Source organism: Saccopteryx bilineata, chromosome 1, assembly GCF_036850765.1.
Source record: "Saccopteryx bilineata isolate mSacBil1 chromosome 1, mSacBil1_pri_phased_curated, whole genome shotgun sequence".
NCBI classification, from domain to species: Eukaryota; Metazoa; Chordata; class Mammalia; order Chiroptera; family Emballonuridae; genus Saccopteryx; species Saccopteryx bilineata.
The window spans coordinates 125,474,382-125,546,470 of NC_089490.1; the positions used below are offsets into that span (position 1 = coordinate 125,474,382).

At 39.5% G+C, this 72,089-nt stretch overlaps 1 long non-coding RNA gene across 1 annotated transcript; it reads left to right on the forward strand.

Moving 5' to 3' along the window:
• Positions 1–18,629: 18,629 nt before the first annotated feature.
• Positions 18,630–58,843, forward strand: LOC136320082 (uncharacterized). The gene is made up of 4 exons (XR_010728258.1): positions 18,630–19,064; positions 52,674–52,814; positions 54,507–54,547; positions 57,945–58,843. It is a non-coding gene; the product is annotated as an uncharacterized lncRNA (long non-coding RNA).
• The last annotated feature ends 13,246 nt before the right edge of the window (positions 58,844–72,089 follow it).

Genomic DNA, 72,089 nt, shown 5'->3' on the forward strand with positions numbered 1-72,089 from the left:
TCTTTGTGTTGTCTTTGCCTGGTTTTGGAATCAGAATTATGCTCGCCTCATAAAAGGAGCTTGGAAGTCTTCCTTCCTCTTGAATTTTTTGAAATAGTTTGAGAAGGATATGAGTTAGTTCTTCTTTGAATATTTGGTAGAATTCCGTTGTGAAGCCATCGGGCCCTTGACTTTTCTTTGTTGGGAGTTTTTTGTTAACTGTTTCGATCTCATTTGGTGTAATCGGTCTGTTTAGGTTTTCTGATTCTTCCAGATTGATTTTTGGAAAATTGTATGTTTCAAGGAATTTGTCCATTTCATCTAGGTTGTCTAGTTTTTTGGCATACAGTTCTTCATAGTATTTTCTTACAATATTTTGTATTTCTGTTGTGTCAGTTGTTGTTTCTCCTCTCTCATTTCTGATTTTATTTGAGTCATCTCTGTCTTTTTTTTGGTGAGTCTACTTAAAGGTTCATCAATCTTGTTTACCTTTTCAAAGAACCAGCTCCTAGTTTCATTGATCCTCTGTATTGTTTCTTTAGCCTCTATGTCATTTATTTCTGCTCTGATCTTTATTATTTCCTTCCTTCTACTACATTTGGGCTTTACTTGCTGTTCTTTTTCTAATTCTTTTAGATGCAGGGTTAAGTTGTTTATTTGAGCTTTTTCTAGCTTCTGAAAGTGTGCCTGTAGTGCTATGAACTTCCCTCTCAGCACTGCTTTTGCTGTGTCCCATAAATTTTGAGTTGTTGTATGCTCATTGTCATTCATTTCTAGGAATTTTTTTATTTCTTCTTTGATCTCATTCTTAATCCATTCATTATTTAACACCCTGCTATTTAGTTTCCATGTGTTTTAGAATTTTTGAGCTTTTCTGCTGTGATTCATTTCTAGTTTCATGCTGTTGTGATCAGAGAAAGTGCTTGATATGATTTCAGTCTCCTTAAATTTGTTGAGAGCACTTTTGTGCCCTAACATGTGGTCTATCCTAGAGAATGTACCATGAGCACTTGAAAAGAATGTATATTCTGCTGCTTTAGGGTGAAAGGATCTGAAAATATCTATTAAATCGAGTTGATCTATTGTTTCCAATAAGTCTGCTGTTTCTTTGTTAATTTTCTTTCTTGAGGATCTATCTAGTGATGTTAGTGGGGTATTGAAATCCCCTACTATTATAGTATTGCTGTTGATCTCGCCCTTTAAATCCATCAAAGTCTGTTTTATATATTTGGGTGCTCGTATATTAGGTGCATAGATATTTATAATAGTTATATCTTCCTGTTGAATTACTCCCTTTATCATTATGTAGTGGCCTTCTTTATCTCTTACTATATCCTTTGTTTTAAAGTCCAATTTGTCTGATATAAGTATTGCTACCCCAGCTTTTTTTTCATTTCCGTTTGCATGAAATATTTTTTCCATCCTTTTACCTTCAATCTATGTGTGTCTTTTGTTCTAAGGTGTGTCTCTTGTAGACAACATATGTATGGGTCCTGTTTTCTTATCCACGCAGCTACCCTATGTCTTTTGATTGGATCATTTAATCCATTTACATTTAAAGTTATTATTGATATGTAGTTGTTTATTGCCATTTTCTTCTTTAAAGGTGTATTCCTTTTTTTGCTATATTCTTTTCCAACTTTGATCTGTTTACAACAGGCCCCTTAACATTTCTTGCAGTGTTGGTTTGGTTGTAATGAATTCCTTGAGTTGTTTTTTGTCTGGGAAGCTTTTTATTTCTCCTTCGATTTTAAACGATAGCCTTGCTGGATAAAGTAGTCTTGGTTGTAGGTTCTTGTTCTGCATTACTTTGAATATTTCTTGCCATTCCCTTCTGGCCTCAAGTGTTTCTGTTGAGAAGTCGGATGTCATCCTTATGGGGGCTCCTTTTTGGTGATAACTTTTTTTCTCTTGCAGCTTTTAATATTTTCTCTTTATCGCTTAGCTTTGGTATTTTAATTATGATGTGTCTTGGTGTAGGTTTCTTTGGGTTTCTCTTTAATGGAGTTCTCTGTGCTTCTTGGACTTGTGAGAGTTTCTCTTGCATTAATTTAGGGAAGTTTTCAGTTATGATATGATTGAACAAAGTCTCTATCCCTTGTTCTTTTTCTTCTTCTTCAGGAACCCCTATGATGCAGATGTTATTTCTCTTCATGTTGTCACAGAGCTCTCTAAGTGTTTCCTCTGACTTTTTGAGTCTCTTTTCTCTTTTCTTCTCTGCTTTCATGCCTTCATTCCAGTTGTCCTCCAACTCGCTGATTCGATCCTCAGCTGTATCCATCCTGTTTTTAATTCCTTCCATTGTGTTCTTCATTTCTGATATTGTATTTGTCATTTCTGACTGATTCTTTTTTAATATTTCAATATCCTTTTTTATACTTGCTATTTCTTTATTTAGGTTTTCAAACTGCCCCTCCATTGTTGTTCTAAGATCCCTAAGCATCCTTACAATCATTATTTTGAACTCCGCATCTGGAAGTTTGATTATTTCCATATCTCTCAGCTCATCTCTCAAAGGTGTCTCTTGTGGTTTCATTTGGGTTGCATTCCTTTGTCTTCTCATAATGGTGTTTTATTTGTAGAGTTGGTTGAGTCTAGGCTTGGTGTTGTCTGCCTCCAGTTTTCAGTTGTGTTATTTCTAGGTCTTCTTGGGTTGGTATCAGCTATTATTTGTAATCTACTTTCGGATCTGGGCAGCTTTGAAGTCTTGATTTGTTTGTTTTCTTAACAGATGATAGTCTTGTTAACTGATCTCAGCAAGGGGCTTCCTTGAAACTGTAACCAGGAATGCTGTGGGTGTAACCTGAGACGCTGAAGGTCTCTTCCACCAACTAATCTCACTGGGGGCAGGGTTTTTTCTCAGTTTCAGTAGGGGGAGGTGTATCTCAGATCTCCATGGAGACCTGAGTTACTGCCCCTCCTCCCCACTTCTTGTTTTCAGCTGTGTCTTGTTGCGCTGATTGGAGCTGGATAGATGTCCGGAGATCTCTGATCCGGAAGCACTTCAGCTCTGTTTTGTGTAAGGTTCAGTCCCTCCCCCAGCTATGGCCGCCTCCAGCACCAATGAGTCAGCTTTTTTATTTCGTTTCTTGCATACCTTAGCCCCTCACAGTCTGTCCCTCTCCTTGTCCTTTCCACTTGGGAGATAAGCTGGTCTTTTCAACCCACCTTGCTCCCTAGTCGTCAGGTAAGTGGCTGTGAGCAGTAGTTTCTGCTCTTTTTCCTCTGTGAAAACCTCTCTGGGCTCTCAGCCTCACCCCCCCTTCCATTCCTGTAAGCAGAGGAGATTCAGGTACTCCTTACCAGGATTATTGTGGCTTCCTCTTTACTCCTTGGTTTTTGAGAGCTGTTCTTGCAGTTCAGTGTTGGTTTTTCATGCTGATTTTTCCTAAATTGATTTGTATTCCAGTTTGGTGTTGAGAGCTGGGCATCTGTGCATCCGCCTACTCTGCTTCCATTTTCAAAAGCTGAGAGGTTATCTTCTTGCTTTTTCTTTTCTCTCCCTCTTCCTGGTCAGTGACTCTGTACCTCGGGTTCTGCCCCTTTGGCATGCTCAGGTAGAGGTTTGCAGTTGATAAGTCTCTATGGCAATGTCGTGTATTGTGCTTCAGTCTCGTTGGCAGTCGAGGCTCATTAGCATTTATAGGCTCTGCCAGTGAGAGAGTCCGTGTTCCTGGATCCTTTCTCCTAGTGTTTCCTTCCTCAATTAGTAGCCTGATAATCCAGCTATAGGGTTGCTGCTGCCTCTGCCTGGATAGTAAGAGGCTCAAAGAGCTGGCAACTCCCCACTCTATTCCCACTCAGCACAGGGCTTTGGGTAAGGCTCAGTCAGTCAGAGCTGCTAGCATAATCAGGCGGGGTTTCTGCCCACTCAAAGACCTCTGGCTCTGCCACTCTGTGGGATAACATGGGTGCATACTGCCGAGGCACTTGGAGGAATCTCTCGCCCACTATCTGCGTGTGCAGATCAGGATATCAGGCCAGCAGTCTTACACTCTGAGTGTAACCCCCACCCGCACTGAAAAGTTCCAGCGTTGGTATTGGCTCTCACTCCGTCCCCGGGTGTGGCTTTTTCAAGGCGCTGAGGCAGCCTGAGATTCTGCTTTTTGACCCACACAAAGGCCCCTGATTCTGCCCCTCTGTGGGATAACACGGGAGGGCACTGCCGAGGCACTCGGAGGAAACTCTCGCTCACTATCTGCGTGCGCAGACCAGGATATCAGGCCAGCGGTCTCACCTGAATGAAAACCCCTCCTGCACGGAAAAGTTCCAGTGTTGGAATTGGCTCTCACTCCGTCCCCGTGCGCAGCTTTCCCAGGGCACTGAGGCAGCCTGGAGATTCTGCTTTCGGCCTACACAGAGGCCTCTGACTCTGCCCCTCTGTGGGGTAACACGGGCGCCCACTCCTGAGGTGCTGAGAGGAATCTCTCACTCACTCTCCATGCGTGCCGACCAGGATATCAGGCCAGCAGTCTCACCTGAATGAAAACCCCTCCCGCATGGAAAAGTTCCAGCGTTGGAATTAGTTCTTACTCCCTCTCGGTGCGCGGCTTTCCCAGGGTGCTGGGGCGGCCCAGAGATTCCACTTTCGGCCCACACAAAGGCCTCTGACTCTGCCTCTCTGTGGGACAACACGGGCGCACACTCTCGGGGCTTTGGAAGGAATCTCTCGCCCACTATCTGTGTGAGCCGACCAGGAGATCGGGGAGAATGGCTGCCCCACTTGTCTTTCTTTGTCTGGGTTTGGCGCGAGTGTTAGCTTGTATTGCCCGGGTTGCCACAGGATCAGATTTTCCTCGGCTTGGATCTCTGTGCCACAGCCTGGTTTGGCTGTTTGTGCCGCAGCCTGGATCTATTCACCCCCTTTGCCTGCCTCAGTTTCTATATTCTCAGTTCCCAGTGAAAGCCGCCCTGTTTAGGTTAGTGAGAAAGGCGGAGCATTTCTTACTCCCTATTTCCTTCGGGGTTTGATGATATATTTAGCCAATTTTTCACTCGACCATACCTTTGGGTGTATTGCGAAACATCTGGAGGCTCCAAGGATAGGTTTTTCTGTTTCTGGTTGAAGATCTTGTTGAGTTTGGGGGGAGATTTATCAGTATCGCTTCCTACCACGCCATTACTCTCACGTCATCCTTTGCTTGTCTTCTATTTCACTGATCCTACCTTCTATCTGGCCTGTTCTATTACCTAAGCTTGTTACCTCATTTTTCAGCTCATGAATTGAGTTTTTCATCTCTGTTTGATTTGTTTTTATAGTTTCAGTTTCCTTGGAGATATATTCTTTGTGTTCATTGAGTTGTTTTCTGAGCTCCCTAAATTGCCTTTCTGTGTTTTCTTGTATTTTTAGGATTTATATTTTAAATTCTCTGTCGTTTAACTCCAAGGTTTCCAATATATTAAATTTTTTCTCCATAGATTTTTCCTCATCTAGCTGTGTTACCTCTCTTTCTTTTGTATCCATGATATTTGATTTTCTCTTCCTTAATGGCATCTGAGGGTGGTTTTGTTGATAGTATTATTGAGATTTAATAAAGAATAAAAAGTTAAAAAAATAAAAATAAAAAATAAAAAAGTGGTTTTTTAAAAAAAATTAATAATTAAATAAAGAAAAATAAAATAAAATAAAAATTAAAAAAAAGAAATTATTTCCCCTCCTCCTTTTTTCCTCTCCTCTCCTCTCCCCTCTTTCTTGAGAAAAATCTTGTGGTGAACTGTGAATTATATTGTACTAAATAGAACAAACAATGCCTGTAATGGAGGGCCTGAATTGGGGAGAAGTAATAAAGGGGCAAAAAAAAAACAGAAAAAAAGGGGGTGTGGACCCACAAAAAGCAAATAAGAAAAAAATTGAGTCAAGAGTAAAATGATTTGCTTTTAGGTGTTGGTTCACTAAGAGTTATGATGAGAAAAATAAGAGGGAAACAGGAAAATGGGGGGACAAATTAACAATTACTATGGTATTTAGTAGAACAAGAACTAGATATAATGGAGAGCCAGGGATGGGAGCACTGCTAGTGTGTTAAAAAGGTGAAGTAAAAAACCCCCAAAATGCCACAAACATAAGTTTGAGTCCCAGATAAGATAATTTGTTCATTATTGAGGTTTGAATGAGAGGAGACATAAAGGAGAAAGGAAGAAACTAATATAGAGGGAGAAAAGAAAGAGAGAGAGAGAAAAAAAGAGGGAACAACTAAAAGAAGAAAAAAGAGGAGAGAGAGAGAGAGAGTTAAGGGTTTTGGAGTGTAACCCTCATAGAGAGAAAGGAAGAGGAAAGAAAAGATAATGGGAGATGTAACACTTATGGGTAGTGTAGTTCAAGGAGAGGAGCGAGTAAGACCAGCAGAGAGTTAAATGACCAAATTGGAGGAGGAAAAAAAAATCAAGAATGAAGAGAAACAAACGAACAAATATAATAAAATGGGATAGGTTATAAAGTCTGCGGATTATTCTTGATTTTGAGAGGTTTCCTTCTTGCTTTTTCTTTTCTCTCCCTCTTCCTGGTCGGTGACTCTGTACCCTGGGTTCTGCCCCTTTGGCATGCTCAGGTAGAGGTTTGCAGTTGATAAGTCTCTATGGCGATGCCCAAGACATTTCTTTGTCAAAACAGGAACTATTATTGTTTTATCCTGAAGTATCTGTTTTTTTAAAACATCAGAATCCATTTTCAATGAAGGCATCTCTTTTGCTGATGAAATATGAGGAACAACTAGATAATGCAGGTGGTAAGTCATGTCAAGATTAGTAATGTAATCATAGGTATTTTATTTCTCTGACCCTCTGAACCTATTACAACTAGGAAGGATGATCCTGAGACCAAAAGAAGTTGAATACTTCTAAGTCACAAGGTTTAGTAATAAAGCCAAGAAAACAAAAAAATATTCCAAATGTGTCACTCTTTTGATTAAATTCTATTATTCTAGGCATCTAATCCTAACAAGGAAAATTAACAGATAAGAATAATTAATATTATAAAGGGTTAAATCTAGGTTAGAAAATGCATTTACTTTTATTTCCCCCTGACTACTTTTTCTCTTCTACTTCTATCCTTCCTTATCTATGAAAAGCTAAGAAGTATGAAGTATTTCCTTACTGAAAAAGAAAAAGATTATATAGTAGCTCCATATGGATTTTTAAGATCTGACAAGGATGTTAGAGTAGCCAAAAGGAGAATTCCAGGCAAAAGTTTGGTGTGGTTCCTTCCTTCACCATCAGGTACCATATGCCTCACAGTTTTTACAGATCTCAATAGTCCAGTCTACATATATGTGTCTACTGGAGATGGTTTCCAGTTGACATGCAAAGTTGACTTACCATTCTATAATTTAATAAGGTAAATCAGCTATTATTTTCATATCTGTTTTTATCAGTAAATTATAAACAAAGACGAACTCACCTTAGAGAAGTCTGTCACCAAATGACAAGCTTGCTCAGAAACCTAAAAGGAATCACACCAAACCCCTACTTAGAAGATCCTAAATTAAAAATAATCTCACTGTCAGCTTCAGTAGGAAACAGATAATAACCAAAGGAAAATCTGCAAAATTCTTAGGATCTTGCTCCTGTTCTCTACCCCAACCTGGATCCTATAATTTATAAGTTTTGGCCAAAAAAGTGAATACTGTTGGCACAGAAGTTTCAGGTGTCTTATCCTCTTTGTGCTTTGAACTAAGTTCCTTTGCCTTTGGAGTTTACCCCTTGGTAATCTATAAAGACTTTGGAATTTCTCCAAATTCAGAGCTAAAAAAGATTCTGTATAAAAATGTAGCATCACCTGAAAACTTAAAAGAGTCATAGAAACTAATGAAAGGGTCCTGAATCAGGATTAAATTTTAGACAGGGTCCTCCTTCAAGAGATACAAAAACCCAAAGTAGTCCTAGAAAGTGCAAGGGAGAGCCTCTCTGTTATGATTATAAAAGCTAAAACTTGCTACATGTGCAGAGTTCCATTAATCACATCCCTTTAGAAGGCAAGGGGCTGCTGGCATTCTCTGGTAATTATTCTTTTAGTGATCCAATTATAAATGAGTTCCAGCTGGGTAGGGTAGGTCAATGGGAGTACCTAGGATGTTGAATAAGATAACAAACAATCTCTTAAGAAACTCTTGGCTGATAGCAAATCAGTTTGGTGGTATTCTCTTACTTGAAAGATCATTACAATAGCATTGGGGAAGGTTGGAAAGGAAGCGTAGGTTGGAGTTCTCAAGAGTGTGGTTCTCAAACCCTAAAGTACAAAGGAATCACCTAGGCAGCCATTAAGAATGAAGTTTTCCTGGGATTCTTATTCAGCAAGGCTAGGATAAGGGCCAGGAATCTACTACCATTTAAACTAGAATCTTACTGACTTTGATGCAGATGATGCAAGGACAGTGCTTTGAGAATTACTTCTGTGTTTCTCCAAATTGAGGACAGAAGAAGCAATAGCCCTCTTTTTAAAATGTATGTAAAAATATGTTGAAGAATTGTGCACCTGAAACCTGTTTAATTTTGTTAACCGGTATCACCCCAATAAATTCAAATAAAATAGAATGTATGTCTCAAGACAGCTTCTTGCTTATGTTAGCTTTCTAGAACTTGTTTCTAGGCCAGGCAATTGTTGGGCAGATAAAATATATTATGCTCACTTTGTTAAAGATGGTGCTGCCCACGTGGAGGCCGTCGCCCAGGTGATATTAATGTGTGTTGGGGGCAGGCAGGATCCTTGTAGCCTGGGGCTTGGTTTTGGGATTAAAGCTTTCCCACCCTTTTTGATGTGGGGTGGTACAATCCCATCATGTCTCTGATAAGTGACTTTGTATTAGAGACTTCCCTATTTTGTATATTGGATTAAAGGTTTTGATTTCTACACTATAAAATGGGGGCAGAACAGGAGCTTGCTCTCTTGGTTCCTGAGATTAGCATTAGAGAGCAGAGAGCAGAGAAAGGCCACGTGGAAGAGGCCAGGAGAAGCAGCCAAGATGGCGGAGTGTTGAGTGAGAAGCCAGTTTGTGCAGATTTTGTGCAGGGAGAAGGAAGGAGATGGGGAACAGAGGTGAATAAGTCTGGTGAGCTAGAAACCTTTGATTCTAGGAAACTCGGATAAGTCAATAGCTTTGTGAGCACTAAATGTGAGTGGGTTTTGGAGCCCAGTGTGTGTTTTTACTTGCCCACCGAGTGCAAGCTAGGATTAAAGAAGATGGCTCATCAGTTTTTGGCTCCATTGTTTCTTTACCGACTGTCTGAATCCAATGCGAACCTGCATGGGTTGGGCTGCTGCTGCAGTGGTGGCCGTGGCTACTGGCTTTACAGCAATATTTGAAGTACATTTTTTTTTTGTGTGAAAGATACAGAGAAACAGAGAGAGGGACAGAAAAGGACAGACAGACAGGAAAGGAGAGAGATGAAGCATCAATTCTACATTGAAGCTTCTTAGATGTTCATTGATTGCTTTCTCATATGTGCCTGGGGGGGGGGGGTGAGCTACAGCAGAGCAAGTGGCCCCTTGCTCAAGCCAGCAACCTCTGTGCTCAAACCAGCGACCATGGCATCATGTCTATGATCCCACGCTCAAGCCAGTGACCCCATGCTCAAGCTGGTGAACCTACGCTCAAGCTGGTGAACCTGCACTCAAGCTGGCAATCTTGAGGTTTTGAACCTGGCTCCTTTGTGTCCCAGTCCGATGCTCTATTTACTGTGCCATCTCCTGGTCAGGCTGAAGTACTTTTTATACCTTAATTGGTGTGATCCTCACAGCAGTCGTATGAAGTATGAACTATAATTATTTCAATTTACAGATGAAGAAATGAAGGCATAGAGAGAAGAGGTGTAATATTGTGACTTATAATAAAAAATACATAGTTGGTCTTTATCCCTGGTTCTGGCACAGAGCTCCTAAAACCCATGGACCTGGGTGAAAAGGTGAAGAAATTAAGCAAAACAAACAAATGAACAGACAGACAAAACCCTCATAGACACAGACAACAATACAATATGGGGATTGAAAGAGGGAAAGGATGGTGGAGGAAAGCAGATGAAGATATGAAGATAAAGGGGTATAAATGGTGATGGGACAAGACGACTTGGAGTGGTGAACACAATACAATATACAGATGATGTGTTATAGAATTGCACACCTGAAACCTATATAATTTTATTAATCAGTCTTACCCCCCAACAAATTCAATAAAAATAAATAAAACCCATGGAATTTCCTGTGATGAGCATAGTAAAGGTGTCTTTTGTTATGTTAATGAGCTGACCTTTGGAAAGACCTTAGGTAACTAAAGGAAAAGAACTGGTTGCCATGGAGAGCCAACCATGTGATTAGCTTGTTGGAGCTTTCAATCCCTCTTCCCCACCCCTCCCAAACACATTCACCTCTGGGAAGGGGAGTCTGGAGATCAATCACCAATGGCCAATGATTCAATCAAACATGCCTAGGAAATGAATTCTCAATAAAAACCCAGAAGGATCAGGTACAAAGTAATTACACGTTGGTGAACATGTGGAAATTTGGGGAGAGTAGCAAGCTCACTCAGTGGGTCATGGAAGCTTTATGTTTGTTCCCGTACCAAGGTCTCAGGGATTGAGAGATTGTGAGAAAGATGATGTTTTTACTCTAACAGAAGGAAACTCATCTCAAGGACCAGAGCTGAGTGGCAGGCTCTGACTTCTGCTTTAAGGCCACTTTGGAGAGTAGGAGACCAACATTCAGGGTGAGCCAATGGTGCTGGGTGCCACCACGGGTAGCAATGGAGGTCATAAGACACTGTCAGATTCTGGATATATTCTGAAGGAAATGCTGGCAGAATTCACTGGTCGATTAGAATGTGGTGTAAGAGAAGGAGAGAAAACAGGGTGACTCCAGGGGTTTAGGCCTGAGCAGCCACAGAAATTAAGCTACCAGTTTATAGATAGATAGATGATAAATAGATAGATGATAGATAGACAGATAGATATAGATGTTTAGCTATTTAATATATGCAACATATTTATGTTTTTTTCCCCAAAGGTCTGTTTGTCAAATGCAAAGAATGATTAAAAAATCAACTGACAATGTTGAAGATTATTTGGAAACTTGAGAAAAATAAAACTGTGGCTTCAAAGTTGATTATATCATCATAGTCTTATTTGCATTTGTTTTCTTTTGGCCACCTAGAAAATGTATTTTCATTGTGGACTGGGATCTAATACTTATTCAGTAAGAAATATTTTTCTTTGGCTGAGGAATGCAAATTTGGTGCTAGATATGAGTTCTAAAATATTACATTTATATCAGATTTCCAAACTCTTCATATCAAAAGAAATACTAGTTGAAACATTTTCCAAGTAAAATGGATTATACCTGCTGAAAGCATTACTGGTTCTCATTTAAGTTGCTGATTTTTAAAAAAGAGTCTGACCTTGAGGACAGCTGCCAGTTGGCACAGAACACAATGGCGCTGAGAAGAGAGTGGCAGGCCAAAGCAAACACCCGAGTCTACCAGCTGTGTCCCGTGGACTCTGTCATGTCTCCATACAGCATTCAGGGTCTTGGATTTGAACATTCCTCCCAAAAGGTTCATCCTTAACAAACTCCCTGCTAGTTTAGATTCATTGGCATTTTACAAAACCTGGCAGTGTCATTGGATCCTGCTTGTTAAAACTTGCAAAGCACTTTGGACTCAGGCTACAATCTTCAGCTGAATATGGAAATAGGAAATTAGCAATTACAAAGTATTCTTTCTGCCAAAAATCACATGCTGCTGCCATTGCTTTGCTCTGTGATGAAACAGGTCATTTTAAACCCTTGTAGTAGGTGAAACCATGTACTTGACCAACCAAAAGGGAAAATACTTCTTAAATCAATGGAGATATTCTCAGCTACCATGTGTAGACTTATGTACATAATAAAAAAAGTAATCCTTTTTCTCCAAGTAAAGGCTTTTAAAATAATCTTGAAATGTATCTGGCAAAATCCTCTCCATTTTAATGAGACTGTAAATTCACCAAAGTTTAATACCCCCAGATCACACTAAACTAGGTTTCCAACAGCTAAGTGAAAAGGGATATGAAGCAATTAGTTAGGAGATAGCATTTACTTGAACTTGAGATATTGTCTCAATTACTTTTTCCATTGTCAAGGAATGCATGTCTGGAGTGATACAACCTTGATCACTTTGTGCTGTTAATTAGCACAGGTGGTTGGTCGGATTAGTGAATCAAATAATTTTATAGCTAATGAGCCCTTAGATATTATTCAGTACAGTGTTCTTATTTCACAGATGAGGAAACAAAGGCCCAGAGGATGAACTCACTTGCCTTCAGCCGATTGTCTAGTTGGTGATAGTCAGGTTGGGAAGTTTTGCTATTCTACTCGCTTGAATAGAAGGAAAATGTTCAGCATCCTGGTACTTGGATAACTGTATCTCCCTTTTTGCTTTCAAGTAAAGTCCAAACATTTGAACATTTGGAGGAAGCTCTGGGGAAGGGATAGTGTCAAAGGCAAAAAGTCTTTATACAGTAAAAATATTATTTTGACATTTTTCTTGTGTTTTTATTCTTCTGTTTAATGATGGTGACACTTCCCCATGGTGACACCTCTATCTTTTCAGTCACGTAAGCTAGAAACAAAGAACCATCACTCCATTCACTAGATCAGGGGTCCCCAAACGTTTTACACAGGGGGCCAGTTCACTGTCCCTCAGACCATTGGAGGGCCAGACTATAAAAAGCTATGAACAAATCCCTATGCACATTGCACATATCTTATTTTAAAGTAAAAAAAACAAAACGGGAACAAATACAATATTTAAAATAAAGAACAAGTAAATTTAAATCAACAAACTGACCAGTATTTCAATGGGAACTATGGGCCTGCTTTTGGCTAATGAGATGGTCAATGTCCGGTTCCATATTTGTCACTGCTAGCTGTAACAAGTGATATGACGTGCTTCCAGAGCCATGATGTGTGCATCCCATGTCACCGGAAGTAGTACTGTACGTGAGTGACACCGCGCTTTGTACCTCCGCCACATACAGTACTCCAGGAGCACAGGATGTGGATGTATCCTGTGCTCCTCTCACTGACCACCAATGAAAGAGGTGCCCCTTCCGGAAGTGCAGCGGGGCCGGATAAATGGCCTCAGCAGGCCGCATGCAGCCCGCAGGCTGTAGTTTGGGGACCCCTGCATTAGATTTTAAACTCTGAAATGATTCTGCTTTCCAAAGAGCTCTCAGATCTTGCCTTCCTCCCCATCCTCATGCACACTGCCTTAACATAGTCCTTATCATCTCATTGCAACACGGCAGTCATCTTTTTATTGGCCTTCTCTGCTTCTAATATCTTATTTATCAGTGGCAAAAACAAAACAAAACAAAAAATCCTACCAGTTGTTCTCCATTACCATTTTTTACTGCTATACTTCCCTGCTTCCCTTGCAGTTGGCTGGGTGTGAGCATGTGATTAAGTTCTGGCCAATGGGAGGTAGAGGAATCATGTGACAGTTTCTGGGGATCTTCTTAGAAAGACAGATGGGGGGCACACTTTGCTCTCTTTTACGGTGTCATTATTAACTTTTCTGCTTGGAAGGTGGATACTGCCATCTTAAGTAAGATCAGGGCTCACATAAGAGCAACAATGTAAGAAAAGAGAATCTCTGATACCAGGGAGCCTCTGGTGCTATCTCAGTCCTGAATTGAATCTCTGGATCTCTAATGCTTACCACCTAATGCCACAACACATTGAAGGTAACATTCCTGAAACATGAAATTGATTATGTCCCCATATTTAAATGGTTTCCTATGGCTTATACTGTAGTATAAAGTTCAAAGTCCTTGACAAGCCATAAAATGCCCTTGTGATCTGACCTTGGACTTTTCTCTGAAATTTCATTTCTCTTCATTCTTTCACTTTGTGCTTAAAGCCCCAGCAATACTGGATCACATGTAGCTTATTGAATTCATTATAATTTCCAGGCTTTTGCTCATCCTGTTTTCCCTGGCCAGAAATTTTCTACTCATACTTTAAAAAACCGCTGCGATGTTTCCTTCTGTAATATCTTCTCCCAACATTTGAACTCCAGTAGAGTTCATCACTCTCTCCTCTGTGATTTTCTTCTTCTTGCTTCTATTATGGACCTTATACTACATGGTAATTATTTGTCTATATGTACACCTTCTCGCCTGGACTATGAATCCATGAAAGAAGAAATTAGTTCTTTTTCTTTCTTTCCCTTTTTTATGGTTGGAGCAGGAGATATTGCTTAAGCCCTCAGTAACTGTAGGTAGAGTGCAGAGCACATTCCTAGCAGCTGTGGCTGATGCAATGCTGTGAGAACACTGCAGCACCTGAAACCCTCCTAGGCACACCCAGGATGGAGCTCGCCTGCTGTAAGGAAGTAACTCAGTGCCAACCAGGCAGCTCCCTGACCTTTTCAGTCATTGGCTGTGAAGGACACGCTGTAACACCCTATAGGTTGAACCCATGTATATAAGCTAGCTTACTTCCTGAATAAAGTGGATCTGCGTCACTGAACCTGGTCTCCGGAGTCGGGTCTCTGCGTCTCTGTTGTCCTCACCCACGATGGGCCTCGTCCACAAGTAACTATTGATTTAAACTAATTTGAATTGAACTCAGGGTGCTTTAGGAAAGAGAGTCAGAGAACAAGAAAATTATGTAAAAACCAGTAAATTTTAAAAAATGGTTTATATATAATTGTCAATATACTTGGGTTCTAATTATTAGTGTTTACCATGGCTTGGGCATAAAATTTGAAGATTTATAACTTATCTGGCTATTTATTATATTTTCATGAACCCAGAAGGCCAGGACTTCTCCTAAGGTATATTTTAGGCTATTGGTATAGAAGAAAAAATAATGTAAAAGAACCAGCATGGCTCAGAGATAGTATATGAGAAGTGTGGATGTTTTTTTTGTTGTTGTTTTTTTTACAGAGCCAGAGAGAGCCAGAGAGAGGGACACACAGACAGGAACAAAGAGAGATGAGAAGCATCAATCATCAGTTTTTCGTTGCAACACTTTAGTTGTTCATTGATTGCTTTCTCATATGTGCCTTGACCGTGGGCCTTGAGCAAGAGTAACCCCTTGCTCAAGCCAGCAACCTTGGGTCCAAGATGGTGAGCTTTGTTCAAACCAGATGAGCCCGTGCTCAAGCTGGCGACCTCGGGGTCTCAATCCTGGGTCCTCTGCTTCCCAGTCCAACACTCTATCCATTGTGCCACCACCTGGTCAGGCAAGTGTGGGTATATTAAAGTTAATTCATGAGGCCCTGGCCAGGAAGCTCAGTTAGTTAGAGTGTCTTCCCAATGTACCAAGGTTGTGGGTTCAATCCCTGGTCAGGACACATACAGGAATCAACCAGTAAATACATGAATAAGTGAAACAAGAAATTGATGTCCCCCCCTTTCCCTCTCTTTAAAATCAATCAGTAAATAAAATTTAAAAATATAGCTAATTCATAATTATACCAAACATAAAATGTTCAGAAATAAGGCAGCAATAAAACAAAAATAAACCTGCTACCATCACAATTAGCTAGCAATTTTGTGAAATCTCCTGACTCATCTGGAATTAGCATGCAGAAATTTGTGAATTGGGGTAAAATGGAAGACCTCAATGAAGCTAGGTATTATTTTTTTTATTTCAGTTGATAGTCAATGTAAAATTTAGTTATAGGCAAAGTTGTAGGACTAAAGTAAAATGTACCCCAAATCTTGAACCTTCAAAATAGGATATAAGATCAAATTAAGTATCACAATGCTAATTTAAAGAAGCAAAATCTAAAAGAATATGTACAGTACAAAGTTCAAAACAGACCACATTGAACTATGTTGTTTAGGGATGCATACAGAGATAGTAAAACTGTCAAAAAGCAAGAAAATAGCCTGACCAGGCGTTAGTGCAGTGGATAGAGCATTGGACTGGGATGGGTAGGACCCAGGTTCAAGACCCTGAGGTCGCCAGCTTGAGCACAGGCTCATCTGGTTTGAGCAAAGCTCACCAGCTTGAGCCCAAGGTCACTGGCTCGAGCAAGGGTGCTACTCTGCTGTAGCACCCCAGTCAAGGCACATATGAAAAAGCAATCAGTGAACAACTAAGGAACTGCAATGAAGAATTGATGTTTCTCATCTCTCTTCCTTCCCATCTGTCTGTCCCTATCTGTCCCTCTCTCTGACTCTCTCTCTTTCTCTGCCACAAAAAAAAAAAAGCAAGAAAATAATTGTCAGAAAAATCAAAATAGTGGTTTCCTCTGGAGTAAAAGATGGAGTTGAATTAGAGACATATGGGGTCTTATGAGTGTTTATTTCTTAACACAGCTTGTATTTGCACAGATATTTCCTTAATATGACTTATTAACTTGGACACAGATGTTTCATGTAGTTTTGTTTGTATACTGTATTTCACAATTAAAAAGGGAGGAACATCTGTATATCAGTAAGTGAATGTGAAACACTCCAACAGGAAAATAGGCAAAAATCAGGACTGAGTAGTCATTCAACTAATAAAATATGCTCAACATCATTAGTAATCAAGCAAATACAAATGAAAAATATGATGAGATACATTTAAGAATCCCTGCCTCCAGTGTGCTTATGAAGTATGATAATATCAAGCCTTGGAGAAGCTGTGGAAGAACAAAAACTCTTTTATGCTGCTAGAAACCAAATAAAGCCTGACCTGTGGTGGCGCAGTGGATAAAGCATCGATCTGGAAATGTTGAGGTCGCCGGTTCGAAACCCTGGGCTTGCCTGGTCAAGGCACATATGGGAGTTGATGCTTCCAGCTCCTCCCCCCCTTTTCTCTCTCTGTCTCTCCTCTCTCCCTCTCTCTCTCTCTCTCTCTCTGTCTCTCCCTCTCCCCTCTAAAATGAATAAATAAATAAATAAAAAAGAAACCAAATAAAAAAAAACAACTGGGACATAATCTAGCAGAGCTAAGACATGTATGCCCTATATTCCAGCAATTACTGTCCAACAGACATGTGCAAGGATGTTCATAGCAACATGATTTATAATAGCAAAATTCTGGAAACAACTCAAATGTTGATCAATAGGAGAAAGAATAACATTTCCATTTATTCAACAATCAGAAATAGAGTAACTAGAGTTACCCACATCTATAAAGAAGTCGCTGGGGGAAAAAGTATGATCTTTTTTATATAAAGTTAAAAACAGAATTATATACACACATACATACATACACACACATTAGAGAAATATATCTAAGTAATAAAACTGCAAAGAAAAGCAAGGAACTGATAAATATAACACTCAAGATAATACCTGAGGGTGCCCATTAGGGGATGGGATTGGGGACTAGTACACAGATGACTTCAGGACACTGTTAATCAGGGGTCCCCAAACTTTTTACACAGGGGGCCAGTTCACTGTCCCTCAGACCATTGGAGGGCCGGACTATAAAAAAAAACTATGAACAAATCCCTATGCACACTGCACATATCTTATTTTAAAGTAAAAAAAACAAAACGGGAACAAATATAACATTTAAAATAAAGAACAAGTAAATTTAAATCAACAAACTGACCAGTATTTCAATGGGAACTATGCTCCTCTCACTGACCACTAATGAAAGAGGTGCCCCTTCCGGAAGTGCGGTGGGGGCCGGATAAATGGCCTCAGGTGGCCTGCCGGCCGTAGTTTGGGGACCTCTGCTGTTAATGATCTATTTCTCAAGCTGGCGGTAGGCATACATTTCTTCATTTTACTAATTTTTTAATGATACAAACATTACATGTACTTTTTAGAATATGCTACATATTTCATTTTATAAAAATTTTACATTAAAAATTAAGAACCTGATTATTGTTTTGATATTCCAGATATAAGCTAGGTTTCCAAAAAGGGATTATGAGGTTTAAAATCTTTATGACAGAAATATTCCACTTGGAATAATTATAAAAATGCTTTGTAGTCTACAAATTAGACTTAAGAGAGTAGAGATGGCATAAAGCAATTAGTGTGTAAATACTCTACATCTGCTGTGAGTCCCTGCCCTGGCAGAGGTGTTAACATACCAAAGCTCAGCCTGAAACAGCCACTACTTATTCCACCCACTTTACTACAGAGACCCAGTACATTTATGAAGATTAAAACCCTAGAGAAGGTTCAATTCTCCTACAAAACAAAGCTAATGCCTTTGGAACACAAGATACAAGTTATAAGAAAAGAAAATCAATTTTTAATCATCAGTCCTCAAGCTCTGCTCTTGCTGAAAACCAAGTTAATTCTTTTCCAAGTGGTCTATTAACATCTTAATATCTATGCTAGAATGTTAGAAAGCATGCTTTTAGGTAATAGTGTCAGATTGCTTTAATTAATTAATTAATGGTTGACTATCAAACCATGCTCCTTTTATAACTAGAAATTCATTTTAATTAATTAATACCAGAAAGAGGGGAGATAGAGCCATATTAAGTTATAATATCTTTTAGCCTCTTTTTCACTCAGAAAAGTATGAAATCAAACTTGTAGTCGGGCAACACGATTGCTGCAACTTGTTTGTTTAGTTGTTTCTCTGCTGAAACTTGTTAAGCCTAAGTTTTTCTTTTTTCTTTAGGGCATGCATCCAACTGAGAAAGAGAATATTTAACAACTATCCTGCTGATCTTTTGGACCACATCATTCTGACTTTCTCCTGTTTAAGCTGAGGGGCTAATTTCCCTGGGGGAAGTTAGAAGACAGAAGAAAGGTAGTAGAAAGTGTAAGATAGGCCTAGAGGGAAATCACTGACTTTTGTTTATTCTCGAGGTGCCGACTGTCAGCATTACATTTGCCTCAGATCCACATGGAAGAACCTTCTTTTGGGCTTTTACTAAGGAGCGTTTAATGGCTGACAGAAGATTTAGAAGATTGCTTCCTAAAAGTAGCAAAAGTTAAATAAGACTTTTGGCCTGATCATACTGCCTCAGCAGACTCCCATATATTTGGATTTTCCTGGAGGCCGAAGTCATGTCTTCAACTTATAATTTGGTTTTTAGTCCCCTCCCTAATTTGAGTCACCTGGGAGCTAAATGCAGCCATCTGCAGTTCAGAAGAAGTGTGGAGGGAGCAGCTGAAACAAAGGATTCAAGATCAGTTTTCTCAATGTAAGTTGCTCTATTTTTTTCTTTTCTTTTTTTCCCTTATCTAATCGAGTCTAACAGCCCTTCTTCTGAAATTTTGACAAGTTGCTATAAATTCACGCTGAGACACATCTGGAGCTATTTGCCAAACAGAAATCAGCACCAGTGGAAATGTCCTGTATTGCTATAAAGAGCGGGAAGAATTGGTAGGGATAAATGAGTAAACTTCTGATATGTCACAATAAGATGATCTCTTTCTTAAGTCTTGCCTGAGTTCACTGTTTACCTTTCTGATATTCTTAATTGTACAGCATTTAATGGTGTAGATCTCTGATTTAGTGTCACTTAATTTTATAAAAATATAACAGATGTACAATTCTTTTTATCTTCTATCAGGAACATGTGTTGAATATCTCAATAAGAATGTAACAAAACTTCTTGAAAAATAAAGTTACCTACTTTTCAGAATCAGATTTTATAAACTTTCTTACAAAATCAGTTTGATAGCAGTATATCTGACTCCTTGTACTCAGGATCAATATAGGGATAAGGATGTCTTTTACACATTAATTATTAAATAAGTTCTAAAATCAGATTCATAGCCTGTTTTAAATTTGGAAGGCTCCTTAGAGATAATTTAGTCTAGTCTTTTAATTAAAAAAATAGAGAGAAGATATCCAAGATGACAGAGGAGTACGTGGATGTTACAGTCACTTCAATCCCAGGACCAAACTGGAGTTATAAGAACAATCACTCTGAAAAAACAACTCAAGACTAAATGAAGAGGAGTCTGGTAACCAAAGACTCTCAGAAGAAGCCACATGGAGACTCATAAGAGGGGCAGAGACGTGAAAGGGCTGGCCCTGCTCCCATGAGCAGTGGCTGAAGTTCCTGAGGGATATCTCAACAGCAAGAGGGTTAACCCAGAGAAGTGTGGGGCCTAAACCCCAAGACAGACCCCCTGCCTAGAACATCAGAACTGAGAAAAGTCACCCACATACCACTCAGCTGTGAAAAACAAGGTTTCTGCCTGCCAGAAAGACATGGGAGTCCACAGAGACACAGGAACTCTCTTAAAGGGAAAATGCACAACATCTTGTTCACAGTCACTTACCCTGGACTCTGATGGAGGGCGGGCTGAGCAGGGTAGAGATGAGGAGGAGGGGAGTCTGAGATTTGTGGCTCTGGGTAGAGACACAGTGGGAAACAGCCTCCAGGTCCCCTGTGCTAAGGCATCCTCCAATACCGCAGTCACCATTCTTTCTTGGGTGGAGCACTCCCCTCTCTATGGCATTGGCCTGGAGGAAGGCAACTGCCCCACTGTGAGCAATTTCTATCAGCCCATTCTGCAGAGAATAGGCCCTGCTGAGGAGTCAGCAGCCTTGGCCAGGGAGTAGAAGTCTGGACAGACTCAGAGGGTGACACTGACCCAGCTGTCTGGCTTTGAGGTGGGAGCTATTCCCTCATTTTCTCGACTGGTACAACCTTCCTCACCCCCCCCATGGGAAATTCAGTAGACCCAGTAAGAAAAAACCTTAAAAAACAACCCTGGTATTTTTAAAAGATCAACAAAATTGATGAACACTTGGCTACAATTTTAATTAAACTTTAATTTGCTACAATTTTTAGATTAAAACCTAAATGAGTTATTATCTCACACCTGTCAGAATGACTGTCGTCAATAAATCAACAAACAAGTGCTCCCGAGGGATATGGAGAAGAGGAAACTTTGGGTGGGAATGCAGATTGGGATAGCCACTGTGGAAAGCACTACCAACTTATCCCGAAAAAGTTAAAAAATGGAATTACCTTTGGAACCAGTAATCTCATTTCTGGGAATATATCCTAAAAATCCCTAAACATAAATTTAAAAGAATATATGTACTCTTATGTTCATTGCAGTGTTATTTACAATAGCCAAAATAGACTCAGATACATAGGAACCCTCTTAAAGGGTCAATGCACAAAATCTTGCTCACAGTTACTTACCCTGGACTCTGGCAGAGGGAGGGCTGAGCAGAGTAGAGATGCATGAGGAGAGTCCAAGAAACAGCCCAAGTTCCCATCAGTAGATGAGTGGATAAAAATGTCGTGATACATTTACACAATGGGATGCTATAGTACATGGCCACACAAAAAGAAGGAAATCTTACCTTTTGTGACAGCATGGATGGATCTGGGGATAAGGCAGTCAGAGAAAGACAAGTAACATGATTTCACTAAAATGTGGAATCTAATAAACAAAATGAACCAACAGGCAAGATAGAAACAGACTCATACATAGAGAGCAGGCTGCCAGCTGTTGTGTAGGGGGTTGGGTGAGGGAGGGGGAGAGATAAAGCAACAAAAGAGAAAAAAACCCCTCATAGACAGAAAACAGTGTGGTGATTGCTGGGAAAGTGGGGAAGGTGGAGAAGTGTGTGGGGGATAAATGGTATTTGATGAAGACTTGACTTGGGGGAGTAAACACACAGTACAGTGTACCGAGATATATTATAGAATCAGGCACCCGAAACCTGTATAATTATGTTAATCAGTGTCACCCCAGTAAAATTCAATTAAAAAATACACATTGAATGAATAAAGAAGGGAGTTCTATTATAATAGGTCGATACAGACTCTAATCTTTATACAACATCAGGGTGGTAAACTCTTTCATAGACCTGCATAAAATTTCTGGTAGACTAGCAGTGTTCTGCAGATGGGTGTTTGAAAAATGCTGCTATAGAGGTTATAAAAATATAAAGGTAATTCCTGCCTTATGAAGTTGACATCCTATTAGATAAAAGGAGAAATGTATACAAATAACCTTAGCAAGAATACTAAATGCCTTAAGATGAATAAGTGAAGTCTTAAAGTTTTGGAGTAGAACAACTCATCTGCTCATGGTGGTAGTTGAGATGTGAGGAGGGAAATTTTCATAGAAAAGTAACATTTGATTAGGCCATTGGAAAATGGATAAAATTTTGTGTGTGTGCTATCACTTTAATTTGGACAAAAATTTATTAATTTCGAGTGGATGTGAAACTGCCATATTTGTGATTTTGATTTAATGAAATGTCTAAGTTAGGGAATAAATTATTTTCACTGGTATTATTATTACTAGCCTGGAAGAAGGATGAGTTGACTATGGCTTTCTGCCTAAGAATACTTGTCTGGGGTAATAGTTTAGGAGGCCTATATCTGTAGACCTCTTTAAAGCAGTGATAACTTCACTTTTATTTTTTTAAATTTAATTATCTATCACTCAGGATTGAAAAAATGGATAAAATTTTGAAAGGAACACGTGTAAGTCAAGGAAATTACAGCTAGAGATAATGTGCACATGTATGGAAATTGAGAGCAAAAGCTGGAAAAATATGTTGGTGCTGCTTGTTAGGTTACGAAACTAACAAACACACAACTGCATGAGTGAAAATAATTATATTCTTGAATCACCTCTATAACTTTCTTACAAATGCATGCAGTTTAAATAACAACCTCTGATAACAGAGAATCTGCTACCTCTTGAGAGCTCCTGTCCCAACTGGAGCAAAAGAAGTTTTCTTTCCTTCTTTCTTTCTTTCTTTCTTTCTTTCTTTCTTTCTTTCTTTCTTTCTTTCTTTCTTTCTTTCTTTCTTTCTTTCTTTCTTCTTTCTTTCTCTCTCTCTCTCTCTCTTTCTTTCTTTCTTTCCTTTCTTCTTTTATTTTTGAGGAAAATAAGTATAACTTTATTTTAAAAAAAGGAAATGAATACAGAGAGATACTATGATGGTGGATGTTAAGATTTAATATCTTAAAGACAGCCCTGGCCAGTGACTCAGTGGATAGAACATCGGCCCAGTGTATGGACATCCCAGGTTCGATTCCTGGTCAGGGTGCACAGGAGAAGTGACTATCTTCTTCTCTTCCCCTCCCTCTCCTCCTTCTTTCCCTCTTCCCCTCCTACTGCCAGTGGCTGGAATGGTTCCAGAGTGGCCCCAGTGCTGAAAATAGTTCCCTTGGAGAGCATCAGCCTCAGGCACTAAAAATAGCTCTGTTCTCTGGGGTTGCCAGGTGGATCCCAGTTTCAGCACATGTGGGAGTCTGTCTCTCTATCTCCCTCTGCTCACCTAATAAATAAATAAATAAATAAATAAATAAATAAATAAATAAAGTATATCTTAAAGATAGGAAATTGCCCCAACGTACAAATTTGATGTCAGCACCAATGAAAATTCTTGGTAGGAATGTTCACAAAACTTCCCATTCTGATCTTAAAGGTCGTAGAAGAGGGGAAAGAGCCCAGTAGGACCAGGACAACTTTGGAAACAAGGAGGGATTCCCTCTACCAGGGGCCAAGATTTCCTCAACAGTTACAATCGGGAAACATTATGATATTAATACAAAGACTGACCAGTAGACCAGTGGAAGGAGCAGAGACCCCAGGCACAGGCCAAGAACCAATCAATACACAGGATGGTGACATTCGAAATATATAAAAAACAGCCCAAGTCACTCCACACACGTACACCAGTGCCACGTTCACTAACAAATTCTGTGGTAAAGCAAAACCACAACCCCCTAGAAGAAAATGTACGAGATGACACCTTCCTCGATGACCCCTTAGCAAGGCGATCTGGCTGTCCTATCAGTGTTACGGTGCGGCGCCTTGGTGGTTAGAACAAAAAAAACATATTCTCCCAGAATCCTGGAGGGTAGAACCAAAATGGTTACACCTACAACGTCAGGGTCTTCTCAGGGCTGGTTTCTTCTGGAGCAACTGGGAGATACCCCACCCCAACCCCCACCTTTCTCAGACTCCAGTGGCAACTATCTGCATGTGAGCCATTCCCTCTGTAAACCAAAATTAATTTTAGACTGTCATAAAAAATACTAAGCATCTGTTGGGCAAAGGGAGCTATAGCCGGAGACAGTTCTGGCAAGGCCATCTCTTATAGCTGAATTTCCCACCCAGGTTCCAGTTAGGCCCATTTTATGTGAGTGAGGTTCCCAAATTGTGCAATCTTCATCAGATGGGGTGGGTCTAAGCACTATTGGCAGAAGGAGAAAGCCAGGGTTTGCCCTCCATGGTTGAGTCAGGTGACATTAAATATCGGGAGGTGGTAAGGGAAACTGAGAGTTTAATCGGAGGTTCTTCCTGGTTTTCAGCCAGTGGCCCTTATTATTCATGAAATGTGGGTCCTCAACTGACCATGGAGAATCCATCTCAGCAGATAAACTCCTTGGGTTCATATCCAATGAATCTTTCTCCTCCGGTCTGCACCACCACGTTCAAGGGGGCAGTCTCTGCTTCCAAGGTCACAACTGCTGTCCCTCCTGTGTCTGTGTAAAGGCCCCTGCCTCCCTCTGATGAGGACCCTGTGACTACATTCAGAGTGGACCGAGATCACCCACAGTGACCCCTCTCACAGTTTGACAGCCTCATGATAACCTTAGCCAAATACAGGCCCTTCTGGAAAAACTGTCACCTGGAAGGCAGTTCTTAAAGTCTCAATGGTTTGAACTAATTGTGCCCCACCCCACTGCAAATTGTAGAAGCACTAGCCCCCAGTGTGACTGTATTTGAAGGTGGGGCCTGAGGGAGCTGATTAAGGTTAAATGAGATTAGAGTGGGGCCCCAATCCCAGAGGGCTGGTGCCTTCCATGGACAGCAAGAGACACCAGAGCCAGCTCTCTGCCACCTGAGGACACACCAGGACCACCCGCCTCCAGGAGGTGAGAAGTACATATCTCTGGGGCTGCGTTATGGTGCCAAGCTAAGATGCTCCCCTACAAAATCAGGTGCAGGATGTAATAGACTTATGGGCAAAATAGGAGACCCCTGCAGAGCCCTAAGGAGCACACCAGCCAAGTCAATGCTGGCCCCAGCACTGGGCCCATGACTGGGGCTTCTGGATATGTCTGTCCCCCCAAACATGTGCTTCCCATGGAAAGAAGTTTCTTAGAACTAACAATGGATAAGCCTCATGGGCATGCTCTCCCCTGGAACTTGGTCTGCAGGTGTTCGTCCAGTTCTTACTGCGTCTGCTCTGATGAACCTGTCACTTTCAGGATCTAAAATAAAGTGTACTGTGGAAACAGAGCTCCATGGCCTGGATGGTTAGCTCCCTCTAGACCCTAGGGGCACTTGCCGGCCTTGCGGGGTGAGGTCGGGCCCCTTCAGTCAGTGCTGGCCCTAGGCTGTGACTGCATGGGAGGAGTGTGGGGCCCGTGGCCATGACACCTCCTCCCCTTACTCCCCCTGCTGGACAACAGTGAAAGCACAGTTAGGTGCCTGGGGTACCAGAGGAAGGATGCCTTCTGCCCAGAGAAAGTACCCCAACAGCATGCGAGCTCTTGGAACCTGTAATGGAGGTGCAGGGTGATGGTGTTGAGTCCTTTCAATATTAAACACCACAGTGCTTTGGATGTGAGCGGTGTCTGGCTTGGCTGGTGGTGTTGGCACTAAACAAACTCAGTATCCTTGTTCCCCACAAAAGGGGAGACCTGGACTGGCTGCTCCCCATGACACACCAGCACCCCACAAGACACAGAAGTGCCTTGGGGCTGGGTGCCCACACTGAGCATTGGCAGGAAGGTTGCCTACCTAGGGCAGCTCCAGCTCAGACAGCAGCTATCCGCAGGGGTTTCCAAAGAGCCAACAGAACTGCTACTTGAGGGCTCACCAGCAGCTGAGTCAAATGACTGAGTCTGGGAACCAGGACTGCAAACAAATGGCAGCACTCTGAGACAGTGGGGTAGGGGAGATGGGAGGTCACTAATGTGTTAGCTCTAAAGTGTGTGTTACAAAAAGGCTTTAAATTTTTCCAATCAAGGGTTGGGGCTCTCCCAAGCATCAGGCACTGTGCTGGTGAGGTAGAGGCTCTGTCAGGGGCCAAGTCCCCAGCCTGCAGGAATCTTTGTGGCCACTCACTGAAGGACAGCCCTGACCACAACCTGGGTGGGACTTGGCTACCCCAGCCCTGCCATCATCCACAATGACAGTGTTTAAGCAGAGGACAAGTTTTCCTTAATTCCTATTATTCTGAGAGTTGTGGGAACCTGGTTCTCCCCAGAAACCATAATTTCAATCTTGATCCCTTGTTTTCCTAAGAAGGATCTGGAAGAAACACCTTTCCCTCTGGGCAATTTAAAGTTACCAAGCCAGCATCCTAGAGGGATACATTCTTGCAACTCTCACAGGGACGTCCCCCAGGGCCACACCAGGCTGCCCAGCAGCTCAGCCCAATGACCTCCAGTGCCCCCCACAGCATGGAGAGCGATGTCCATACTCCAAGCCTGGAAGTCATTCTGACTCACTGCTGAGTAGGCTGTCCAGGCACACACTGAGATCGCAGAGGCCACAGAGGGCCCTCCTCACACTCCTACAGTCAGTCTGTCTGAGGTCCCCAGCCTCACCGGAGATCTGGACACAGGAGGCTGTCCTGGGATCTAGGAGTCACTCCAAACTAAACACTGCTGGGAGAAATTACAGCTCTCAACAAATGAGAGACCACCCTCCAAGACAGCCCCCAGAGTTCACATTCTCGACAACCTCGCTGGGCAGTTAGTAGCCCAGAGGCAAGCATGTTCCCAGAACTGACGGCAAACATCCCTGCTGCGAGCGGCCCGCTACCTGGGAATGACCAGGTATTTTGCTGACTTTCAGGAAACAAGTGTCATTACTTCCATTTTGTACTTAAATAAAAAAGTGACCCAGAAGCAGGTAGCTCTGGGGATCTGTGACCATGTACCCCACCAACACTGGCATCTCTAAGCATGAGCCACATAGCACAGGATCGCTACGCAGACTCCACCTGCTAGTGCCCAGGATCATTAGGTACAGGATGGAACCAAAGAGAACAGAGGAAGCAGTTTCCATGCAAAAAGTGGAGGAAATGACAAGGTTAGTGAATGTAGGGCCTGGGCAGTTGAAACAGCTTCCTACCAGGGTAGGAGCCCAAAGAAGCAGAAGATACCATGTTCCTACCTAAGCCCATTTAACAACACCGCCTAGGAAGAGTGCACAGCTCAAGTCCAGGTACAAAAACAAACAAAACAACATTCGGTTCCTCACTAAAATTTAAGATACAGGCTTCCAGAAACACCTACAGATGGCATGTCTGGAAAAGCTTGTCAATCCACATAAATAGCTATACCGTACCAGCCCACATATCAACATGAACCAAATTAACTTCAGCCCAAGAGCTCCAGCCTCTAGAAAGTGCTGGAACCACAACCCGATCGGGTTGGCACCATCTCCAGCCACCCCTGAAACACTTCAGAAGATCACTACTGCAGAGGACCCAGAAAATCACAGGATGAGGACAGAACACTATATATTTATAGAACCCCTTCCCTCTCCGTGAGGCCCCCCCCCCCAGACACAGTGCCATCCTGGATGTCAGGATTTTTTATAACAAATCAGCCTGCCACTTCTGCTGGGGAAACTGGCCAATCCCTGTCCCCCCTACTTGAAACCCTACAGAAAAAGGCAGCAAAGGAGTTTATTTTAACACACCTGAACACAAGGACAAAGAGGAAAGGAGAAGTTAGAAACAAGGAGAGATTGGCAGGTTAGCGAGCACGCTGCCTCCGGGACAGACCAGCACTGCTAGTGGTTCACAGCAGAGAATTCCAGAAAGTCTCAGGAACTAAATCGCAGGGTCCCGGCGATGGGCTGAAGGCCGGATGCAGTCCTGTCGCATGGCAGCTGGGTCCGTCCTTGTCCTCGTCAGGTAAAGAGGGAAAGGTGACGTTCTGGAGTGAGATCCTGCACGCGGGATGTGGGACCGGACAGATAACAAAGAGATTGTGTCAGAGTCCATGCGCTGAGCACGGGGGTTTCTGTCTCTGCCTGGCCCCCTCTCCTCACTCGGACCAGGACTTAAAACATCTCAGGGAAGCGTGATGAACTCGAGAGAAAAGATGCACAGCCCCCGGTAGTCAGGTCCCTAGCAAAATAGCCCAGACTCCTTGATGCCCATGCGATGCCCAGCGCCCAGCCCACCCTCATCACGCCACTAGAGCGCTGTCTCCAATGTAAACAGACGAAGTCACTGAACAAACTAAAAGCATGATTACAGGGGGCCAGCGAGATAAAATGGAAGGAATCACCTGGAAATCAGAATGGAAAGGCAAAGAGGTGGAAAACAGGCGAGGAGAGAAGACATAGCCATATAACAATAAAACAGGATCAGCGTAAGCACCTTGCAAGTGTCATTAAGTTCAGAATAACCAATAAAACTTCTAACATGCAACTGAGAAAAATAACATTAACTGTGAACTATGACTTTGCCTGAAAGTGAGCAAAGGTTCAACATGTTATTTAAAACACGGTGTTGGTATTTCCCAAGTGGGGTCTCCCGTGCGCCCATACTGGGCTAACCTGCTGGGGAGGAGTTGGGGAGGGGGGATGCTTCTGAAAGGTAAAGACCTGCAGGCCATGCCCCCCAAACTCAACTCCTCAGGTGATTCTTTTGTAGGGTAAGGTTTGAGAACCACTAACTGACCTACCTACTGGGGGAGTGAGAGCCTGCTGTGGGCAACTTTCACCCCCATCCTGCTGGTGGAGAGGGGTCAGGTAGGGTGGCCACCTGGCAGAAAGCCTCTTCCACAGAGGACTCCATCTCTCTGTGCATTGGAGGAAATAGCCCTCATCTGCTTCATCTGGGTTTTCCTTTTAGAAGGTGTGTTCCTGCCTGACCTGTGGTGGCGCAGTGGATAAAGCGTTGACCTGGAAATGCTGAGGTTACCGGTTCGAAACCCTGGGCTTGCCTGGTCAAGGCACATATGGGAGTTGATGCTTCCAGCTCCTCCCCCCTTCTCTCTCTCTGTCTCTCTCTCTCCCTCTCTCTCTCCTCTCTAAAAATGAATAAATAAAATAAAAAAATAGAAGGTGTGCTCCTGGAGGGCAGGGCCCCCACTCTCAATTGCACAGAAACCATCCGCTACAAAATGGGCGTGGTGGCCTTTAGGAACAACAGCCACAATACAAATCTTGCAAGAATGGTCACGACAGTGGGACCGTGGATCAGCCCACCAAGAGGCAGCAAGAGGCTTCCGTGTCATAGAACAACGACCTGAGCAGCCACGGGCAAGAGAAAAGTGCTAGAAGCTGTCACAGGAAACCAAAGACGGGTGTGCAGACTTGACGGCCGCTGGAGGGGCTGTGACATGCCACATCTAGGGCAGCCTTGGATGCCTTGGAAATTAATGCAGTTGGTGCGGATCACTGGTTCTCAAGCCTAGACCCCGTCAGACCCAGCTGGGAGCTTCAAAAAGCATAGAACCTGAGGCTCCCCAGAATCAGAGCTACTGAACCAGAACCTCCAGTGGGGTGAGGATAGGAAAGAACAGGCATTCTAGCAAAAAGCTATCCCCAGGGTTTTCATGTGCCACCTGAGTTAAACTTCCCTCCAGGGGCAGAGACCCCTCAACAACAACACCAAGTGTCCACTAGCAGCACTCTTCCCCCTTACAGGATGCCTGTGGTGGTAACAAGGTTTTCCTTTCTTGTGCAGGGGGGGGGGACCACTTCACTGTACCTTCCAGGAATGGCCACGGATTCCAAGCTTTTCCAGGTGTCCGGCTGAGGTTTTTCTCCCCAGGGAAGGAAACATTCCTCCCGACCTGGCCCTACCTGGTTCCCCTCATCCATCAGCAGCTCCACCATCTCTGCTGGAAGATGCTTCTCCTGGAGTCTGCCGCATTTCTGCCCGTTTGGCGAGGGGCCACAGACTCACTTTGCTCCGGACTCTGTTTATGCAACCAAACAGCCCGAAAGATGGACTTGCTTCCTGGGGCTGCTTTGATAGCATCCTGCACAGCGGTGGCTGAGACTGAAGAAGTCTATTCCTCACAGTTCTGGAGGTCAGACATCCAAAGTCACATGTTGTCAGCAGGTTCCCTATGAGAAGTTAGGTCTGTACCGGGCCTTTCTCCTAGCTTCTGGTAGGTTACTTCAGGCATTCCATCACTTTCTATCTTCACATCATTCTTCCCTCTGTTTCTATGCCCAAATGTCCCCTTTTTACAAGGACTCCAGTCATGGTGGATGAGGACACAGTCTAATGACCTCATCTTATTTTACTTGATCAGCTGCAAAGACTCTATTTCCAAGTAAGGCCACATTCACAGGTACTGGGGATTAGGGCCTCCTCATGTGTTGGGGGGAACTCCATTCAACCCAGAACAGGAGAGACAGGTTTTCCCTCAGGATCAAAGAGCCCACATACCCACTGTCCATAGAAAAGGTATGGTGCCCTGGCTGGTTGGGTCAGTGGTAGAGCGTCAGCCCGGTGTGTGGAAGTCCTGGGTTCAATTCCTGGCCAGGGCACACAGGAGAAGCACCCATCCACTTCTCTACCCTTCTCCCTCTCCTTTCTCTCTATCTCTCCCTACCCCTCCTGCAGTCAAGGCTCCATGGGAGCAAAGTTGGTCCTGGTGCTGAGGATGGCTCCATGGCTTCTGCCTCAGGCACTAGAATGGCTCTGGTTGTAATGGAACAACACCCCAGATAGGCAGAGCATTGCCTCCTGGTGGGCATTCTGGGTGGATCCCAGTTAGGCACATGCGGCAGTCTGTCTGACTGCCTCCCTCCTTCTGTCTTTGGAAAAATACAAAAAAGAGAAAAGGTGTGGTTTTCTTAAACTCAAGAAGTTCTTTTCCAAATGGCAATTATTCAAATATGAAACTCAGCTATTTTTGAAAGAATTGTTAGTGTGGTTTTAAAGCCCCAAATATCTATATTTCTGTAACCACTGATAGGACATGGTCATCAATCTCTCCCCATCTTGGTCTCCATTCTCTGAACTCCATGTTTCTTACTTGCCCTTTAGATGAAACAATAGGACACAATTCTGAAGACATTAATGTATAGTGGAGTAATCTAATATCCCTCTCATTCTTATTCTAGATGTCATGTATAACTGATGTAGTTTAAGGCCACTTGCATTTGGATTTAGTTCAGTAGGAAATACAAGGCCATTGAAGGCCTTTGGACATAGGCTTAGAGCTGGCAGTAAAGTCAGAGAAATGGCACCCTGAGGAGTGCTCCAGATACCTCTCCCTGAAACTTCAACAAATTCAACAACTAGAGAGAGAAAAACAACCTCAGTAGCATCCGAAATACACATACATCAAACAAAGGTATGATTGGGTGAAAAAGTGGCTGAGTATATAATCCGCTCTGAAGGAAATAAGACGGAGAATGGAGTATTCTGCTTTCCTCACTGACCTGAGCAAGGGCTACTTTCACTTGGAATTGAGAGAAAGCAAGGGCTGGGGGTGCGGAAAAAGCTGGGCTAGGGCAGAGGTGTTCAAGCCAAGGAGAAAGTGTGCCCACGGCTCAGCCCATGCAGAGCTAACACCAGCAGCAGACCCCGGCAGAGGTGAGCAAGCAGTTGCCTTCTTTACTCCCAGAATCCTGGTCGGTGAGCGTGGGCAGTGTGCAAGTGGATCCACCTGGAGCTTCGGGTATGGGTGCCCACATTTCTGGACAAAGGGGCTGAGTCGGAGACTGTCAATAGTGACCCTCTGTGTGGGCTGTGACCAGAGTCTCTGAATATTCCTGGCTTCCCAAACAACAGCATGTGGGAAGCATACGAGCTGGCTTCCCTACACCCGGACCTGTCTGGGCGCGGCACCTCCGCCAGCCATACAGGCTAACAAAGCACACTGCTGGGAAAGAGAACTGTGGAAGTGGTGGTGGAGAAGGGCATGCAGGCAGCTTGCAGAGAGGCTCTGGAGAGCAGACCTGTGGAGTGCTGAGGCATACTAGACATGCCCGGAGGCTCATAGAAAGACACCTGAAAGGCAATTGGCTCCCAGCCCTGCCTGATTATGCTGGTGGCTCTGGCTAACAAAGCCTTACCCAGAACCCTGCATTGAGTGGGGATAAGAGGAGATTTGGCAGCTCTTAGAGCCTCTTGCTCTCCAGGCAGTGGCTGGGGCAACTTCACAGATGGGTCCTCAGGCTCCTGGTTCAGGATGAAGAGATTTGGGGAGAGGCTCCAGGAAAATGGACTCTCCCATTGTTGGAGCCTGCAAACGCTAACAAGCCCCACCTACCAACAGGACTGAGGCCTAGTTTGTATCATCACCATAGGGACACAACAGCAAATCTCTGCCTAAGAGTGCCATAGGGGCAGAACCTGGAGTATAGCATCACCAGCCGAAAAGAGAGAGAAGAAAGAAAAAGGAAGAAGATAACTTCTCAAAACCAGAAAAAATCCACAGTCTTTATAACATTTTCCATTTCTTTCTTGTATTTTTTATCTTTTTATTTTCCTTCCACATTGGTCATTTTATCCTCTTTCCAGTTTATTCTTTTCTTTACATTTTGTGTTATTACTCATAGGTGTTACATTTTCCAATCTTTTTTTTTCTATGAGTGTTACATTCCAAACCTTAACTCAATTTATTTCTCTCTTTTTTTTCTTCATTTCTCTTTTACTTTTTCTCTCATTCAAATCTCACCCACAAACAAATTATTTTATTCTGAATTCAAATTTTTTTGTGTGGCATTTTGTGTGCTTTTTATTTCGCTTTTTATCTCTTTAGCATTTCCTTCAACTCTGGCTCTCCATTCTATAGTTTTTGTGCCACTCAATATAATAGAATTTTCATTTTTCATTGTATTTTTTTTCTTTTTTCTCTTTCTCTTTTTTCTTTTCTCTTACACTATTTCTTTCATTTGACCATCATTTACAAACAAATTATTTTATTCTTGATCCAAATTTTTTCTTTGTTACATTATGTGGGTTCTCGCCTCATTTTTGGCCTCTTTGTCACTCCTCCCAACCCAGGCCCTCTGTTCTATGTATTTTTGTTCCACTTAGCACAATATAATTTTAAGTTTTTTACTGTATTTTCTCAAAAATTTTTTTTATCAACTCTTATTAGTGTTCTTAACAATATCACTCTCAAATGCCATTAAAGAAAAAGAAATTGAATATCATGGATACAAAAGACAGTGATGTAGCTCAGATAGATGAGGAAAAATCTGTAGAAAAAATTTTAATAGTTTAGATACCTTGGAGTGAAATGACAGAGAATTTAAAATTGAAGCCCTAAAAATACTCAGTGATATACAAGAAAGCACAGAAAAGCAATTTAGGGAGCTCAAAAAACAATTCAATGTAAAGAAAGAATACTTCACCAAGGAAATTGAAACTATGAAAACATATCAAACAGAAATGAAAAACTCAGTTCATGAACTGAAAAATGAGATAACAAGCTTAGCCAATAGAACAGGCCAGATAGAGGAGAAAATTAGTGACATAGAAGACAGACAACTAGAGGTACTACAGAGAGAAGAAGAGAGAGACTCCTGAATTTAAAAAAATGGGATAGTCATACAGGAATTGTCTGACTCCATCAGAAAGAGCAACATAAGAATAATGGGTGTATCAGAAGGAGAAGAGAGAGAAAATGGAATAGAGAACATATTTAAACAAATAATAGACAAGAAATTCCCAAGCCTGTGGAAAGAACTAAAGCCTCGAATTCAAGAAGCAAACAGAACACTGAGTTATCTTTTTTTTTTTTTTTAATTTTATTTTATTTTATTTATTCATTTTAGAGAGGAGAGAGAGGGGGAGAGAGAGGAGAGAGAGACAGGGGGGAGGAGCTGGAAGCAGCAACTCCCATATGTGCCTTGACCAGGCAAGCCCAGGGTTTTGAACCAGCAACCTCAGCATTTCCAGGTCGATGCTTTATCCACTGCGCCACCACAGGTCAGGCAACACTGAGTTATCTTAACCCTAACAAACCTACTCCATGGCAAATCATAATGAAATTGGCACAAACCAATGACAAACAAAAAATTCTCAAGGCAGCCAGGGAAAAAAAGAATACAACATATAAAGGAAGGCCCAATAGATTATCATCAGATTTCTCAGAAGAAACTCTACAAGCTAGAAAAGAGTGGACCCCCATACTTAAAATTCTGAAAGAGAGGAACTTCCAGCCCAGAATACTATACCCATGAAGCTATCCTTCAAATATGAAGGAGAAAAAAAAAAAACATTCACAGGCACAGAAAAGATGCAAGAATTTATCACCAGAAAACCCCCACTTCAGGAAATACTAAAGGGGGTTTTCCAACCAGACACAAAGAACAAAACAAAACAAAACTACAAATAAAAGCTCCAGCAAGATTGCAATAAAAACAAGATTAATTGTGACAAAGAAACAAAAAAGTGGAGAGGACAAAGAAGCATTCATGAGATAATGTACTACAATGAATATGATATGTATGCTTTCCATTACTTAATGGTAACCACCCCTGAAAAAAACCAACATAGAAGTACATGGCTTGAAAAAAGAAGTAACAGAGAAAAGAAGTATGGATTACAACCAAACAAAAACAAATGATCGAAAAATAAAAGAGAAGAACCAAACAAGATACAAAACTATCAGAAAGCAATATATAAAATGGCAATAGAAAATGCTCAAATGTCAATAATTACACCAAGTGTAAATGGTTGAACTCACCAATAAAAAGACACAGAGTAGCCAGAATGGGTTAAAAAAGAAAATCCAACTGTATGCTGCCTACAAGAAACATATCTAAGCTACAAGGATAAAAACAAATTCAAAGTGAAAGGTTGGAAAACAATACTCCAAGCATATAACATTCAAAAAAAAAAAAAGCAGGTGTAGCAATACTCATATCTAACAATGCTGACTACAGGACAGCAAATGTGATCAGAGACAAAAACAATCATTTCATAATGATAAAGGGGACACTGAATCAAGAAGACATAACACTTCTTAATATGTATGCACCAAACTGAGGAGCACCAAAATATATAAGACAGCTACTGACTGACCTAAAAACAAAACTGACAAAAATACAATCATACTTGGAGGCCTCAATACACTGCTGACGGCACTAGATCGTTCATCCAAACAGAAAATCAATAAAGAAATATTAGCCTTAAACAAAACACGAGAACAATTGGATATGATAGACATCTACAGGACATTTCATCCCAAAGTGCCAGAGTATACATTTTTCTCTAGTGTACATGGAACATTCTCAAGAATTGACCATATGTTGGGCCACAAAGGAACATCAACAAATTCAGAAAGATTGAAATTATACCAAGCATATTTTCTGATCATAAAGCCTTAAACTAGAATTCAACTGCTAAAAAGAGGTAAACAAACCCATAAAAATGTGGAAACTAAACAATATACTTTTAAAAAATAAGTGGGTCAAAGAAGAAATAAGCACAGAGATCGAAAGATACATACAGGCAAATGAAAATAATACAACATATCAGAGTCTTTGGGATGCAGCAAATGCAGTAATAAGAGGGAAGTTTATACCACTACAGGCCTATATGAACAAACAAGAGAAAGCCCAAGTAAATCACTTAACTTCACATCTTAAGGAACTAGAAAAAGAACAAAGACAACCCAAAACCAGCAGAAGAAAGGAAATAATAAAAATCAGAGCAGAAATAAATGGAATAGAGAACAGAAAAACTATAGAAAAATTAAAAAAACAAGGAGCTGGTTCTTTGAAAAGATCAACAAAATTGACAAACCCTTGGCAAGACTCACCAAGGAAAAAAGAGAAAGGACTAATATAAACAAAATCCAAAATGAAAGAGGAGAAATCACCACAGATATCATAGATATACAAAGAATTATTGTAGAATACTATGAAAAACTATATGCCACCCAATTTAACAATCTAGAAGAAATTGATAAATTCCGAGAACAATACAATCTTCCTAGACTGAACTATGAAGAAGCAGAAAGCCTAAACAGACCCATAAGCAGGGAGGAAATAGAAACAACCATTAAAAACCTCCTCAAAAATAAAAGTCCAGGGCCAGATGGCTATACTAGTGAATTCTATCAAACATACAAAGAAGACTTGGTTCCTATTCTACTCAAAGTCTTCCAAAAAATTGAAGAAGAAGCAATACTGCAAAACACATTTTATGAGGCCAACATAACCCTTATATCAAAACCTGGCAAGAACAACACAAAAAAAGAAAACTATATCTCTAATGAATACAGATGCTAAAATACTAAACAAAAGAATAGCAAACCGAATACAACAACACATTAAAAAAATAATTCATCTTGATCAAGTGGGATTCTTTCCAGAATCACAAGGATGATTCAACATACGTAACACGGTAAACGTAATACACCACATCAACAAAACAAAGAACAAAAACCATATGATTTTATCAATAGATGCAGAAAAGGCATTTAATAAAATACAACATCATTTTATGTTTAAAACACAACAAAATGGGTATAGAAGGAAAATATCTCAACATAATAAAGGCCATGTATGGTAAACCATCAGCTAACATCATATTAAATGGCATAAAATTGAAGACTTTTTCCCGTAAAATCAGGAAAAAGATAAGATTGTCCACTCTTTCCACTCTTGTTCTATGTAGTGCTGGAAGTTCTAGCTAGAGCAATCAGACAAGAGAAAGAAATAAAAGGCATTTATATGGGGAAAGAAGAAGTAAAGGTTTCACTTTTTGCAGATGATATGATCCTATAGATCGAAAACCCCAAAGACTCCACAAAAAGACTACTAGATACAATAAACCAATACAGTAAGTTTGCAGGATACAAAATTAATATACAAAAGTCCATTGTTTTTCTATATGCCAACAATGAAACATCAGAAAATGAGCTCAATAAAACAATTCCCTTCATGGTTGCAACAAAAAAATAAAATACCTAGGAATAAACATAACAAAGAATGTAAAGGACCTATATAATGAAAACTACAAAGCATTGTTAAGGGAAATTGAGAAAGATATAATGAAATGGAAAAATATTCCTTGTTCTTGGATAGGAAGAATAAATATAGTCAAAATGACTATATTACCCAAAGTGATATACAAATTTAATTTAATTCCTATAAAAATTCCAATGTCATATTTTAAAGAAATGGAACAAAAAATCATCAGGTTTATATGGAACTATAAAAAACCTTGAATAGCCAGAACAATCCTAAGAAAAAAGAACGAAGCTGGGGGCATTACATTACCTGACTTCAAATTATATTATAGAGCCACAATAATCAAAACAGCATGGTAATGGCAGAAAAATAGACACTCAGACCAATGGAACAGAATAGAAAGCTCAGAAATAAAACCACATATATATGGTCAAATCATTTTTGATAAAGGGGCCAACAACACACAATGGAGAAAAGAAAGCCTCTTCAACAAATGGTGCTGGGAAAACTGGAAAGCCACATGCAAAACAATGAAACTCAACTACAGTTTGTCCCCTTGTACTAAAATTAATTCAAAATGGGTCAAAGACCTAAACTAAGAACTATATGATTCCATACATAGGTGGGACACAAAAATGAGACTCAGGAACATGGACAAGAGTGTGGTGGTTACAGAAGGGGGAAGGGAGGAGTAGGAGGGAAAGAGGGGAGGGGAGGGGCACAAAGAAAACCAGATAGAAGGTGATGGAAGACTATATATGACTTTGGGTGATGGGTATGCAACATAATCAAATGTCAAAATAACCTGGAGATGTTTTCTCTGAACCTGTGTACCCTGATTGACTGATTGATTGATTGATTAGTGTCACCCCATTAAAATTAATTTAAAAAAGAAGAGAATGAAGGTGGGGGAAGATTATGTTAAATCTATGATAATGGGCCAGAAAAAAAGGCAATGTGAGGCTAATGTAAGGTGGTAATGGTGCAAATGCGATGGTCAGTGATGCAAGGGGTTTAAGGAAGTAGATTCCATGAGAATTGGCATCTCATGAGGTGAGGGAGAGGAAGAGGCCACAGAAATTTTTGAAAATTTTAATTTGGGTTGGGAAATTGATGGTCTCATTAATCAGATAGAAAAAATAAGTCTCAAATACAACAGGCAACAGGGAACGATGCTGGGTTTGGTTTTAGACATAGAAAATTGAAGTGGAAGCAGATGCTAAGACTGGGGAAAATTGGGAAGCCATCTTCCTTAACAGTCAAAACAGAGGGGTGGTAGTCAAGATCTTCAAAGTAATGCCTTTAAAGAAAGAAGATAACTTTGAAAAACACCTACTTTTAGAAACTTGCAGGAGTCAGAAGAAGTAAAGAGAACTGGAATAATGCAGGGTAAGGATGTCAAGGGGAAGAGAAAGTTTTATAAACAAATGGCAGGAAAGTCAATGAGAATAAAAACTGAGGCAAAACACAATCATATTTGGTGATAAAAAATACATACTATTAAAGGTCAATTTTAGTGGGGCCTCAGGGACAGAAATTACATAAGATATTATAATGTAAGCAGGTTGTCAGGAAGGGGAGACTACGAAGTTGTGAGTTTGAGGAGAAGATTAACAAGAGCAAAGGAAGTTGTTTGATTGTTCTGATGGTAGTGAGAGGGGGTTGCTTTGCTCTGTTCAGGACCGGGAAACCTAAGCAAAGGGGATGAAATGACAGTGCAGAGGGAGGGACTGAGAAGAAGGAAATAGGTACATTTGGAAACCTGGACTCTAGGTGAGTTAAGATAGTTAAGTATAATCCTATCCTTAGTTTTACTCAAATGTATGGTTTAGCTCTATCATTTATGTATTCTATTTAAGAACATTTACAGTTTTTTACCCTAAAGAACACATTTAATTTAAAAAATCCAAAATATGATTGAGGAATGAAAAACAGCCTCTTCTTCCTGCCTTTCTGTTTCTCTCTCTTTCTCTCTCATGCACACACACAGCCAAGCGCACTTCCAAAATATTTTTGACTCCTTTTCCAGACAAGTGGTTTGATGGGCCAAGTGAACTAGATATTGACTATGAAATTATTTCACACAGGCAGGTAAATGAAGTAAAATGCAAGCGCCTTTCAGTGCAGAAGCCTGATCTTAGATCCTGAGAGAGCAAGAGCTTTGCATTCAAAAATTAGATTAGAATGGAACACATGTTATGCCAATCTGATTTCTTATTTAAATGGTCCTTTGTAAATTTGAATTTCCTTTGCTCACTCTGTTGGCTACTTGCCCTTCATTCTGTGTGGCAGAATTAAACAGTAAACATCTATCAGTCAAAGATATTCTTTTCTTGAAACAGCAAAACTTCAGTTCGGGGATAGAGAGTGCTTATTAAGCTTGTTTTTACCATTGTAGCCTTTAATATAATTGAACCTATTCAAAAGTTTTGTGTGTGTTTAATGAGGTAGAGCTTTCCTTTCCATTGCAAACTGCAGAAATAAGAAAAATCCTGTGGCATTTGACAGAGGCATAGCAATGTTAGAATTTTTCAGAGAAACTCAAATGTTTCTTATTAAAATAAATTAATAAAGTGCCTGAAAAAAAGTATGTCATTCCTTATAATTAACCATGTTTATCTGAGATTTCTTAGGTCCTCGAAAGACACATGCATGCATACAAGCACACACACTTAGCGGTATTGAACAACTACTTCCAGTTCCTGGAATATACTGTGTGGTTTACACTTCTTGTCTTAAATGGTTTCTGTCCCTTTGCCTAGAATTCTTTCTAGTTGTCGTTTGCCTGACAAATTCCTACTAATATTTAAGACAGAGCTCAAGCAATTCCATGTCTGCAAAGCCTTCGTTGAGTCACTCAGGCAAAACAAACTTAATCACACCTGATATGTTCCTTCACTGTCACTGTCTGCTTATTGTATGCCCCATACCTTGCATAGTGACTGACACATGTAAGATCTCCGTAATGTTTATCGGCTGAATAAATAAACATTGATGAACCTATCTGGATGCAGAAGAATGGAAGAAGGAGCCTGGGGTCTGGAGTGACTTTTTGTTAGGAAACAGTAGTCTCCTAAATGTATAATTTAAAGGATATCGTGTGTGGTTGGCTGAACAGTTGTCTTGAAGAGATCCAGGTCCTAATCCCCAGAGTTGGTGAGTGTTAATTTATATTAACAAAATGGCAAAAGGGACTTTGCAGCTGTGTTATATTAAGGATCTGGAAATGGTGAGATTAGCCTGGATTTTCTGTTACCAGAAAAAAATGGGTCCTTGTATTGTCACAAGTAAAGAATTTCAAAGGGCACCTGCATGGGAGAAGTTTAAATATAGCTGATTCTTTATGCAAGTCTTATTGGGGTGAAAGGAAATAATACACCTTAGGGAATGCAGAGGGCAGGCAGACTCTAGTAGTAACTGCCTCAAGGTCATTCTTAAGCCTCCATATATTTTCTTAATTTCAGGAACAAGCAAGTTGTTGTTCAAACTATCCAACCTACTCTCTGGGTTTTCCTGAGCTCACGCTGGGCCCTCCCCCTATCCAGTAGCTTTCCTGGATCTCCCAGGGTTTCATGCCCTTATCCAACTGATTCTTTATGCAGATTTTTCCAGTTTAGACTCCACCCCTTTAAGCCATTATTTTGACTCCTATGGGCTGGTTGTTCCCTAGAGAGATTGGAAAGCCAGTTCTTCCTGTCTGCAGGAATTAAGTCCTTTCCACAGAGGCTATGGCTGTGCCCTGGGGAGCCTGTGAAGCAGAAGTTTCCTAGTTAGTCAGGCTTAATGTCTGATTCTATTTGCTCTCTTCCTTTATTAATAATTAAGTAGCTGCCTACACTAACAGCTCCAATTATATAATCACAAGGTCCTTATAAGAAAGGACTAGACTGAGGCATCTGATACACGAGGAAGAAGATGGTATAATAAAGTAGTAGAAACGGCAATGTGTGGAGGGGCCATTAGCCAAGGAATGATGGCAGCCTCTAGAAGTTGGAAAAAATGAGGAAACAGATTTTATCCCTGGAGCCTCTGGAAGGAATACAGTCCTGAAGACACCTTGATTTCAGCCTAGTGAAATTCATTTTGGACTTCCAACCTCCAGAACTATAATAGAATAAATGCATATTGTTTTATGCCAACAAGTTTGTGGTAATTTGTTACAGCAGGAATAAGAACACCGTGGAAACCCCATTCTCCCTCTAGATTTCAAAGCACCATTACAGCTAGTTCATACATAGCGTCTGGAGTGGAAAGGAATCAGTATTCATTTGGGAGCCAAAAGACCTGTTTTCAAATCTTGGCTCTGCCAATTTTTAGAAAGACATTTTTTAAAATTCATTTTAGAGAGGAGAGGGAGAGACAGAGGGAGAGAGAGAGAGGAGAGACAGAGAGAGAGAAGGGGGGAGGAGCTGGAAGCATCAACTCCCATATGTGCCTTGACCAGGCAAGCCCAGGGTTTTGAACCAGCGACCTCAGCATTTCCAGGTCGACGCTTTATCCACTGCACCACCACAGGTCAGGCTAGAAAGACATTTTTGTCAGAATCACTGAGCTTGAATTTTCTGAGGTTAAAATGCTACCTTCCCAACCCATTTTAGGGAGTTGTTATAAACATCACGTAGTATAATATACATAATATAAAGCTTATGTAAACTGTAATAAAAATGCAAAATATTATTACTGCTACTTACTCTTTTGGATTTAGGAATTGAAGGCTTCTGATAAAATGTAAATGAGCCACATTTAATCATTGACATTGCAGTTCAGTGCTTTGAATAGTTCCTGGCATATAATACTTTGCATATAGTTTTAAGAGGGTAAATGCATGTCTAATGAAATTGGCTATTAAAGATGATATTAGTTATCAATAGAATATTGTCAACAATGGTTCCCAGAAAAAGTAAATATTGGGAAGAGAAAAAGTATTTGGATAAATTGAATGCATAAGGTACCACCTATGAAGTGGTTGGAGTGCTCTAGAAGTGGCTGATGGATGTAGGAAAGATGTGCTTAGTGAAAAGTTGAGCAAGGAAGATTCCGAAACAAAGCTGACATCTGAAGAGTGACTAAAGGAGAAGGAAACTGAGAAGCAGTGAGAGGAACAGGAGAAAACCAGAAGAGTATTGTGACAAAGAGTGTTTCAAAAAAAGAAGAAATGATTTCAATGTCAAGTGCCACCAGATGGTTAAAATAAAAAAGACAGAGTCTACAGAGATTGTCCACTGGGCTTATTAAGGCAATTTAGTGGCTAGTGGTGGTAGGAATGCTGACAGTGGGCAGTGGAGGAGGGTGTGAACTACCCTCTTATTTGCCCCCTGGCTTCTGATTGCTAAACTCCTTAAGCATTTTTCTGGTTCTTTTCCTGTCTCATCAGCTGTCTTCTGTGGCTCCATTTCTGACTTCTCTTGCTCTTCCTTCCACCAGCCCTGATGCTTCCTACAGTTTGCTCCTTGGTTTTACCTGCTCTGCACAGGTGCATTCCTTTGATAAGCTCATTCATCACAAATCCTTAATTATCAGTGACACCTTTAATGCTGACCTCCAGCAGACCTAACTGCTTCTGGGTGCTTTCCCAGAAATCCTTCAGAGTAGTCAACCATGAACTGTAAACAAGACTAGAGTTTAATTTACCTTCCATGATCCTATCATGTGCAGGAAGCTTAGTGCCCATTCTCTTTTGGGTGCTTTTTTTTTTTTTTTTTTTGTAGAATTAACCCCAGAAGAGAAAAGGGTAGCAAAGGTTAACCACAGAATAGCAGTCAGCATTTTTACAGAGTCTAGCACCTTGGGAGACAGGATCAGAATTCAAAGTATGTTATTTATCACAGGAAGTGGTTATATTAGTTTGCTAGGGTTCCCGTAACAAAGTACCACAGAGTGAGTGACTCAAATAATATAAATTTATTTTCTTATAGTCCTGGAGGCTAGAAGTCTGAGTTCAAGGTGTCAGCAGGGTTGGTTTCTTCTGTGGCCTCTCAGCTTGACTAGTCAGTAGCCACCTTCTTCTTGTCTTCACATGGTTCTTCTTTTGCGCCTCTGCATTCTAATCTCTTTTCTGGTAAGGAAAACAGTTACACTGGATTAGGGCCCACCCCAGAGGCCTCATTTTACCTTAACTGCTTCTTTAAAGGCACTCCATAAACATTCTGAGGTACTGCAGGTTCGGATGTCAACAGGTACATTTCTTTTCAAAGGGAGTGGAGGGGACACAAGTCGTAATAGTGGCCAAAGACAGAATTAAGCTCAATTACAAGGGAGAAACTTAGGTACTAAAATAAAGTCCTTACCAAATGAGGATAGGCTGAGTCTGTGCAAGGTGGGCAGGAAAAGGACCTGAGGGCACGGTGAATTGTGCTGGCCATGAGTGAGTGATGTGACATCGTAAAACACAGAAGTACCTTTTTTGGATATAGAACTAGGAGAACTGCTGTAGAATTTATGAGGCAAATTCAGCAATTATGCTTTGCAGTGGTCAGGAACACAACACGCTTTCCAATTCTGAAGTCCAAACAAAAGAGAGAGGTGAAGATTTTGGATGAGATTCAGAAGAGAACTGTATAGAACTACATATTTTTGATCATTAGGAAGTGAAGAGATGAGGTTTCTCAGTCCAGGAACATGGAAGTTGAGGAGGAATGTATTACTGCTCTTTCACTCAATAAATGTCACTCAGAAGATAATGGCCAGCAGTTCTCCAATTCGTAAATTAGAGAGTGAAAGAATTTGTCATAATTATTATTATTATTTTCTTGTGACAGTGACAGAGATAGAGTCAGAGAGAGGGACAGATAGGGACAGACAGACAGGAACGGAGAGAGATGAGAAGCATCAACTCCTCATTGCAGTACCTTAGTTCACCAATTGCTTTCTCATATGTGCTCTGATCCGGGGCTACAGCAGAAAGAGTGACCCCTGGCTCAAGCCAGCAACCTTTGAGCTCAAGCCAGTGACCATGGGGACATGTCTATGATCCTACGCTCAAGCCAGCAACCCCACACTCAAGCTAGTGAGCCCACACTCAAGCTGGATGAGCCCGAGCTCAGGCCAGCGACCTCAGGGTTTGGAACCTGGGTCCTCTGCATCCCAGTCTGATGCTTTATCCACTGTGCCACAGCCCGGTCAGGCATAAATTATTTCTTAATGCCAGTACTTTAGTTATCATAAGAAAGTATTTTTTTTTTAACAGTGTGAGTTGATAAAAACTGGAATGGTTTACTAACTTTCAAAATAGGATAGTCTTTATTTCAGGTGATTTTATCATGACTCTGCTTAAAGTTATGATCATGTGGAATATAGTCAGTTATTTAATTATTCAACAAATTTTTATTAAGTGCCTACCATGTGCCAGACATTATTCTCAACCTGGCAATGAACCAACTAAGTCCTTAAGAAGTTTACTTTCAGTAGGTAAGACAGACAGACAGACACACACACACATACACATACACAGAGTTACACTGATAAGATCTATGAAGAAAATAAATAAGGCAGGATAAAAGAATAGATATGACATGATAAACACTATTTTAGTGTGACCAGGAAGAGCTATCTAAGAAAAAAATATTTTAAAAAAGACTTGGATAAATTAATAATAGTCAATATTTAAGTATTTACTGTATGTCAGACATACAGTATTATTGTGCTAAGTGCAGTATTATTTAATCCTTGCAATAATTTATTTTACAAAAGAGGAAATTGAAGCTCAGGGAATTTAAATAACTTTTCCAGTAACTTACACATCAAGTAAGATTCATACATACTGACTGTCTTGCTTTTTGTAGCTGGCATTAATATTAAATTTAACATTAATATTAAAGTTGAGTCCCTGTTGTATATAAGGGTTTTCTTTATATCTTTTTAATAGGCAGTACCTAAGTAATGGCTGAATTTTACAGGACTCCAGTGTCCCTGTACAATCCCCAATACCATCTGCCTCTTGGTTCCAAGGTGCCACCAAGGCCAGACACTTTCCTGACATCAGTCAAGTCCAGAAGGCAGGTGTCTCGGTAGACAAAAAGGGATGAGACCTCATGGACCAGAGGAGGGACTGGTCTTTCCTGTCCATAGGTCTAAGTTTGCCTTTTGTAATCAGCTCACAATACAGCTGAGAGAGACCAAGACTCTTGCCCTACCACACACACGTACTCCTTTGTATCTATTTTTGCTCCAAGAAGCTGTTTAGGAGGCTATTCATATCTTCAGACAGTTTTTCAGGGAAGATTGGCTCATGGTAGTCAGGCTGAGATCCAGGAAAGAATGACCTAAGATTGCAGGTGTTCATTCTGCCATTTTTCCAAAGCGAATTTCCAGCCCTCAGCAGGCTAGACAGCTCTAAGAGCAGTGGGGGTCCCTCCCTAACACAGCTGCCTTTCGTCTCCCTGCTGGTCCCCCAGGGACTAGTTTAGGCAAAATGGATGGTCAAGCTGTCCTGCGTATACTAACACAAGAGAATTCTCATCAGTGTTGTTCATTTTTAATTCCTCCTTTTTTTTTGGAAACATTCGTAGTAAGATTTTTGTCCTATATGTAAATTCTGGCTTTAATCCCATCACTCAAGAGTTAGAGTAGAAGTGTAATGCTACATCTGCAAAAGCTTTAGATTTTCTTATTCAAGAGATGTGAAATAAATACATAGATGACCTTATACATTTTATGATGTAGACTCCCCTTTAACTCTGTTGGAAATTTGGGTATACTGTGCTGAAAAGCGGGGAAACCTTAGCTCCTGCCATAATTTACTTCCAGTTAGGACTGAGCTGATCTTCCAGAAGAAACTGTATATTCCCGTATATGACTGTTTTAATAGAATAGCAATGCCAATGGCAAGTCTCCGTGCAATGTTTTAAAAGGGCTGCAGAGGATGTTTTATTGAGTTGCACTCTTGAAACCTATACCCCAATACAAAAATTTAATTAAAAAATTAAAATTTATTCCTAAAAACAGGGCCTTTCACAAAACAGGAAACAAAACAGATAAACGTTAACAAGAACTTCAACATCTTCTCAGTTTATTCAATTAACTTCACTTAATTCCATATTTTTCTATTCTATTTTTTATAGTATATTTATAAAATCAGTTTTATGGATCTGTCTTTTCTGCTTCTCTGAAAGATAGGAAAAATGGTTAAAAGGTATCTTTTCAATGTAATACTTTTTTTTTTTAACAAGATGGGGAGCAAATCTACTCACTTTTCCTGCCACAGCAAAACAAAAACTCTGCTGCTACTACATGTTGTCCGCCTGTCTATGCTCCACGCAGTTTCTCTCAGAGTAATTCAGTCAGACATCTCTCTACATGTCATTTTCTGAATTAACTTCCTCTCCTCTTAACATAAAAGTACTAAATTCTGCACTACAGTTTCAGGTACCAGGTCACCTCGGTTCTCTCCTAAAAACCCTGCATAGCATTCAGATTAAAAGCCACTGTTATTTGGCTTCCATGTCTTCATTCGCTCTAATGATGATCAACATTTGTGAAATGTTGTCATGTGTCCAGTGTTTTATGGGTACTGTGTCATAAAACCCTCCGACACTATGCAGTCGGTAAATCACATCAACTTTACAGAAGAAAAGAAGCCGAAGCATCAGAGGCTTAAGTGACTGATTCAAGATACTCGGGTAAGCAGCAGGGAGGAGACTCCAATCCAGGTTAGCTGACATCATAGCACTCAACCACCATCCCAGGCCGCCTCTCCTTCTGTTGTCTTCATCTCCATTCATTGCCATACCCAATCTCGACAAGAACAGGTTTCTTCTGGTTTGTTCCTTAGAGTATTTTCAGGGCCTAGATTAGTCCCCAGAAGGAGATTAAGGTCGGTTGAAGCCCCGGGTGCAGAAGAAAGTTATTGGGCCCCTTAAAAAAAAGAGATAGAGAAAATAGAAATACATATTAATCCTATTTTTAAATAAATAAAAATATCATGTACTATTAATGTTGAAATTGCACATATGAAAGCAGACTTGGTGCCATTAGAAAAAAGTGTAAAGATGGAGTTTGCGGGGTCCTTCAGAAGCCGGGACCCAGGGAGTGTACCCTGTGCGCCTGCCATTAATTCCACCTCTGCCAGTCCCTAACATATACTTAACGCACAGTAAATATTTCTTGAATTGAATACATCTCTTGGCCTATTTTTTCTTTCACTTATTTATATTTTTCATTCTTCCATTTTGCATAGGGTACCACTTATGAAGTGGATGGTGTGCTCTAGAAAATGTTGATTGAGCCCATAAAACCAGGCCTCATTCTACACACTCAGGATATAGTAATAAACAAAATCCCTCTCCTCTGGAAAATTACATTTTTAAAATTTTTTTATTTCGCCTGACCTGTGGTGGCGCAGTGGATAAAACGTCGACCTGGAAATGCTGAGGTCGCCGGTTCAAAACCCTGGGCTTGCCTGGTCAAGGCACATATGGGAGTTGATGCTTCCAGCTCCTCCCCCCTTCTCTCTCTCTCTGTCTCTGTCTCTCCCTCTCTCTGTCCCCTCTAAAAATGAACAAATAAATAAATAAATAAATAAAAAGAATATTTTTAAAATTTTTTTATTTCATTTTGTAATTTATTGATTGTCTTTTTTTTCCTTTTAATTTAAAAAATTAAATTTAACAGGTTGACATCAGTCAATAAGAACACATAGATTTCAGGTAAATATCTCCACAGCATTTGAACTGTTGATTATGTTGTATACCCATCACCCAAAGTCAAATCATTTTCTGTCACCTTATATTTGTCCCTCTTTACACCTTTCTCCCAGCCCTCCCCCTGGTAACCACTGCACTTTCGTCTATGTCCATGAGTCTTACATCCCATCTATGTGTGAAATCATATAGTTTTTAGCTTTTTAACTTATTTTACTCAGTATTATGTTCTCAAGGTCCATCCATGTTATCATAAATGGCAATATGTCATCATTTCTTATGGCTAAGTAATATTCTATTGTATATATGTACCACATCTTCTTTATCCAATCATCTATTGAGGGACATTTTGGTTATTTCTATGTCTTGGCCACAAGACTGTTCCACGTCCTGAACAATGCTGCAATGAACATGGGGGGTGCATGTGTCTTTATGTACCAATACATAAAGTTTTGGCAGTATATGCCCAGTAGAGGGATTGCTGGGTCATATGGTAGTTTAGTTTTAATTTTTTAGGGAACCACCATACTTGAACTAGTTTGCATTTCTACCAGCAGTGAATAAGAGTTTCTTTTTCTCCACAGCCTCTCCAGCACTTGTTATTACCTGTCTTGTTGATAGTAGCCAATCTAACAGGTGTGAAGTGGTATCTAATTGTAGTTTTGATTTGCCTTTTCTCAAATAGCTAGTGAAAATGAGCATTTTTTCATGTATCTTTTGGCCATTTGTATCTCTTCTTGGGAGAAGTGGCTGATCAGGTCCTCTCTCCATTTTTTAATTGGATTGCTTGCTTGTTTGTGGCTGAGCTTTGTGAGTTCTTTATATATTTTGGATATTAACCCCAGACCAGAGCTTTTGTTTGCAAATATCATCTCCTATTTAGTTGACTGTCTGTTTTGTTGTCAGTTTCTTTTGCTGTGCAGAAGCTTTTTAGTTTGATATAGTTCCATTTATGTATTTTTGCTTTTACTTCCCTTGCCTTGGGGGTCAAATTTATAAACTTTTCTCTATGGCCAAGGTCCCTGAGTTTAGTACCCATGTTTTTTTCTATATAATTTATTGTTTCAGATCTTATATTTGGGTCTTAGATCTATTTTGAATTAATTTTTGTGCAAGGGGACAAACTGTAGTCAACTTTTATTCTTTTGCATGTGGCTTTCCAATTTTCCCAGCACCATTTATTGAAGAGGCTTTCTTTTCTCCATTGTGTATTTTTGGCTTCTTTGTCGAAGATTGTCCATATATGTATGGTTTAACTTCTAGGCTTTTAATTTTGTTCCATTAGTCTGTGTGTCTATTTTTTTCTGTCAATACCATGCTGTTTTGATTATTGTGGCTCTGTAGTATAACTTGAAGTCAGGTATTGTAAAAACTCGGCTTTATTCTTTTTTCTCAGGATTGCTTTGGCTACTTGGGGTTTTTATGATTCCATACAAATGTGGTGATTTTTTTGTTCCATTTCTTTAAAAATTGACATTGAAATTTTAATGGGGATTACATTAAATTTGTATATTGCTTTGGATAATACGGCCATTTTAACTATGTTGATTATTCTTATCCATGAACATAGAATATTTTTTATTTCATTGTCTTTTTCTATTTCTTTTAATAATGCTTTGCAGTTTTCAGAATATAAATCCTTTACATTCTTTGTTAAGTTTATTCCTACGTATTTGAATTTTTGTTGCAACTGTAAAAGGGGTTATATTTTTAGTTCATTTCTGAAGTTTCATTGTTGGTGTATATGAAATCAATAGACTTCTGTATATTGATTTTGTATCCTGCAACCTTACTGTACTGGTTTATTGTTTCTAATAGTCTTTCTGTGGAGTCTTTGGGGTTTTCTATATATAGTAGGATCATGTCATCTGCAAAAAGTAAAACTTTACTTCTTCTTTTCCAATATGAATGCCTTTTATTTGTTTCTCTGGTCTGATTGCTCTGGCTAGTACTTCTAGCACTATGTTGAATAGGAAGGGAGAGAGTGGGCAGCCTTGTCTTGTTCCTGATTTTAGAGGAAAAGCTTTCAGTTTTTCACCACTTAGTATGATATTAGCTGATGGCTTGTCATATATGGCCTTTAGTATGTTGAAGTAATTTTTTTCTATACCTATTTTATTGAATGTTCTAAACAAAAAAATATTGTATCTTATCAAGTGCCTTCTCTGCATCTATTGATAGGATTATATGATTTTTTGTTTTATTTTATTGATATGGTGTATTATGTTAATTGGTTTATGTGTGTTAAACTATCCTTGTGCTCCTGGAATGAATCCCACATAATTGTGATATATTATTTTTTTAATGTGTTGTTGTATTCTATTTGATAGTATTTTATTTAAGATTTTTGCATCTGTATTTATTAGCAATATTGGTCTGTAGTTTTCTTTTTTTGTATTGTCCTTGCCAGGTTTTGGTAGGAGGGTTATACTGGTTTCATAAAATGTATTAGAAAGTATTTCTTCTTCTTCTATTTTTTTGGAAGACTTCGAGAAGGATAGGAACCAAATCTATGAATGTTTGGTAGAATTCACTAGTGTAGCCGTCTGGACCTGGACTTTTATTTTGGGGGAAGTTTTTGATAGCTGTTTCTATTTCCTTCCTGCCTATGGGTCTATTTAGGTTTTTTACTTCCTGGTGACTCAGTCTAGGAAGATTATATAGTTCTAGGAATTTATCCATTTTCTCTAGGTTGTTGAATTTGGTGGCATATAATTTTTCATAGTATTCTAATACAATGATTCTAACACTTTTTAATTGATATTTAGAGAGACAGAGGCAGAGAGAGAAGGACATCAATTTGTTGTTTCATTTATTTATGCATTTATTAGTTGATTCTTGTATGCACCTTGACTAAGGATGAAACCCTGAACCTTGGGATATCAGGATGACACTCTAACCAACTGAGCTACCTGACCAGGGCTAGAAGATCACATTCTTGAAAGAGAATACATTAATAAATATCTAATGTCATATAATAAATTGTTATACAAAAACAAACAGGGCAAAGGGCCTAGAAAATGATGTGGGAGTTCTGTTTTAGGTTGGGTAGTTGTGAAAGGCTTGTCTAAAACGGAAATATTTGGGTATACACCTGAAGGGGGGTCCTTAGGGAATAAGTCATTTGGTTATGTAGTGGGAGAGGATGAAAATGGGAGAAAAAGCAGGTGCAGAAGCCATGAGGTAAAAGCATGTTGGGATGTTCCGAAGACAATAAGGGGGCCAGTGTAGTTGGTTTGTTTATAGAAAATAAGGAGAAGGGTAAGGATAGTCAGAGAAATGGGGCAAGAGAAAGCATTGGGCCTTATACACCATGGAAAGGACTTCAGTTTTCATGCTGAACAAGGTAAGAAACAAATAGAGGATTTTGAACAGAGAACTGATGTGATTTATTTCCATAGTAAAAGGACCTCGCTGTGGGGAGAACTATAAGAGAGCACGCATGGAAGCAGATAGATGATGCAGGGGCTTTTACACAAATCTTGACTAGAGATAATGGTAGGTTGAGCTGAGGTATAGTAATGGGGGTGATATATACCTAAATTCTAAATATCTTTCAAAGGTGGTACGATTTGCTGATGGAGTGAACAAAAGATAGGAAAGAAAGGCAAAACAGCCTGACAGTTTTTGGCACTTGAAGGCAGGCATTACTGAGTTGGGGAAAACTATGGGAAAAGTAGGCTTGGGATTGGAGGGGAATCAAGAGTTTGGGTTTTTTAAAACATGTTTCTCATCATCTAGTACTACCTTGTATGGTAAGAATATTCAATAATGATTATATAAGGCGGCAACTCCACTTTGAGGGATCTAAAAATCCAAACTCCCACAGAGTACACCCAGCAGGTGACTTATCTGTATGACCTGGCCAAGTGTAAAACAAAAGCAGTGCTGAGCCAGTGAACTGGAGAGTTCACTTATGACCCAAAGACACTGATGGAAAACAAACAGTTGAGCTGACCAGTGTTGCCCTTGACCTTGAGCTTGTGACCCCAGCCGAATAATATCAGCATTGTTAGCTTTCAGCCACATCATTCTTAGTTACTACAGTACTTATATGTACCATCTGCTGAACTGGGCATATAGCTAAATTTCATAGGACAGAAACTGCACATCCTGCCTGATAAATATATTCCTTAGTATATCACTCATACAATAAATATTTGTGAAGCCCATATTCTGTGCCAGTCACAGTTCTAGAAAAGACATGATAGCAAATGTATACTGCCAAATAACATTTCTGATTATGTTAAATACCTCACATTTTCAGAGATGAGCCATGCTTATCTTAACTATAAAATCAAACAGGACATAAAGGCACCAAAAGGATTGGGAGCGGCTTAAATATGTAGATGTTTAAAGTTTGATGTCCACACACTAAAGTTTGTATGCTTACCATATTTCCCCATATATAAGATGCACCCCTTTTCGAAAAATTTGGGGTCTAAAAACTGGGTACGTCTTATATAGTAGTTGTAGATTTTCTACTTGCATTTTCCGCTTTTTTGTGCTTGTTGTCTTTGTGCTCATTGTTTAATCATGAATAAAACTTGAGTTCAATAACTTTATGTAATACATTTTCTTTTCAAATTCTGGGCCCCAAAATTAAGGTGCATCTTATACATGGAAACATCTTTTACATAGGGAAATATGGTTATTCATAAAATATTTCTAGGACCCTCCTCTCATTTTATGCATAATTTTTACAAATTTGAACATCTGTATTTGTAGCCCAAAGCAGATAAATCAGAACTAAGTTGACCAAAAGGGAAGGAGGAAGAGCATTAATACAGATGGGTTAGATGTAATAAGAAACACCCTCACATAGCTAGTGTAAAAAATACACACAAAAAAAATGCACAAGGTTTTGTTTTTTTTTAAATGTGTAAGTCTGGAAAGACTTCATGTTTCCTGTATGGATAAGAAGTCTGTCCAAGCTTAATAAGCCTGAAGCCTTCACTATTTTATAGCATGGTGCAGTCAGAGATGGCCATCTAGTAAAGTTTATATTAAACTCATAAACTTTGCTATAAAAACTCAGGAAGTGTACACCTCATTTAAGGGGTGTCCCTGGAAATGGTGAATGTATGCATTTTGAAGAGTTTGATCCAGTATTTGGAAAATCTACTAAAACAAAATACCTCATTCTTCAATAATATTGGGTATCTGCTCTGTGTCTGTACACTGGCCTGTGTGTCACATACATGGTCAACAGGCACTGAAAACACACCCACGAGCAGTTTATAGCAACAGCCTCAGGACGCTTCATATCACTTGGTTGCTTTCTCTCTCCCATTTCCATTCCAGGCTCCAGCCAGCTTCTGCCCCAACTGCTGTGGCCTGGCCTTTGCTGCCTGCACTCGAATGTTGGAACTGATGACAGAACTCAGCTTCCCTGAGTCTAGCCTGTGGTGTTCCCTGGGATGAGGCTGCACATGCACAAATCAGGTACCACATCAGCTACACCTATGCACCCTTTTGTGCTGGCCTTGTACATCTCAGAGCCAAACCTAGCTTTGGCTCAGACTTGGCCTATACTTGGATTGAACAGATCACAGCTCCTCATGACTGTTCTTACATTCAACATGCCCTGAAAACACATTTCACATGAAAAGCATACAACTGCCACACCATCAGTAGGAACTTAATTTGAGTTGTTCCTGAGTAAGTGATTTTTCTTTTCAGAAATAGTTAACCCATAGTATCATAAATCTAAGCCTTAAAGTTTGCCATCAGTGTTAATCTGAATACAGTATTAACCTGAATACCGTCTGCAAAGCTCCTGAACTCTGGCAATTTCCACTGGCCTCTCTTATTTTCAGAAACATTTATTCACAAAACAGAAAACTAAGAAGAGGTAGGTACTGCTGGGTTCATAGCTGTGACATAGCCTAAAGCTAAAGAGCTAATATAAAAATTAAACCAATGACCTTGATTTGTTTAAAGTAAAAATAAAAAGCTAGCCAGCCACAGCTAGGAAGCCTGACAATATGGAGCAAAGTGAAAAGCCTTAACCCATCAACCAAGTCTTACAAGCTTCTTATAATGTTTATATTTGTCCAAGGTAAATGAAGCTCCAACTACCATTTGCATTTCTCTGGTGTGTCTTCTTTAGCTTAAAACTAATTACACTTAACTTTGTGACCTGGATTCCAAAACACATGCAGACCACAGATTCACTTTTATAAAACAAGATACCTGTATCCTGTCTAATGGCAAATAAAATGGCAAGAATCACCATGTCCATTCATTGCCCTGGCAACCAAAACTTTATTATTTTCATTTGATATGAGGAAAACCGGAATCCTGTAAACTCAAAGTAAATATTAGCATTACAATAGCTATAACAGATCCAAGAGTATTGGGCACACACATAAACATACGTGTCAAACACACACACACACCCACACACCAGAGCAGAGCGTTGATGGGCATCTCTGTAGCTATACTTTTCATTCATTCTTGATGCAATGCTGGTGGCCAAGGCCAGGCAGGCTCACATTGGATTCAGGTAGACGGTAGAGAAACTGCGGAACAGGAAAGTGTTGGGCCATTCCGTTTAATAGATTCTCACAACAGTGGACAAGCACACAGTCAGGGAAAATTGCCTCACAGGCAAACAAACAGCAAAATGGAACCTCACAGTGGTGTGGTACTGTGCAATCCTCAACCCCTCACGAGCGCAAACACCCACAGCCTTATATAGGCCACACACACGTGGCTCTGCCAGGTGCTCATGCACTAATCAATCAAAGTGCTTGCAGCTGGTATACAAGTGAGCAAGCCTAACACAGCTGCCTCACACTCTTCATTCTTTTTTTTTTTTTTTTTTTTTTTTTGGCAACTGAAGATAAAGTTAGCAGTGTGAGCTCTGTTTGAACAATAACATGACTTGCTTTTACAACAACCCTCCCAAACTCCCTCAGCCAGAGGTGGATTTAATGGCAAGCATACCAGGCAGGTGCCCCGGGCCTCGACTTCTGAAGGGCCCTGCAAAAACCCAACTTTACACTTTTTTCTACTGTAAGGGGCCCAATATTTTCTTCTGTGCCTGGGGCCTCAACCGACCTTAATCCACCTCTGCCCTCAGCCAACAGTTTTCAAAACTACTTGGTCCTGTTTTCAATTTGTGTTTTCCAGGCTCCTGATCTATAACATCTTTCCAGCACAGCTCAGTAACAGTAAGTAATAAAATGATCTGACTTGATTAATAATAAAGAACAAAATGAGCTCTGGAAGCTAGGAGAGAGGTGTTCTGCTCTGAGCTTCATCGTATATGTCTCTGCAACTGAAAACACCTCTGACTTTATATCTATAATGTCAGGGATATTACTAAACTATTTCTGCACAATAGACCCTATGCCCCCACAGGCTGATGTGTCATCTCTGAGAGGTTTAGAAACCTTCTCTGCCTCCTCTTGTTGGGCCGCCAGCTCAGGTCCTGCTTAATCGCTTAAGCCTGCTGTTTCAGATTCCTCTGCTTACTCCTCACCTTCCTACCTACATCTGAGCAGTGAACTTTTCTTTGTCCAGAAAGTTTCTTTGGCCTGTTGGTTGCCAGAGTCCTGCCTGGGCCTTGACCTCGTCACCACTAAGACACACCCAGCTGACAGCCCCCAAGCCAGCCCGAGGGCCTGGAGAGCCTCTGCCTCCCTCTAGTGGTGGCCTCCAGCAGTCTGGGCTGTGCAGAACACCTGTTCCCTCAAGTCACAGTCTTAGAGAGTCTGTGAATTTAAAACTAACAGTTCAATCTTCTTTGGGAAATTTGGTATTTCTCTTATTTCTATAAATACTGCCTCCTTTACTGAATGAAAAATAAATTATACTTTTCTCTTTTACTTTACTTTTTCATCTGTTTGAAAGGGTATCACAAATACATGTAAGTCCCACTAAACTGCCTAAGAAAAAAATATGCCCCTAAAATGACTACTCAACCTTTCAAAGTTCTAAACAAGATGTATCATATCCTTTTTATTAAAAAAAGTCCTAGCCAATTAATTTTTATGTTTATTTTATTGATTTTAGAGAGAAGAAGGGAGAGATGGAGAGAGACAGAGAGAGAGAGAGAGAGAAAGAGAGAGAAAGACAGGAACATTGCTCTGTTCTTGTATGTGCCCTGCCCAGGGATCAAACCAGCAACCTCTGTGCTTCAGGATAATGCTCTAACCAACCAAGCCATTCAGCCAGGGCTCAAATCCTTTTTAAAAAAGATTAAATAAAAATGGCTTTTGGGATGCTGTCTTCAGATCTGAGTGCTGGTTACACAGATGTGTTGTTTGTTCAAATTAATAGACCTAAAATATCATGCTATCTATATTTTTGTACATACACATTATACTTAAATATTTTAAGTGAACAGGCCATGATTTTTAAAAAATGCTGTCATATTAATGATATTTTCATTTATGTAAACAATAGGTATAACTCTTCATTTCCATAGGCATCGGAATTGCTATAAAATCCATGTTTTGTTTCAGGGGTCCCCAAACTTTTTACACAGGGGGCCAATTCACTGTCCCTCAGACCATTGGAGGGCCGCCACATACAGTGCTCCTCTCACTGACCACCAATGAAAGAGGTGCCCCTTCTGGAAGTGCAGCGGGGGCCGGATAAATGGCCTCAGGGGGCCGCATGTGGCCCGCGGGCCGTAGTTTGGGGACGCCTGGTTAACATGAAATAAAAATAATGTGATTAGTGTATCTAATGATTCTCTAGGACAGGGGTCGGCAAACGCATTAGTCAACAGAGCCAAATATCACAGTACAATGATTGAAATTTCGAGAGCCAAATTTTTTAAACTTAAACTATATAGATAGGTACATTCCTTATCAAGGTAGCGCCCGCACGTGGTATTTTGTGAAAGAGCCACACTCAAGGGGCTAAAGAGCTGCATGTGGCTCATGAGTGAGCCGCAGTTTGCTGACCAAGGCTCTAGGATGAATTTAATAACAGCTTTTAACTGAACCTAAAAGGTTTGTCCCACTGGAAAAGCAAGACACATATTATTTAAAGGACAGAGTACAACAAAGATTGGAAACCTTGTTATATTATATTTTACCATGTGTCACACTCTGTGTCACTATTCCTCCATGTTTATTTCCAGGACAGAGAGTTCTATGAGGTTGAAAAAACTTTCAGTAGAATAATTATAAACCATTCCTCCACCACACCTGAACAAACCCCACTGGATGAGGATGACGCACGCCTGTAAAAAGCATCCATCAGGGGAGGGAGACTTTGTTTGTTTGTTTGTTTGTTTGTTTTTGTGAAACGGCTTTCAAAAACTCTTAAGTGCAGACATTGTTGTTCAAAGGAACAGTTCCAACTCTCATGATGACTTTCTCCCAAAGTACTGTGTGCAATCATTAATCAACTCTTTCCATGGGTAATTTTATGTCAAACATTCTTGAACATCCAATAATGACTTTTCTTGATTAAAGAGATTTGTTTTATGATTCTGTTAAAGGAGACCTTTAAATTCAGTCATTTGAGAAAATGTTTGATGTACTCTTGTGCTGTATTTATAGATGAGTAGTAAATCAGGAAGTCTAATAAAGAATATTTATTCTGCAGTAAAAAAAACAAACAAACCCAAAACAGGATCTATTCCATAGAACCCAGTTCTGTGCCCAGAAAACACCCCCATGCTATCTTTTTTTCCTTTCTCTGAACAGATACTACAAAGGGAATTTTACATGCTAACAAGAGGGTTAGATCAAATCTATTCGGCAGTGTAATCCATCCTTTTCAAGGGCCAGATTCTTTCCCTGTAACTACTGCTTATAACTGACAATAGTTTATTGTTCACCTTCTCACTGGATGAGGATGACGCACGCCTGTAAAAAGCATCCATCAGGGGAGGGAGACTTTGTTTGTTTGTTTGTTTTTGTGAAACGGCTTTCAAAAACTCTTAAGTGCAGACATTGTTGTTCAAAGGAACAGTTCCAACTCTCATGATGACTTTTCTCCCAAAGTACTGTGTGCAATCATTAATCAACTCTTTCCATAGGTAATTTTATGTCAAAAGAGAAATGTTACCGTGCCCTGAATGTCCTTCAGGAGCTGTGGGGAACAAACCCTACAGACAAGGACTGAAGAGGATCATTGCACTTTATAAACTTAAATTACTGAAAATGCTTTTGGGGAAGGGACCCTTCCACCTCACACACATTTCCTTCAATTAAATTTCCCAGAGTCTTTCTGAAATTGTGGATGATTTCTCTCACTTGGACTCACCGAAGGATACATTATCCAGAAATTACCAAAATGTGCATATGTTTATTGTTCAGTGCATATGGTAACAACTACATTTGTTGCACATATTCCTGAACATGAATGAAATTAACTTTAAGAAAACATCTTGCTTGCGGCCAATACTTATCTTTAAAAGGCAAAAGATGTTATAAAAAATGAAATTTGAATACAGTGATTGAGTTGCATATATTACTTTTAAATTGACAAAAACCGATTTTGTGCTTTCGTTATTCACCAATTTAAATTTTATATTTATGGCTTAGAATCCACAAATAATATGAATTTATTTTTGTTTAATTATCCAAACTTTATGTTTTAAAACAGGAGTCTGGAAGCCTGGTTCCAGCTCTCTCGCATGCTGAGAATATGACCTTCAGTGGGATTATGACCCATCCAAGCTACAGTTTCTTCATCTACAAAGCTCCTTCCAATCACTAAAATTGTACAATTTTGAAAAATTACACCTTTAGCTCTACTCCTAAAATGTTTACTTGTTCATCCTCAGATCCTGAAAATGTTATATTATATGTCATGAGAAAAAATTGCAGATAATGATTGTTAAAATCCTTTTTTTTAATTTTTCATTATTTAGAAATTAAATTTAGGCCCTGGCCATTTGGCTCAGTGGCTAGAGTGTGGGGCCGGTGTGTGGAGGTCCTGGGTCGGGGCACGAGGGAGAAGCAACCGTCTGCTTCTCTCCCCTCCTTCTCCCCTTCTCTCTCTTTTCCCTTCCTGCAGTCAGTGACTCAATGGTGTGAGTGTGGCCTCAGGCACTGAGGATGGCTTGGTTAATTCGAGCATGAGCTCAGACAGGGGTTGCCAGGTGGATCTGACTCGGGGTACATGAGGACTCTGTCTATCTCCCCTCCTCTCGCTTAAAAAGAATTAAATTTAATGCAGTGACATTGGTCTATAGAAACACACAGGTTTCAGGTGTGCATCTCTATAGCATGTGAACTATTCATTGTGTTGTGTGCCCATCACCTAAAGTGAAATCATTTTCTGTCACCATATATTTGACTCCCTTTAATCCCTTCTTCCAAACTCCTCACTCTGGTAACCACTTCACTTTCGTCTATGTTCATGAGTCTCAATGTTATATCCCACTTATGTGTGAAATCATATAGGGAAGGAACCAGCCCTGCCAACACCTTTATTTAGCCCAGTGAAACTAATTTCAAACATCTGGCCTCCAGAACTGTAGGAGAATAAATTTGCATTGCTTTGAGCCTGTAAGTTTGTGGTAATTTGTTATAGCAGCTATTAGAAATGAATGCTCTACAGAAGGGTGAAGCACTTTTCATCAGTGGTATGAGGAGCTCTATGGACCCTCTCCCTAGTGAAAAAAACTACACCTAATAAAAGTGATAAAAACAGCGACCATTTAAAACCTTTGGAAATTGTCAGAAGGACATACAGAAAACGGACAAATACTAAATCTCATTATTAAGAACAGTGGGTCTGGGGCATTTGAGCCATAGCTTGCTCCCCGCCCCCCAGCTCAATGTAATGGAAGCTCCACTGAGTAAGTGCAGCCAAGATTAGGAGTTCTTTCATTTTTCAGCTCAGTCTATTCAGGGAAAATTGGTCAAGGAAATAAAATAAAAGGCATCCAGATTGAAAAGGAAGAAGTAAAACTATATCTATTTGCAAATAACATGAGACCATATATAGAAAATATACAATATTAAGGAATGTACTAAAAACCCATTAGAACTAATAAATGTGTTCAGCAAAGTGACAGGGTATACAATGAGTATATATAAATCAACTGTATTTCTATTCATAGGAATTAACAATTATAATTCTATCAATTAATAATGAACAATCCAAAAATAAGATTAAGAAAACACTTTCATTTATAATGTTATCTCAAAAAATAAAATACTTAGAAAGAAATGTAACAAAAGAAATGCAAAACTTGTACTCTGAAAACTGCAATACATTGTTCAAAGAAACCAAAGACCTAAGGAAATGGAGGACATTTTCTTTATGTTCATAGATTAGAAGATGATATTGTTAAGATGTACTCCCAAAATTGATCTATGGATTCAATACAATATAATAAAAATTCTAGCTGCCATATTTTTCCCCAGAAATCAAGTTCATTCTAAAATTCATATGGAAATACAACTTGAATCCAGAATATAAAAAGAATTCTTACAACTGAACAAAGACAATCCAATTTTTAAAGGGAAAAGTATTAAAACAGACATTTTTTTCAGAGAAATATATCTCAACTATCAATTTTAAAAGGAGCTTGAATTTATTTGTACCTTAAAAACCTGTTAATTTGCAGTCATAAATTCTAAAACTCAATTCCGCAACCCAAGAGATTTGCTCACTGCACAATTTTGTTAATCCAACTACCCACACTCTACCAAAAACTTATAAAAAAACATCTCCCCAATATTAACAGATAGAATTTTAAGATTTAGATGCTATTTTAAAAATAATATATGTTAAAGAAGTAGCATAATGTTTATTTTGTTTGGGGCCTTGAGATATATAACTAACAAACCTATTTTTTGGACTCCTTTTCCTTAATCACTCCAGGAAAAAATAGCATTGAGAAACTGCTTCTTAAGAATTTTTATTTTGAGTCAGAGCTACCTTATCTGACATTTAGTTGGTTAACTTTATTCTAGTGCCACATTAGCAATCTGAGCTCAATTACAGCCAACTGTAATAATATATATACTGCCTGCTAATCAGACCTCTCAGGACTCTATTTTTGAATATGCTATCTAGTTATGTCATGTGTACTGTATATTTTCAATACTAGAGGTCACTACACACTCAATGATTCAGCAAATATGATATGCCAAGTACTGTTCTGGGAATTGGAAATATCACACAAGATTATAGCCTTGAAGTAAGATTAATATTCCCTCAAGAGTAAGCTTCTCAATGATCTTATACTCTAGTGGGTGAAACAAAATAAACAAGAAAATACACATATAAAAAATAGCAATTTTAGATTGTGATAAGAGTTAAACAATAAATAAGTCATAATGGAATGAGCCAGGAAAGACTTTCTAAAATAGATGACATTTGAGTTAAGTCCTGCAATGGCAAGAAGCAAGCCATGCAAAGAACTGGTAGAAAGGGATTTTAGGAAGAAGGATCAGAGAGGGCAAAGAAACTTGAAACTTTGGGGTTTTGGAAAGATAGAGAGGAGCCCAGAGTGGTGAGTAAGCAAAGGAAAGAGTGCCACTCTTGTCAGAAATTAAATAGATAAGGAAGGGCCTGATTGTAGAGGGCCTTCTAGACAGTAAGACATGGAATAAACAGGGAAGAGATAGGATCTTACATATTCCTTTCTAATAGCAAAAAAAATGTCCTGGAATCTCTCCTTTCAATTCATTGGCCAGAATTGTGTCACATGCATTTTTATTTTTAGACCAATTGCTGACAATAGGAATTAAACTACCACAATAGGGCTGTAACTAATCAATTTTCACCTGGATGTTCAGTCACCCCGGTACGGCCTCCTGGTATGCCCCCCTTGGTAACTATGCAAAATCAAAGTTTCTGTTAGCAAAGGAGAAAGGAGGAGTGGTTGTTGGAAAGTGTTACAGAAAATCTATAGTATCCCAATGGAGGTGACAGGAAGTCAGTTGATTCTACAAGTCTGGAAATTCAGGCAAGGGTGTCAGATGGATGGCAGATGATGTCTTCTGCATATGGCTAATATTTAAGAGCATTGGACTGGATGAGATTACCTGGAGGGAGTGTATATAGATTTAGAAGACAGTACAGCATTATGTACTGGTATATGCCCATGTTTAGAGATCAGGTAAAGAAGGAGAAACAAAAAAAAGCTTTTGTCAGAGCTAGATGCAAGAGAGAATTTGTCCTAAAAGCCAAAAAAAAAAGTTTTCCAAGGAGGATTAGACAGTTGGGTTGGATGTCGCCGAGAGAATGGTGAAAGCAGAAGTGTACACAGGGTCTAATACAGTAATGAGATTTTTGGGTACCCTGACAACAGCAGACTCAGTAAAGGACTAAGAAGAGGCTTGATGGAGTAACCGAAGAGTGAGTGAAAGTTGAGAAAGCATTTTGAGGTTTGCTGTGAAAGAACAGAGAAATATAGCAAAGGGAATCATGACAGTCAAGGAAAACTTTTGATTGTTATAATTTGGGAGATTACAGAATTTATTTGTATATTGCCTGGAATCATCCAGTGCAGTGAAAGACATTGATGGTGTGGAATAGAGGAGGTGAACTATAAGAATAAAAATCCTTGGAAAGGTGAGAGTAGGTAGGATCTGAGTGTGAGCGGAAGGATGGACTTCTGATAGGAAGAGATACATTTATTTCATTTCCAAAAGAGGGAAGGCAGAAAATATGGACACAGACAGAATTGAGTAGATAAGATGCAGGCATACTTCTATGTTGGCTCAGATATTTTTCAATTAAGTATGAGTGTCAGTCATCAGCTATGAATGGGAAAGAGTCAGTGTAGGAGGTTTGGAGAAAGAGGAAATATGAAATACTTATTTCAAAGAATTAAAAGGGAACTTGATTAGGGAAAGATAGGGTTTTTTTGGCAGTAACAAAGGCATATCTGAGGCTTGGGATCACAAATTAAAAGTACAGCCAGGAGATAGTTGTGATATAATCTCTGGTAAGTACAAGCATGAAGAGTGGGGTCAGAGAATCGAGCGTGTCTCCAAGTAAATTATATTAATAATGGTTCATGAGTTGTAATTGGGTAAAAACAAAGGGTAGTGATTTTGGAGGGTAGTGAAGACTGTGAAAAAGTGGCAGCATGAGTGGACTGGAGGCTTCAGAAAAATTAAGGAATAATTATACCTGAGGTGCTAGAGTAAGGCAGCTAAAGGGAGAGAAGGTAGCCACCATCAGAACAAGTTCGCACTTTAAAGAGTTAGATTGTTCATACATACTACATTGCATTTAGTGCAGCCTTTTAAAAAAGATCAAAGTAATTGCTGTGCTCAGCTTGCTGAAAAGGAGTACAATTATGTGTGGCTAAGAAGCAGCCATGTGATTAGTGGGTTGGTAATGTGCTAATTCACCAATGGCACAGTAAAAAGGACTACATAACATTAGATTTGAATAATAGGGCAACATGGCAATATGAACCAAAGAGCTTGGGCTTAAAGTCAAAGTGACCTAATTCAAACCTCGGCTGTAACATGCAGCAGCTATGTATCTTGGGCATATTTCCTTTTAATTTTTTTATTTATTCATTTTAGAGAGGAGAGAGAGAGAGAGAGAGAGAAAGAGAGAGAGAGAGAGAGAGAAGGGGGAGGAGCAGGAAGGAAGCATTAATTCTCATATGTGCCTTGACCAGGCAAGCCCAGGGTTTCAAACCAGCAACCTCAGCATTCCAGTCTTGGGGCATATTTTTTAACCATTCTGAATCTTGGATTAGCCTTTCAACCAGCCTATGTCTACTCCCTTACAGAGATTGTTATGCACATTAAGAAGGTTAATATATGCAAAGTGCCTGGAAATAATAGGTTCTAGTAAATATTAACTACTGTGAAAACAAGGAACCACGTTCCTACTGCGGCATGGCAGCTTGGGATACAATTAAGGAAGCTTTTACTCTGAATGCAGGGGTTAAAAGGGTATGTCAACCAGAAGGGCAAAAAAAAAAAAAAGGATTCTCCTAATGGAGCTATTAAGGATAAGAGTGAAACCTGGCTTGGTTATTAGGTTATAGCTGATGACCTTAATAGTAGGAATGAAGGTCTAATTTTTGGTTAGTGACATTTTAGATGTCAGAAATAAAGTCACAATAGGCAGCTGTCTCCATGAAGCAGGCCCATGCCTTTTCCCACCCCTGCCCCCTGGTGCATTTTCCTGCCTCTCCTTCCTAAGCTCCAAGGGCCCCCCTTTTGCTGTAACTTGTTTCCTGAGCCCATTTCTTCTAGAGTTCACTTCTTCTACCTCTGTGACTTTCTACATAAATTTTTAATATTAAATAAATAAAAAAATGAAATCACAAAACCTAGATTTATATTTTTTTAATTAGAGATGAACCCCAAGCTAGAGATATGCAGGCTGGGAAGATGGTATGAGTGGCAGACCTGCCAGCCCAGCACATGCAGGCTATGGAGACTTCTTTTCTTCTGTTACTAAATCCTTTTGTTTTAAGGCTGTTATCATTTGTATTTCTCTGGTCCTTTGTATGTTGTTTGGTTCTCTTTAAGCTTTTATTGAAAATTTGAATAAGTATAGAATCATTTGTGTAACTTGCCAAAAAAAAAAAAAATGTTCCTAGACATTCCATGACAGAATGTGGCATTTCTAAATGGGTTCTGAAGCCATCCTCGTCTTGATTGCTCTCTCATGTCCCTCTGATCTCCCTCAGCCCTCTTCAGCTTCTCTGACCTCTTATCTGCCCCTAATTTATTGTTTGATTGTTCTATCTTCCCAGACTCATCTTGGTTTATAGTATCTAATCTCTTTTTCAAATGGTCTTCTGCTTTCCTACTGATGTACTGGCAGAACCCAGCCTGGCCCTTAGATCTTTCTTTTTAACTTGTAATTTTCTCAGAGCCCCTTAGAGGGGCAGCTGGGTATGGTGATACCTGCCTTCTATGTTTATTAACCCAAAGCCCAGGGGTTTTCATTACTCCCCGGCATGGGTTATTACAGGAGGAAAACAGAGATTGAAAATGTGCAGCAAGGAAAGACCAAACTCACGACTAATTGAACAGGTGGCCAAATCAAAAATTCCAATAGTAGCAAGCTACAGATATTTTCAAATATCATATCCTAGTGGCCTTAAAAATTCCTTGAGCCTGACCAGGTGGTGGTGGCGCAGTGGATAGAGCATCAGACTGGGATGCAGAAGACCCGGGTTTGAGACCCTGAGGTCACCAGTTTGAGCGCGGGCTCATCTGGTTTGAGCAAAGCTCACCAGCTGGGACCCAAGGTCGCTGGCTCAAGCATGGGGTTACTTGGCCTGATTGCTTTTTCATTGAGAAAGCAATTAATGAACAACTATGGTGTCGCGAAGAAAAACTGATAATTGATGCTTCTCATCTCTCTCCGTTCCTGTCTGTCTGTCCCTATCTACCCCTCTCTCTGACTCTCTCTGTGTCTCTGGAAAAAAAAACCCCACAAAAAACAAAATTCCTTGAAAGTAGGTTGGGGCTCAGAAAGTTTAAGTACAAACCAGCTTTTATCCAGAAACTTTGCTTTCAGGGTATGTATTTGCATTTTTGTTTTTAAACTTTCTAATTCAAACATGACAATTTCTGCCTCACATGTATCTAGCACATTGAGAGGTAGTTGATATACCTTGCTTAAAACTCATCAACTAGGGGGGAAATAAAAAACAAATAAAAGGGACATACTTTTAAATACTTTTCCTACTATTCTAATTTGGACTTTCTTCTGGTGACTTCAGACTTTTACAGTATCCTTTTAAAAATTATAGAATAGGATTTTGATGCCTTTATATTGAACACATTCTTTGACCATTCCATAATGTCATGTTCCAAAAATAGTAAATATTTTTTATAGAATTTTTGTAATCCAACACAAACCATTTTGGGAAGCATTTATTATTATTTTAAAATAAACATTTCATTAAAGTCTTGAAACTAGGTAAACTGTCTATGGTTGAACATATGGTTCTTCTTGATACTCAAAGTCTGGTATAAATAACCAATTTCATAGCAACTGTCAAATAATCTTGAAAATTGACAAAAGTAGAGTCTATATGAATTTGAGGATGTTTTTACTTTTTCCTTCTTCCTATTTTTTTTAATTTTTGCCTTGCTGTATTATTACTATTATTTTTACTAAAGGATTATTTACTTATTCAAGACAGATAATGTAGTTTTTAAAAAGTACAAAGATTTATTTTCATTATAAAAGTAGTGTATATATATATTGAAGAAAATTTAGAAAATGTGGGTAAGCCAAAAGTAACAATAAAAATCCACTTCTGTGAGATACCATTGTTCACTCTTTCCTGTCTTTATTCTACACATGCATGTTTATTTCTACAATCCTTGGAGAATACCATATATATATATATATATATACTATATATATACACACACACACATATATGTATATACATATATAAGTATATCTTAAATAGTCTTTTTATTTCACAAAAGATTATATTATGTTTTGCTCAAAAATAGCATTTCAATTCCTGCTATTTTCATTACCTTTGAAATTTCATTTCAACATTTTTGAAAAAATACTGTTCTTTCCTATCAGAGGTGATAGCAAATATGTCCACTTGCTCCATTTTCTAAAGCATCAGGTGTTAGCAGTGTGGCGTGGAAATGAGGTAACCCAGGTAACTGCCTGATAAAAAAAAAGCCAGCATTCACTTCGCATTTAGTAGGGTAGATCTGAACTCGGGAAATGCCGATGCCGCCTGCTCCTGCTGGCTGTGAGGTTACCCACCCCCCTCCCCGCCTTTCTTCTCAGACCTGGAAACAGGCACAAGGTTCTTAGTAACCACAGTCAGCCAGGTTTCCTTAGCTACGTAAGTGAAAGGACAACACAGCTGGCCTCCGGTGGCTGCCACTGGCTCAGTGAGGTGACTAGGATCACACAGCTTGAAGTGGGAATGTGTTCCTACCTCACTCAGAGGGTCAGTCACCTTAAAAGGAAGTCTTGCTGTGAGCTTGCTGATGTCATGCCCTGGCAGGACTCTAACAAGCTTCCTACAGTTTCTATGGGATCTTATCTGCTTGGTAACTCAGCTTAATCAGAAAATTGTTTAAAATTCTACCTGACATAAATAAGCCCACAAGCAAAGGTCTTGTAATGATTATTGTCCTAAGTAAATTCTTCCTACCTTCCATATTAGGTTAAGGAGTAGTCATTATAATGGTGTGTGTGTGTGTGTGTGTGTGTGTGTGTGTGTATCATAGGAAGGTTCTTTGTCCTCCTGTGATACATGCTCCATTTGTGGATTTCTTATTTCATTTGACAAATATGTACCAGACACTGTGCTAACTGGTGGAGAATATAGAAGGAACTCAGTCATCTCTCTCAAGAACCTCATTATTCTAAAGCTGCACTGTCCAATATTGTAGGCTAGCCACATGTGGCTGTTCCAGTTAACATTTTAAATTCATTAAAATTAAAATATTGTTACTCGGTCACACTAACCACATGTCAAGTGCTTAATAGCCACATGTAACTAGTGGCTAATACATTGGAGAGCACAGCTGAAGACATTTCTGTTATTGTATAAAGTTTGTGGACACACTAAGAAAATATCAAGCCTGTTAATAATTTACAACTCTGAACATATCATAGTAGACACAGCCTTCAGAACATTTTGATGACTCTCCCTTGTGGTGAATTTTTAATCTTTGGAACAAATCTGTAAGAAAGCTTAAAGAGAGATTTAGTAAGAAGGTGATGACTAACATGTGTTCATAGTTTAGGCAATTTCTTCAAATGTTTTATAATTGTACACTACTATAATAAACATTTTTGAGCAATAATTTTCAATATAGGTATTTGTACTTATGAAATAATAAAACTGTGTTACTTTCAATGAACATGTCAAAGCACAGTATATATGTACTAGGACTCCTTAACAATGGTTTATATAAATTCACATTTCAAACAATCTTATTGATAATTTTGAATTTCAGAGGATAACTTCTTGCCATAGCTAATTAAATCATCATTATTTTAATTTCACAAGGGTACTGAAAAAGAGATTTTGCTAGAAGTAGCAGTGTCCCCTCTGCAATTTCTCGATTCATTGGTGTTTGCATATCATCTCCTATTCCACCATATGTTCGCAGTTCTCTTATTGAGCCATTTGTCCATTCTGTGAGAGTTAGCTTAGTCAACATTAGACTATGTGACTTGTAAGTCCAATGAAGTGGCCCACACCAGGTGCAACACTTTATGCTAGGCCTTTATCGAAGTCCCTAGTTGTATGCAGAAGTCAACCACAAACTCCCACCCTTCCCCAGATGTCTCACACTTGACTGCCCAAACGTGAACCAAGTGATGGTATCATTGTCAACCTTGATAAATATTAGGAAATCTTAGTTTCTGTCTTTATTCCTCTTTTGATAAGTAAAAATACAGTTACTATTTCCAATATTTTCCCCTTCACCCTGATGGATCATCTGATGGGATGTAAAATGATGCTTTGACAGCCACTCATGTAGACTGCAGTAGAATGTTTTTAATCCTGTCATGTAATTTATGAATGGTATTTTACTGGCATCAGTCTGATCTAAAATTATGTTTATGTTTAACTTAATTGACCCCAACCCAAATTTACAGTACTTTACAAAAGTTTATATGATATCAAAATATTTTAAAACACAAAACAGTGTGCCTGAGACCCATTTGGCTATGAATTTGGTTATTACCTTCCTAGCAGTCAGTGTAAATCAGGAAGTATGAACCCCAATAGAATGAGCTCTCTTTAACCTAGCAGCAAATGTAGGCTTAAGAAAGTTTAAACAAATTTTTCCAAATTTTTAGTGGCAGACCAGAATGTAGATTCAGTTCTATCTAATCCCAAAGCTATTTCTTTTGGCATAAGGCAAGTTATAAATTCAGTTTCTGAGTAGAGCTAACATGACTTACCATGTAAATTCTTATAAGGACTAAATTAGATGGTATATTAGTTTCTGAAGGTGGCTATAACAAAGTACCAGAAACTGGGTGGCTCCAAATAATAGTTCACAGTCTCAGGACCTGCAGGCTAGGAGTGCAGAAATCAAGGTGTTCCTTCTGAGGGCTATGAGGGATGATCTGTTTCATGCCTCTCTTGGTAACAACCAGCAAGTCTTGGTGTTTGGGGCTTATGGATGCATCCATCCAATCCCTGCATCTGTGTTCACACTGTGTTCTTCCTGTGTCTCTGTGTCTTATCTCCTCTTCAGCTAAAAACTCTAATCCTATCAGGTGGAGAGTCTATCCTACTCTAGTATGACCTCACCTTAATTAATGACATCTGCAACAACCCTCATTCCAAATAAGGTCACATTCTGAGGTACTGGGAGTTAGAACTTCAACATATGTTTCTGGAGATGACAATTATCAGATAGTGAATATAAAATGCCTTCCACCAAGCCTGGCACAAGGTGGGTTTTCAGTACAGTATATGAGGGTTGGACTTTTTTTTTTGCCATTCATTGGGTTGAACTTAAAAGCAATGACTTTGTCTTAATCCTCTTTGGGGTCTTGATACTTTGCACACACAGAGTAGGTGTTTTTAATAAATAGTAAATCAAAAACTAGGAGACATCATGGTGATCAAGCCGGTGTGGGATGGACAACAAGAGCAGGCCAATTGTTCATAGATGCTATATGGCAATTAAGTGCGGTGTTTCTGAATGGGTACTAAAACCCAATGTTTATCTCCCTCTCAACTCCCTCTGACTTCTCATGCCCTCTCCAGTGGCGCTGGCCTCAGAACCTGCTCCTAATTTGTCATTTGATTATTCTCTTTCCAGATGCGTCTTCACGTGTAATATCTAATCTCCCATCCAGATGGTCTTCTATTTTTCTGTTGATGAACTGTCAGTGCCAAACCTGGCCCCAGGATCTTTCCTTTTCTTGTGATTTTCTCAGATCCCTTTACAAGGGCAGCTGGTAGTTGTTAACAAACATGTGTTATCCCAGAGTCTCTGGTTTTTCAGTTTTCCCCAGCTTTGATTATTACAGGAGAGAAAAGGAGACTGGCAATATTCAGCAAGGAAATATGATATTTCAGAGAACTCATCATAAGAAAATTCTGAGTTTATACTATAGAATACTGTATACTGTAATACAGACTGGTGTGAATGAAAAGTTAGAGTCAAAAGAATAGTCTATATTCAATTATACCACTTTCATTATTTCCAGGTATAAGTAACCACCAAAGCTAGGTTAAACTAGTAGATAATCTCTTATAATGGATAAGTGTTTGTAATGAGCAAACCTAACAACCCAACTTAACACTGGCTGTATGTGTATATCAATGGAGAATACTTGCAAATGCTTCGATTATGTAGGTAAACTTTTCCATTATAACTTTCATATGTCATACTTGCCTAAGAAATTTCTTTTATATCACTGAAACTATTTAAATCATCTGTGAAACTCCAAATTAAAAGAATTATTGAATTATAATAGTCCCCACTTATCTGCAATGGAATACATTCCAAAACCCTTAGTAGATGCCTAAAAATGTGAATAATACCAAACAAACCCTATACATATTATGTTTTTTCCTATAAAAACTTATGATACAGTTTAATTTATAAATTAGGTACAGTAAGAAATTAACAACAATAACCAATAATAAAATAGAATGATTATCCTGTAAAAATAGTCTTTCTCTCTCAAAATATCTGATAACCTATATGAAAACCAAGTGACTAATGAGTGGGTAGAGTATGCAGTGTAAATATACTGGTCAAAAAGGTGATTCATGTCCGGGTGGGCTGGAGCAGGACAATATGAGATTTCATCATGCTACACAGAATGAATTGTTTATTTCTGGAATTTTCCATTAAATATTTTCAGTATGCAGTTGACTGCAGGTAACGGGAACTGTGCAAAGCAAAACCGCAGATACAGAGGGACTGCTGTACTCATCTTCATTTAAAAAAAAACGTGACAATAGATACAAAATTCAATTGGAAAAAGATGCTCTCTATATACCGAAAATCAACTTCTTAAAGCAACAGTTTTCCAAGTTAAATCTGTTTTCTTTTGTATTATAGTGCCATGAACTGGATACGATAATGTTTTAATTCTTTGCAAATCCTTTCATAAGTGTGTCTGTACCTCCCCTTCCCCATGGAATAAAGTATCTCATAAACTAGGTTCTTATACTAGTTTGGTCAGCAATTTGCAGGGAGAAACAGACCTTGACAAGTCACCTGATCTCTTTGGGCCTCTCTATGCATGCATGTCCAATAGGCCTTTGGAATACATCATTTTTTAGGTCCCTCCCAGCTCTACATTCTTAGGTATTATAAATAGAGAAGTAGTTTTAAACTATATATTTCATCTTTTTTACAGAAAGTTATTTTTTGAACTATACAAAACTTACACATTTTTAATTGACCAAGAAATTAGGTATGCATTTAAAGGTAAAAGAAAATACAATCCACAAATCTACCTCTGCGAATAATAATCATAACAGAGAATTGTGCTGGCATAGTTCCCTGATAAGGTTTCTACACGGTGCTTTCATAAATCACACACTGATTTCTTAACTCAACGAGGTCCTTCAGGTTATGCTGTGATTTTCAATGTTATGAGCACAAAGGGCATACTCAGTGAATTTCCATGGTTGATTCTGCACAAGTCATTTTGCATATACAGCAAGCCGAATCTATTTAAAGACAAAAATCCACTCATCAAAGTCACCTTCACAAATTTTAGCAAATGTGTAAGTATAAGCAATGCTTACAGAATACTAGATTGATTAAAATTTTTTTTAAAGAAAGACACCTTGAAACTGCTCTTAATTTTACACTAAATGTGAATTTACAAAGTGTAGGAGACTATACACTTTCCATGGTGATTGTATCAGGTGTTTCAAACAAAGCAGCAAAAGGAGTCATTAGCTCCTAAAGGAGCAATTGGATAGAAGTGCTATAATTTGCCAAATATATAAAGTATGATGTTTCTGGAAGGCTTTCAGTCTATTCAAAACAGGTTAAAATAATAATAAATGTTTCTTAAGGGGACACTAACACAATTCAATTTTCTTTTTTTCTTTCTTTCTTTCTTTCTTTCTTTTTCTTTCTTTCTTTCTCTTTTTTTTTCTTTTTCTGTAACAGAGACAGAGAAAGGGACAGATAGGGACAGACAGACAGGAAGGGAGAGAGATAAGAAGCATCAATTCTTTGTTGCGGCACCTTAGTTGTTCATTGATTGCTTTCTCATATGTGCCTTGATAGGGGCTACAGCAGAGTGAGTGACCCCTTGCTCAAGCCAGTGATCTTGGGCTCAAGCTGGTAAACCTCGCTCAAACCAAATGAGCCCATGCTCAAGCTAGAGACCTCAGGGTTTCAAACCTGGGTCCTCCAAGTCTTAGTCCGACACTCTATCCACTATGCCACTGCCTGGTCAGGCCTTTCTTTCTTTTTCTTCCTTCCTTCCTTCCTTCCTTCCTTCCTTCCTTCCTTCCTTCCTTCCTTCCTTCCTTCCTTCCTTCCTTCCTTTCCTCTTCTCTCTCTCTGTTTCTTTCTTTCTTTCTTTCTTTCTTTCTTTCTTTCTTTCTTTCTTTCTTTCTTTCCATTTTCTTTCTCTTTTTCTATTATCTATACCTAAAGTTCCTTACCTATAGGATGTCACATTGAGCAATTTAGAAATTATACCTTACTTGAAAAATACCATTTTTAGTGCTGATAAAAAATATAAGATTATATAATTTTTACATTTTATGCATGAATATCTTGCATCCTTTTTTTTCCTCTAAGGCAGCCTTTTCAATGCCATAGTTCTAAAATACTTAACTGTTTATACATATGAAAACAT